The 66,020-nt window shown below is 46.2% G+C and overlaps 1 protein-coding gene across 2 annotated transcripts; it reads left to right on the forward strand.

Annotated features, from left to right (window-relative positions):
• The first annotated feature begins 32,283 nt into the window (after window positions 1–32,283).
• SMYD2 (SET and MYND domain containing 2) lies at window positions 32,284–60,740 on the forward strand. Of its 2 annotated transcripts, none has more exons than XM_075863327.1 (12): window positions 32,284–32,591; window positions 40,522–40,585; window positions 43,793–43,903; window positions 46,135–46,195; window positions 46,373–46,497; window positions 47,890–47,957; window positions 50,208–50,310; window positions 52,995–53,105; window positions 54,398–54,518; window positions 57,216–57,390; window positions 59,291–59,399; window positions 59,982–60,740. In XM_075863327.1, the coding sequence occupies exons 1-12, from the start codon at window positions 32,425–32,427 to the stop codon at window positions 60,057–60,059; spliced, it is 1,293 nt and encodes a 430-aa protein (XP_075719442.1). In that variant the 5' UTR covers window positions 32,284–32,424; the 3' UTR covers window positions 60,060–60,740. The 2 variants fall into 2 exon arrangements, with proteins under 2 accessions (XP_075719442.1, XP_075719443.1); XM_075863328.1 differs by lacking the exon at window positions 32,284–32,591 and adding an exon at window positions 32,754–32,978.
• Window positions 60,741–66,020: the final 5,280 nt, after the last annotated feature.

A 66,020-nucleotide genomic window follows, 5' to 3' on the forward strand; every position in this document is an offset into this window, starting at 1 on the left:
AACCAATCTCATCTGGATTTATTCCTCTCACCCAGATTTGCAACCTGGATGAGACAGACACTCCCTCGGGTCCTTGGTATAGTGAGAATTTTTTGTTTTGTGTTAGGTGTTTTTTTACAAATTTTAAATGATCAAATTTTAAATGGGGCTGGTCAGTAAAAAAAATAAAATAATTGGTCATGGCCAATATGGGAGACAGAAAAGGTGAATGAAGAATAAATAAGTTAAAAATCCAAACTAGGTATGGTATATTTTGAAACATTGTTTCATGCACAGGCCGGGATTTGTGGGCCACGTCTCACAATGGTATGTGGTGTCCTTACGAATGCCTCGCTTGGCGCACACACAACATTTTTTGGGGGGCTTCTGTTTTTTTTCAGTGGGTGGGATTTCTGTGGGGAAATGCTGGCCGGGAATTATCCTGCTGACGGAAGAGCCGGATGAACTGCCCTCTCCTTCCTAGTCACCAAATATCAGGGACTTGATGACCTTTTCCTGAAATTGCAGGAACGTATCCCCACTGCCGGCATATCTGCATAGGACAAAGGCGTTGTATAAAGCCATCTGTGTAAGATGCACAGACAGCTTCTTATACCATACCGTGGTCTTGCGCATGGCGCTGTATGGTTTTATTACCTGGTCAGACAGGTCAACGCAACCCATATATTTGTTGTACTCCTGTACGCAGAATGGTTTGGGACTTGGGTGGTGGATCCGCGTACAGGGACAAGGCTGCCTCTGCTGTCGTGAATGCCGGTCAGTATAAGGACGTCCCTTTTATCCTTATACTTCAGGAGCAGCAGATCGTTGCTGCAGACAGCTCTGCTCTCTCCTAATTTTAGTGTCTGTTCCTAGTCATTACTGTGCGGTAATGGGGGGTATTATATAAAATATCAGGGGACCAATAGTCTAATACTGGGCTTTTTTATGAGACCAAAACTTAAAAATAAGCCCCAAAACTTCCGCAATTCCACTGCGTTTCTGAGGGTCCAATTTTGGCTTCCCCCATAAAAGGAGTCAGGGTTCTGGGAGATAAATTGTTCCACATAGATGTTGGTCTGCTGGACCATTATATCTAAAAGGGCATCTGAAAAAAAACCTTTAAAATAATCAATGGGGCTGAAACCCGTAGTGTGAATTTGAATGCCTGAGGGGGCTGTAAATTCAGGCACCTGGGGGGTATAATTGTCCGCAGCTTCCCAGGTCAGCTCCGGCAGAGCAGGACCTACGGCATTTTTAAAAAAAAACTTATTTTAACAATAAATAAACTGTGCTACTCTCAACTGCAGAATGAGAACAGACCAGCTACCAGCATCCCTGCTGTATTCAATGAGTAAGCGTACCCTACCTACCAGGGAGAAAACTAAATGAGACGTGGCATTGCTACCTAACAGGGAACTAGGGACACAGCAGGGGGCAATCTAGGGACACAGCAGGGTGATGGCGACCAGGTACTGCGACAGGTGATAGCTGGGCACAGATCACAGCATGGGAGAAGGACACTGTGAGTGACTGAAATTATATCATTACATATTTGATAACCAGTGGGCACCAAAGGGTGTAATCACTGGTCAGTGGGCACAAAAGGGGCAGATCGCAGTTTTTTTTTGTTTTTTTTTACACTGTTGAACTGTATTCTGACTGGCATCCGACTCTGACAAGCTCTCTGACAGGAATGAGCTTGTCGGAGCCGGAGATGCCGGCAAAACAAGCCTCCTGCGCTGTGATTAGCCAGTCAGTACTGACTGGCGAATTACAGCGCTTGCCGACACAGGACCACTCTGATTGGTCCTGTGCCGCGAGTCCTGCTCGGCAACTGTCTATGACAGTTGGGATCAGGACGCTGTCACCATGTCTGTTGACGTGGTGACAGTTTAAAGCTTGGGCGTAACTGTATGCCCGAGTGCGGGAAATCACTTTGATTCCGGACGTACAGTCACGCCCAATCGCGGGAAGTGGTTAAAGAGATTTAATACTCAATTTTAATGTTTTATTGCCATCAATCAGTACATTATATATTGTTTATAACAATTTTGGTGTGATAGATAGATAGATAGATAGATAGATAGATAGATAGATAGATAGATAGATAGATAGATAGATAGATAGATAGATAGATAGATAGATAGATAGATAGATAGATAGATAGATAGATAGATAGATAAAATTCAAACGCAATGTCAGCCGCACAGCCTTGTGGATCATGGATGGGTGCCGACCCGCCCAGGTCAGGGCTAACAGACCTGCCGCAGTAGAATCCAAAAATCAGGCAGCACTCCAAGGTATAAGCAAAGTAGAAAAAGGTGCTTTATTGGTCCATACAAACACAGTATGGACCAATAAAGCACCTTTTTCTACTTTGCTTATACCTTGGAGTGCTGCCTGATTTTTGGATGAGAGAGAGAGAGAGAGAGAGAGGGAGCTGTGTCACTTGTACGAGTGCCGCAGACTCTTCATTGTTTACATGGTTCTCCTCCTCTTTCGTACTTGCACGTGTAACTCCTGCAGAGTTATCAGGTTTGCCGTTCCCCGGCAGCATTTAGTTTTGTAATACAGCTGTCTCTAGACAGTATCACGGAGCTTCAACCGAAGACCACTCAGCGTGGTCTCCGATCATGTGATCATTGTGACAACCTGTCACAACGATCACATTGCTCCTAACAGCAGCGCTTACGTGCCGACTGTGAGGCGCTCTGTGGTACAGCTGTCTAGGGACAGGTTGATATCACGGAGCTTCACCCGGAGACCACTCAATGAGACCTCACAGTCTGTCACCGCGATCACCACTTGCTTCTTCTCCCTTTCTTTCAGGCGGCCAGAGGGGGAGAAGAATAGTGTAATGTAAAAAAAAACACAGACACACAATAAAGATTTTTGCAAAAAATTTATTTGTCTGTCTGTCTGTCTATCTTCTGCATGGCGACTTTGGCCACACACGACGCAGGTTGCCCGGCCAGAGATCGCTATGTCCCGTAGCCTACATTGCATGTAATAAAAGTCAATGTGGTTGTATCGTGACCTAGAGGGGCCGGCAATGCGACTGCTGCTCTCTTAAGCCAGCCCCCACCTTAGTCCCCGCCGCATGCACAGCCTATCAGAGGCAAGGAATGGGTGGTGAATGGGCTGCAGTCAGGTAAGAAAAGCATGATATGTAGTTTAGTGGCACTAAATTATTATTTTCTTTTATGAAATGATGTAGTACTATAAGGGAAATTATATACGTGTTGGGGGAGGTTTTTTTCTTTTTGGGCCATCGGACAAGCACTTTACAAGTTGAGGGACATTTTCAAGAGTGTTGTAACTGACTATAGGGCTGTGGGCCCCCTGTAGCCATGAGCACTTGGGCACTGCATTAATCACTGGTACAAATTCATGCTAAGAGTGTTCAAAAATGTAAATTTTTAACAGTTGTACATTTTTCCTCCATGAGGGGGCAGTATAAAAAACAAAATTAAAACATGACATCAATAAGGTCCTCTCCACATCACGTTATGAACTACGGGAAAGCTCCCGTCGTACACGATAAACGTGTCAATAGGGCTCTACCTTTTTTTTTAATGATGAAAAACATATACCGGTCGGTATACTTTTTTTTAACATGGGAGGCTATGGGTAATGGCATATGACATACGTCACAGGTATATGTTAAACTTATACGTCGGGAAGCTCCAGTCACGTAACTGTCCATATATAGAAAGTTACATCACTGGAGCTTCCTGTACAGCCGCACTGCCCAGGGAAACCCCGGCCCTGGGGAAGCTCCTGATGTCAATGTCCATATATGGACAGTGACATCAGGTGCTTCCCCTATGGCTGGAGTCCTCGGTCAGAGCGATTCTTGAAGCTTGCTCTGATGCTCTGCATGGGGACTCCGACCCCATATATTGACTATGACTTCAGAAGCTTTCCCAGGTCTGGAATCCCTGGGCAACATATGTCATAGACGTTGCAGCCTTCCGTCGGATATACCGACGTATACCTCCGGCGGAAGGCCAAAACGCGATGTGAATAGGGCCTAAACCACAGTGTCACATACTGGAAATAATGTTGTTGTTTTTTTAAAATCAAAGACATAGAAAAATAAAAAAACATTTCCATTCAGTGGACTATTAGTCAGGTATGGAATTGAGACATAGACATTCTTTGGCCATGACTTACTCAGTGCAGTGACCTGAAGGAAGATACAGGACATCACCTGAGTTCACCTGCAGTACAAATAAAGATTATTTTGCAAGACTGAGTGACCTTGTACTGACTACACAGAGAACAAATAGTCCAAACACATAAGAAAGTCACATGAAATTGACCTCGACGATTCCACAGTTCTGACTTGTAAGAGATTATACAGGGAAATACTATAGGATCTATCTATATAGTATGTTTCGCATCATGGGACGTGTATAGAAACATATATAGGGAACCTCCTAGCTCTATACTGATATTTTTGGAATATATTTAATCTGTGAGTAGAAGTTGCTGATTCTAAGATTTAGGTCAACTCTCCCGGGAGGTCTGGGAAGCTCCTGGAAGAAGGGGAGACCTCCCGGACTCGCAGAAGAGCAGGAAAATCTGACTAGGTATTCTCTCCTCGTTCCTGCAGTCCTCTTCAGTCCCGGGGCACTGTCAAAGACAACGTCCAGAAGTTGGCATCAGAACGTTGTCTGTGGTAGGAGCAAAGAGGACTACAGGAACGAGGAGAGGTGAGTATCTGCAAAGTCTGGTCTGGAGTTTGTATTAGTTTAGGGGATCTGTATTTATTTAGGTGGTCTGTTTTTGTTTAGAGGGTCTGATCTGGGGTCTATATTTGTTTAGAGGGTCTGATCTGGGGTCTATATTTGTTTAGAGGGTCTGATCTGGGGGTCTATATTTGTTTAGAGAGTCTGATCTGGGGGTCTATATTTGTTTAGGGGGTCTGATCTGGGGTCTATATTTGTTTAGAGGGTCTGATCTGGGGTCTATATTTGTTTAGAGGGTCTGATCTGGGGTCTATATTTGTTTAGGGGGTCTGGTCTGGGTCTCTATTTGTTTAGGGATCTAGTGTCTGTGCTCATTTTGGGTGTGAGGATGCACTACTTGTGATTCAAATGCCCACCGTTAGGGGCGTGTCCTAGATAAATGGGCGGGGAATGTGTTAAACTAATTTTGTATGAGATTTAATAGATCGCTTCTCAGAATTCCCTTCATCACTTCTCAAAAAAAGTATGATCTAGGTGCAGCTTAACATTTTAGAGGAACCCCTCAACCATCGCTGAAAAAGGGGTCAAACTTTTTCAGTATGGGATGTCGTTTTTGTGGACCCTGAATCTGCCGATCTTCTAGAGGATCAGGGGCAGATGTAGTGGCCTGCAGAGTACATTTTTTCCATGTTTTTTTTTTTTCAGATGCCCTAGTGTCCCCATAGTAGGGATAGCAGCCACAAATAATTTCGTAGTGCATTTGCTCCACAGCCATGTCTTCTTCATACATGACGCTGCTCCGCCGCTCTGCCCTGCTCCGAATATGGGAGTGTATGAGACCCTCACCAGCTCATAGCACTGATCACGATTTAAGAATCCCTAATCATCAATGAGCCTAGAAAAGAGTGGTGACACTCACAGAGGGACACAACGTTTTCTGGTTTCTGTATGGAAATGATCAAGAGAAAAGCCAACATCAAGATCTACTGGTCCCCGTGCTGACATGGGGAGATATTGGGCTAAACTGCAGTCACAAATTCATTTTTAGACTTTGAGAGGAGAGAGGCTTTCACTGAGCAAATATGCAATATCTATGCCCACAGTATGCCCACCAATAACATATGATGCAAAATATCTAAGTAGGAATTTTATGTGATTTTTAATGTATTCATTCTCAAACGTTTGCAAAAACTTTGTAGAGCGCATCTACACAGCATGATATTAAATGTATATCCAGTGAATGAGCCTACAGTGAAGACCATGGCTGTGATCTAATTACTCACACTGTACCTACAGTAATTCACCACCAGAGGGCAGCATACGGTGTGAAAACATAATCTGTACTAAAATAATTTTTTTTTTCCTGATTTTCCCCCCAAAAATAATTTTTAGATATATTGCTTTTTTGGGTCTCTGGTCTGCTCATAGCAAGAATCTAATAAGGATGGGATCCTACTATGAAATACTGTCATATTAGCTTTTTCGAGGTTACTCCAGAACTAATAATACTTTCTACAGCACCACCTATGAATTACTACCCTTAATGCCTTTGGGCTAGGGGGCTACATCATGGCACCATCAAATTGCATGAGCGAAGCGCTACTGTTTTTGGGAGTGATTTATCATGACTTTATAAAGACCTGTCACACCCACGTGGCATGCAAGTCGCAGTCGCATGCAATTTATATTGCTGTCTATGGAAAGCGTGTGATCTGTGATGTGGAACCCAAAATCCAGCAAGTTGGAATTTTTTCCATCTCGGAATTGTATCTGACAAGCTTTGTTTTTTTTGTTTTTTTTAAAAAAACACATCAAAATCTGCAGCATAAAATCTGTATCTGTAAGGGTCAGTTCACACGTTGCGTAAATACCGTGGATTTTGCGTAACGGATTTAGTTGCGGAAAATAGACAACATAATACAGTAGCAGCAGAGTGGATGAGATTTGAACAAATCTCCTCCTCACGCTGCGTAAATGATCAGCGCCAAAAACACTCAGAAATTGACCTGCGGTGCATATTTTTTAATCCGCAGTCAATTGTATTTGCGTAAACGCTGCTTATTTTTTGTGGGTGTTCCCCATTAAACTCAATGGGAGGTAAAACCCACAATAAATAGCAGATGTTGCATTTTTTGTGTGGCAGAATCGCAGTGATTCTGCCGCAAAAAACGCAGCTCAGAAAAAAATTATTTACTTTTACTTACCCAGAAGTCTGTGTTTCTTCGTCCAGGCGGCCCTCCTTGTATGATGTTTTATCCCATGTGATCGCTGAAGATTGGGATTGGGATGAAACGTCATCTCAGGGCTGCAGAGTCAGAGGGACGCGTCGCCATGGTAAGGGTATGTTCACACGCACTATTTACGGACGTAATTCGGGCGTTTTTGCCCCGAATTACGTCCGAAAATAGCGCCTCAATAGCGCTGACAAACATCTGCCCATTGAAAGCAATGGGCAGACGTTTGTCTGTTCACACGAGGCGTAATTTACGCGCCGCTGTCAAATGACGGCGCGTAAATAGACGCCCGCGTCAAAGAAGTGACCTGTCACTTCTTTGGCCGTAATTGGAGCCGTTATCCATTGGCTCCAATGAATAGCAGCGCTAATTACGGCCGTAATGGACGCGGCGTTCAAGCGCCTGCACATGCCGGTACGGCTGAAATTACGGGGATGTTTTCAGGCTGAAACATCCCCGTAATTTCCGCCGTAACGAATGCCCTCGTGTGAACATACCCTTACTCATTGACTCCAATGAATAGCAGCGCTAATTACGGCCGTAATTGACGCGGCGTTCAAGCGCCTGCACATGCCAGTACGGCTGAAATTACGGGGATGTTTTCAGGCTGAAACATCCCCGTAATTTCAGCCGTAACGGCATGTGCAGGCGCTTGAACGCCGCGTCCATTACGGCCGTAATTAGCGCTGCTATTCATTGGAGTCAATGAATAACGGCTCCAATTACGGCCAAAGAAGTGACAGGTCACTTCTTTGGCGCGGCCGTCTATTTACGCGCCGTCATTTGACAGCGGCGCGTAAATATACGCCTCGTGTGAACAGACAAATGTCTGCCCATTGCTTTCAATGGGCAGATGTTTGTCAGCGCTATTGAGGCGCTATTTTCAGACGTAATTCGGGGCAAAAACGCCCGAATTACGTCCGTAAATAGGCCGTGTGAACATACCCTTAGTGTACATTTTTATCTGTGCAGTTTTCTGCAGCGGACATTCCTAGTAATGAATGAGTAGCATCAGTCAGTGTTCAGTTCACGATCTGGCCAGCAGATGGCAGTAAGTGATAAGATAACAGTCATGTCTATGGAGATATTCCAATCTTTGCAGATCATGGAAGATAATGGAGAAATGAGAAAACATAAATCAGGATGTTTAGCGCCATGACCGGTGAACCTGCTCACTAGTCTCATTCTAGCTGCTTATTTAAAGGCATTTTCCCATTGCAAACATTTATGGTTGGATCAGTGAGGACCACTAGACTTCCACAAGTCGTCCATTCCCAGCAGAGAACCTGTGGGGGTCACAATGTAGTAAATGGGGGATATCGGAACAGCCAGGCTTGCTGGGATGGGATTGATGGAGCGTCCCAGTCGTCATACCCCAATGATCAGACACATTTGGCGCCATCACAATGATATGCCATAGAGGTTTGTTGAGAAAATCCTCTAAAGAAGAACTCCGGTCTGATTATTCCTTTCTGTTGTATATTCAATGCTTATATACGTGCCTCAACCCAAATATCCTCCGATGCTTATCAATTATCCCTTCAAACCAGAATGCACTGATAGGATATGACCCTCCGCCACATAAGAAGATACCAGTATTAATGGCACATGGAAGGTGGGGGCCCTGTTAAAAATTTTGCATTGGGGCCAGGAGCTTCAAGTCTTCCTGGGGTTGTATTTAAACTCTGTACCATGCTGCCCCTAAGCGCCATGTTCTATTTACAGCACCGCAGCAATTATAGTAGAAGGTGAACTAAAGTCTGCTCCATCAGTGTCAAGTGTTATGACATTAAAAAAAAAAGTAAAACTTTTTTACATTTTTCTAAAACAAGAAGCTTCTACGATCTATACACGGCACATCATCAACATAACATACACCCCCGCCCCCCCCCCCTTATTCCACCATTTAGAAGAGCGTTATTAAAGAAGCCTGTCCTTGGCTGAGCGCATCAAGGCTTCTTCATTAACATATTTTAGGACTCCAACTGGGGTAATTTAAGTGCGAAAACCTATTCACATCACTTTGTTAAAGGAACAAAGCTGATACTGTTATGCCTAGTGCAGGGCTTGAGGGGCGGAGCATGACAATGGTGTTTTTTTTTTTTTTTTCAATCCCTGGGTCATGCTCCTCCCTTCAGTCCCTGCACTAGGCATAACAGAGAGTATTGATTTTGCATGGAGTGTTCCTTTAAGGAATTTTTCGTTTGGTGAGAGCTTCTAAGGTGGCAGGTGCTCTGAGTCCTTCATAAAAATATCAGTAAACCAAGTCAGAAATTAATGAATCATCTAATTAAAAATAAGCCGCTGTTTAAGGAAGATTGCTAACTTTCTTCTAGTGCCAGCCCTGCAGGATTTCTGGATGCGGTCTTATAGTTGTGTTCATCTCCGCTGAGAAGTAACAGTTGTTGCACTGGTAGTCATGGACAATTAAATCTTCCCCTCTTGTAGAAATAATTCTCACCAGCTGAAGACAACAGCCACAATCTGGTGCGGAGCTGTCTCTATTAGAGTCCCGCACATGCTACTTACTGTGACGTGGCTCTTAACCCCTTCTATGCCAAGGCGGCTGGCATGTCCATTGGCACAATGCAAACCCTTCTAGAATCCGTATACGCCTGGCAGAGCACGCTTTCCTTCCTGCTAATGCTCCAATTTTTTACCTATTGAAAAACAATATTCAAAATTGCCAAGGACCACCAATAACGGGGCGACTAATCAATATAGATGAAGCATTGTTCATCGGGTGGTGGAATAGTAATTAGGCAGTTGCAACTGGGCACCAAATTCATGGGGGGCGGGTGTCAGTGGGACGATGACATTGTTAGCTGTGAGTCCTGAGCTGCGATGGCGTATCTATCATGCATACTTACCAACATATGAATCTCATGAAACATTTTAAGCCCCACTCCATTCTGCGTGGGAACACCAGAAACCTCCCCTTTTAATACTAATTTGCATAAACCTTAGTGGCCCGGTTTGCTGGAATGTCCCAAAAATCTTGTTGACAAGTATGTATCATGTATATAGATCCTATACAGAATGACTTCACGGATGGTTAGTATAGCTGTTATCTAAGGACCCTGGAGTTTTTAATCAAGACCTCCATGAGTTAGGGATAGGGAGCAACGTAATAGGGATCGTATTCCCTTCCAGTACTGCAGATGAAGAGAAAGATTTTAATACACTGTATAGAAATCTCAGACATTTAAAGGGGTTCTTCTATTTGGACAATTCTCTTTCGTTAAAAGGGTCCCATGATAGTAAGTTGATCACAGATTGTCCTGCTTCTAGGATCTCCAGCGATCATCTGTGATCTGGGAGGGAAAACAGTCAGTAATTGTTCAATTTCTCCACAGCACAACGACAGGTGAAATTAAGCATTACACAGTTCCTATTGAAGTAAATAGGCTGTCTGTATAATGAACAGACAAGTCAGGTCCTCCAAAGAGCAAGAAACGCCTTTTGTAGCCACTCTCTGCTCTTGCTAGTAGATGAGGGACAGAATTGCAAGACACCCCCCACCCTACATCTTAATAGGGTATTTGAAAATGGGTTTCATAAATCAGACAACCCCCTTAAAGCATGACTGTATTTGCCTAAAACAGATGCGGTGGGAATGCAGACCATGAAAAGACTATTGGCAGCCATAAGCATTGATGTCATATTGATTAGATATATCAATGCCTAAATACTGGGGCTCCGACCACTGGTTCTCCCACTGTTGGTAGCCACCTTATTAAATGTACCCCAGCACAGAAGGATAGAGTGCAGATACAACCCATGAGTTTATTACCATTAGGCCGGATTCACACGAGCGTGTGTGTTTTGCGCGCGCAAAAAACGCGGCGTTTGCGGGCACAAAAGGTCCATAACAGCTCCGTGTGTCATCACCATATGAGGCGTGGCTGCGTGATTTTCGCGCAGCCGCCATCATTATGACACTCTGTTTTTATGTTTGTAAACAGAAAAGCACGAGGTGCTTTTGTTTTCATTCATAGTTTTGACTACTGTAGCGCGCATCGAGCGTGGAACACGGAAGTACGCCCGTGTGCCGTGCGCGGTTTTCATGCACCCATTGACTTCAATGGGTGCGTGATGCGTGAAAAACTGGCAAATATAGGACATGTCGTGAGTTTTACGCAGCGGACACACGCTGCGTGAAAATCACGGACAGTCTGAACGGCCCCATTGACTAACATAGGTCCGTGCGAGGCGCGTGAAAATCACGCGCGTATCACAGACGTATTATACGTTCGTCTGAATAAGCCCTAAATCGATTGAAATTAAAGCAGAACTATTGTTACAAACCCTCAAAAAAATGTCACAATCCCGCATTAGGCAGCTATAGTGTTTTCGATGTTGTGCAGCTAGAAATTTTGTATCTAAGCTGCATATTCCGGATGTTTCCTTTCCTCTTCACTGGTTTCACATGATCTCTCTCCCTCTCTATTGAGTGGGTGGGCTCTTTCTGATGTGATGTAATAGCCGTGCTGTGTGCTTTGACCCCACACATAATAGGAAGCTGCAGCAGCATCCCGCTCCTCCCGCCTGTCTAATATTTGTTTTACACTAGATGGACTTTTAGTAACTTAGAAGGTTTCTGAACATTTACAAATCTTCAAGAAAAAAAAAAGGGAAACTACAGGCTGTTGGGGGATACCACGGTCCCCCCAAAAGATAGATTACAATTTATTTTGCATATATAAAAATAAATATATAATGGTAGATAAGCTTTAAGCTAACAGTCATCTCAGATGTAACTGTAAGGCCTTATTCACACAAACGTGTATTACGTCCGTGCAACGCGTGTGATTTTCACGAGCGTCGCTCGGACCTATGTTAGTGAATGGGGCCGTTCAGACAGGCCGTCATTTTCACGCAACGTATGTCCGCTGTGTAAAACTCACGACATGTCCTATACTTGGCCGTTTTACGCGCATCACGCACCCATTGAAGTCAATGGGTGGTGAAAATCGCGCACGGCACACGGAAGCACTTCCGGGTGCCGCGCGTTATTCCCGCTACAGTAGTAAAATAAATGAAACAAGAAAAGCACCTCCTTCAATTCTTTTTCTAAGGGTATGTTCACACGACAGCGTCCGTAACGGCCGAAATTACGGGGCTGTTTCCAGCAGAAATCAGCCCCGTCATTTCAACCATAACGGCATGTGCAGGCGCTTGAAAACCGCATCTATTACGAACGTAACTGGAGCTGGTTTTCCATGGAGTCCATGGAAAATGGCTCCATTTACGTCTGAAGAAGTGACATGACACTTCTTTGGCACGGGCGTCTATTTACGCGCCGTCTTTTGACAGCGACACGTAAATATACGCCTCGTGTGAACAGACAAATGTCAGCCCATTGCTTTCAATGGGAAGATGTTTGCCAACGCTATCGAGGCGCATTTTTGGACGTAATTCGAGGCGTAAAACACCCGAATTACATCCGTAAATAGGCCGTGTGAACATACCCTAAACTTCAAAACCGCGTGTGATATGCATGACATATGCGTGAAAATCACGCAGCCACGCAGCACATACTGATGATACACGCAACTGCAATGCGCAAAAAATGCAGTGTTTTTTTGTGCGCCAAAACGCACACGTTTGTGTGAATAAGGCCTAAGTGTAGCAGTCCCAACTATACACAAACAACTTGAGAGAACACAAGATCACATAAGAAGGTAGGGAATATAAGGACCTAAATACTGACTGCCAAATTTATCACAGTGGCTCACACCGTAAGAATTTGGTCTTGTCAGACACTTTTATCTAACTTTACACCACCTCTCGGTTGGTTTACTGTAGACCAAATTTTTGTGGCAAAATTTTGGTGCAATTTGATGCATTTTAGTCACGCCCAATTTCTCTAAGCCACATCCCTGGTTGTTCTAAGCCACACCCACTTATCTAATGTGGCACAAAAAGCGTATAACACACTAATAAAACCCAGTAGCTTATAAAAAGTTGACTATTTTTTGAAGCCCAATCCAGCAAATCTTCCATTAGCAAAGCCCATAGTTGGGTCTAGTGCTCTACTCGGAGTACTACATTTCTCCCTGTAACCAATGGACAGCACAGATGCTGTATGATTTCATTGGGAGGATTGTCATGCTTTGTTTTCCCTACAACTCTGCAAACTGGAGCACCCCTTTAAATGCCACACTATGTAGCTGTAAGTATACTATGTGCTTATTAAAATTCCTTATCCCAGTGAAGCTTACAATTTCTCTACCTTAGGTGCGGACAGAAGCCCAGAGTATTATTTCAGAGGACAACAATGGATCCAACTGGAGCTCTCTGAGGAAGCACGTGCACAACGGATGACACGTGAACTCCATGCAGGTGGTTCCTTGGTCATCATCAAAGCCATGGCTCCATTGTACCATCCCCATGGCCATTATAGGAGGTTAAAGTGTAGCTAAATGTTTGACAAACTTCTGACATGTCATAGTGACATGTCAAAAGTCTGGATTGGTGGGGGTCCGAGCACTGATACCCCCGCTAATCGCTAGAACGAAGCAGCAGAAGGTCTCGTGTGAGCGCTGAGCCGCTTCGTGTCTGTTCGGCTTTTTCCAGAAAGTCGATGTATCGGAGTACGGGCTCATAGACTTTCTATTGAGTCCATACACTATACATTTATTTCCGTAAAAAGCCGAACAGACATGAATCGGCTGAGCGCCCACATGAGGGCTTCTGCTGCTTCGTTCTAGCGATTGGTGGGGGTCTCAGTGCTCGGACCCCCACTAATCAAAACTTCTGACATGTCACTATGACATTTAATATACTAAACTCCCTACCCTCCATAGAACAACTCAATCAATTCCCCTCTAACCTATAAGGCCTGATTCACACTTACTTATGTGTATGAACATAGCCTTAGGGTATGTTCATACGCTTAATAAAAAACGTCTGAAAATACCGAGCTGTTTTCAAGGGAAAACAGCTCCTGATTTTCAGCCGCTTTTTTAGCAACTCGCGTTTTTCACTGCGTTTTTTACGGTCATTTTTTAAGCTTTTTTTCTATAGAGTCATTGACACACGGCTCCAAAAACGTCTCAAGAAGTGACATGCACTTCTTTTTCACAGGCGTTTTTTTATGCGGCCGTTTCTCAAAACGGCTATGTAAAAAAACACCCCGTCGGAACAGAACGCCGTTTTTCCCATTGATATCAATGGGCAGATGTTTGGAGGCATTCTGCTTCCGATTTTTTGGCAGTTTTTCGGTCGTTTACGGCCTGAAAAACGGACGAAAATAAGCCGTGTGAACATACCCTAACAGTTAAAGTAAAAACTAAGGTTTGATTAGTTGCTGTATAGAGAAATGAAATCTGTTAGCCTGTTAACATGTCTGTTGTAATAAATACCTGTATTCATTATAAAATACCAATTCTGGAAAATATTTTCTTAAAACTTTGCGTTGTACTGTTCCTCTGTTATTCCTCCTACAAATTTAAAAGGCAATTGACAACTGGGTGTTACCAGTAGGGGGTGTGTCTCTACACAGCCTGACACTGTCCAATCAGTGCTCACAGTTTCAGACTGTGTAAGGACACGCCCCTTGGACTAAGGGATTGGTAACTCCCAGTTGATTGTGAATTTATTTATACATTTCTAGGAGGAATAGCGGAGGAACGGCACAACACAGAGCTCTTAAAAAAGATGTTCCAGAATACAAGTATGTCCTAAAACAGACTAATCAGGAGAGGTGACAGGTCACGGACTAAATAACATGACAGCCGAATAACGAGGCTTCTTTCACGATATCTTCCTGTTTGTCTCTAGGAGGGTGGGAAAACAAAGAACTGAGCAAAGTCAATCAACAAGACCACCAAACGGATTTGCTTGTGTTTTTGATAACATTCCAGTCCTGGGTCACCATGAATCACCTCTATCTCCTTCCTTCCATGGTTCCGTCATCTTGCTGGACCCAGTTCACTTCACCTTAAAAAAAGTTCTAATAAAAAAATTTAAAAACTCTATTGTCTTTGTCTCCTTTATCCGCTTCGACGTCTCATTTTCCAAAAATACCTGGCACTCTTAATCCCAGAACATTGTTCCTTTTGTTTCAGGAAAGAGATAATTTCAGGAGGCAGCAGAAAAGCGATTGAAGGGGCCAGGAGGTGACTTCCTCGCTCACCTGATCTCTATTCATTTCGGGAGTTTATTGCATTTTTATTTTATTTTTTATTTCTCAAGCAGCATGTTCCTCCCTTCCTCCAACACAGGAAGGAGGATTTTATTTCTCTTTTCAAATCTTTTCCATTGAACTTTTTGTTCTTCAGATATCAGTGGACACTTCTGTCCTTCCCATTCTTTCTACGCCTTGTTTTGGTCCTTTCGTCAAATTAATTTGTTTCCAAAGACGAATTCACATGAACTTCAAGGTCAATAAAAGCGTTTTCCAAAGCAAATGTGAGTTCCAAGTTCTTCAGAAAAAGCCAGGCTCATCTTCTAAGCCCCTTCCCTTGGCGTATTGCTGGGGTCAGCAACCTTCGGCATCTCAAGCTGTTGTGAGACTACAACTCCCAGCATGCCCTTACTGCCAAAGGCTTTGTTATTCCAGCTAAAGGCCGTCAGGGCATGCTGGGAATTGTAGTTTAACTACAGCAGGAGTGCTGAAGTTTTCTGACCCTTGCGAGTGTATTGTCTGGATAGCCAGTTCTGGTGGAGCTATGTAGATGTATTTGGACCTTAAAGGAGTTCTATGAGATTAGAAAAACATGGCTGCTTTCTTCCAGTAACAGCGCCACTCTAGTCCGTAGGCTATATTTGGTATTGCAGTTCAGCCCATTCACTTCAATGGAGCTGTGCTGCAATACTAGACACACAGACATGTGTGGCGTTGTTTCTTTAAGACGGCAGCCATGTTTTTCTAATCCTGTACAACCCTTTTAAGGACGACCAGATCGCATGCATGTTAAATAAATACATTCAATTATAATAACAGGGGGAATATCCTCATATAGTCTCAGGCTACACATTTTAATAGAGATGGGGTGATAAGCAGCTGTCGGGACAATATGTTGCCGCTTATCTCCAACTCAATTAAAGCTGGTAGTTCTTTGATTCCCAGATACGAAGATACGAAGTACTTCAGCTGTCGAACATGCAGGTTACTGGAGGAATCATCCATTTAAAGGGTTATTCCCATCATACAGGATATGCCATAAATGTCTGATAGGTGCAGGTCCCACCTATCTCTGATACGGGGTCAACCAACCCCCATTCCGCCTGGTACGGAGACCGCCGCATCCATCTAGAGAATGAATGGAGAGATGGCCGCACATGTGCATGGCTCTTTCAATTTGGTTCTATGGGAGTTACAGATACAGCTGAGTAGCGGACCTGGCAAAGGGACCCCCACTCATATCCATAGAGCATGTGAAAAGGATGATGACATAGGAGGGAATTTGTGAGCTGAAAACTACTGATACTAAGAACAATAGGGCCATGAGGCACGGTAACGCTCCTGTACCCCTACGGTCCTGAGAGTGAAGGAGCCGCGTAACGTCGGAGGAGCGGCTTAACCGGGTGGGGAGACACTGTGCAAGTGCCAGGAGGCGGAGTTCAGCAGAAAAGCCGGACGAGGGAAGAAGAAGGAGCATTTGCCTGCCCGCCCACCCTGTGGAGAGGGCAGGGGGCAAGATGTTATGGCTGGGGGACTGTCGTATTCTTAGCGTGTTTTTTATATTAAAAAAATATAATAATAAGAATTGAGTAGTAATTACTTAAAAAAGTAAAAAAAAAAGGGTTGACAACAAATATAAATAAAAAATTTTAAAAAATATATTTATTTTTGTTCTTTTTTGCTTGGATGTTGGTATGGCTTTGTGATGGGTACATGGTGTAGGGATTGTGGGGTATGTGGTTTTTTTGTCAAGGCGGGGGTTAGTCAGCATGGGGGGTGTGGTAGGCTGAAAAAAGGGGAGTCTGAGCGCATGCTCACTCATTTGTAAACTGGGTGGGGCATGAAGACCATCCCCTTTCTGGTGAAATGTTAATGTTATGTTCATTTATGTTCAACTTTGATTGATTTGGATAACAGTTATGGGATATGGCTGGCTAACGTTTTTGAGGGTATCTGTACCGCCATCATTATGACACTCCGTTTGGATGTTTGTAAACAGAAAAGCACGTTTACATTCAGAGTTTGACAGCTGTTGCACGAATCCCGCAGATCGCACGGAAGTGCTTCCGTGCGGGATGTGTGGTTTTCACGCACCCATTGACTTCAATGGGTGCGTGATGCGCGAACAGCGTACAAAGATAGGACATGTCGTGAGTTTTTTCAGCCGACTCACGCTGAGCAAAACTCACGGACTGTCTGCACTGCCCCATAGACTAATATAGGTGCGTACGACACGCGTGAAAAGCACGCGCGTCGCACGCACGTATATCACGCTCGTGTAAACGAGGCCAAAGGTTGTATTTAATAAATCGCCTTGGCCAAAGTTTATCCAACATATGTCTCAGAGTGTTTCTTTAAGGTTATTAATAAAGGAGCAAGTTATCCCATCCACCGTTCAAGATCCAATGCAAACGTCATATAATCCCCTATAATGTCCACCACAGTGCAACGATAACCTCATGTATATGCTGTTCCTATTGTGAAATGTGAAGGAGCAGAGATAAGCAGTGAATATACAGTAGACCCATAATGCCCTGCAATGGCACGAGCCTAAAAATAAAAGCCTGAGAATTTCAGAAATGCTTCTTTATCTGTCTCCTAGAAGATTGTGACTGTCCGTCATGTAAGACAGAGGCCGGGACGTAAGGAATCGATTGCCTGGTTTGCGCAGAAGGCGATTCTTGAAGGTCCATCACTTCTGGACACAACAGTCCTGGATGAATTTCAGATTTTATATGATGAAAATAAGACTTTATGGACCTCTGACAATCGCCGATAATCTGTGTTTTTTTCCCCTCAAAGGCAGTGAAATATTTTGATTGAATTCTACATAGAGCAGAAGGAGCTGGCACAAAACAGCTGGGCACCGCAGGGTGCCAGCCGTGCCATTCAGTTCTGGGAGCTAGCATGTACAATATCTTTTTTATGCAATGCCCAACAATTTTAGGGATTTTGTTTTTATATATACATGTGTGTGTATTTAACCTTGGCGAAAATAGAACATGGTGTATGGAGTAATGCCTAACTCAAAGCTCCTGGGCCTATAACAGGTCCCCCACCTACCATGGGTTGAGGGGTTTTTGGGACTCCTGGATCCCTTAGAGCTACAGATCCATATTGTGGGGATTTGTATTAAAGCGGCTCTGTCACCAGTTTATAACTGCCCTATCTCCTACCTAATTTAATAGGCACTTTAATGTAGATAAGCGTTTTTGGTTTTTTTTAAACGTTTATTTTTGACCAGGTTATGATCATTTTTAGTTTTATGTTAATTTGCTCTATGCCCAGCTTCGCTCACAGCACAGCGTGATCTCGCGAGATCACGCTGTGACGGGACTTCATCCCGCAGATCCTTCACCGGAGCCATGGTAGACCGAACAGACATCGTCTCCAGCCACTGCAGATTCGGATAAACGTCCTGGCACAGCTGGAGGCGATGTCTGTTGACTCTTCCGTCGCTCCGGTGAAGTCCCGTCACGGCGTGATTTAGCGAGATCACGCTGTGCTGTAAATCAAGCTGGGCATAAATGAAGAGAAGTGTATGACGCTGATTGGTCACTGATTGGTCACTGAATGGCTAGCATCATACACTTTTCTATACGACGCCCACTTGGTGAAAAGTAAAAAACACTTCCAGTTGGGCATTTAGAACAAATTAGCAGAAAACTAAAAATGCTCATAACTTGCTCAAAAATAAACGTTTTAAAAAAATAAAAAAAAATGTTATCTACATTAAAGCGCCTATTAGATTAGGTAGGAGATAGGACGGTTATAAACTGGTGACAGTCTCTTTATAGGGGTATTCCCAATTGAAACATTTATGGCATATTCATGGGATACAAGAAGCCTCAAAGTAAACCAAAACAGGCATGAAGGGGTCCCCACAATACAAATAGATAACCTATATGCAAAAGCACAGGGAGCATAGCCCCCAAAATAAATAACTCCTATGTAAGGCAAAAAATAGAAAATCTTTATTAGATAATAAATATCAACAATTCATAGTATCTGTAGTGTCCATGGCCAGGGACCGTCAGGATTACTCACACCCCGACGGCCGCAGCCATGGATGTGTGAGAGCAGGCCCGCATCTCCTCCTCAGGAGACGCCAGCGCTCACTTCTGCTCCGGTCCGCTGTGTCCCGTATGGTTGCGCGCACGCTCATGCCCAGCCTTAAAGGGCCAGCGTGCGCACCTGGGAATTATCATTAATTGTCCCATTTTCACCCTGGACTATAAGAAGGACCCTGACCCTTTGCTCATTGCCTGAGCGTTGTTGTGTTTTGTTTATGGTAGTCTTGCAAATGGTGCCTTAGTGTTATCCTGTTCCCGTGCCCTGCTACCTGTACCCTGTATCCCGTGCTATTTGTTCCTGTACCTTAAACCTGTTGGAGTCGTGTTGCGCCACCGGTTCCGCCTGCTGTGTTACACCACGTCTGGTGTCTGCTGTCAAGGTCCCATCTGTGCCTAGCCGTTGCTACTGTTTGAACCACTACAGGTACCCTTGTGCTTGAACTATTTATATATTGACTTGGTACTCTGTTGGCCAGCTGCTATCCCGCTACGGTGGTACGGCCCAGTGGGTCCACATACCCACAGATCGTGACAGCATCAAAAGAGTGTATAAGAAACCGATAAAAGGATCATAGATGGAGAGAAGAGCAGGTAGGTAAGATGGTGAATACCTGGTGGACAGCAGAACAACCCACCTCAAATAGCAAAAATACATAGCCCCACCACTATTAAATACAAAAAAAATGTAATGTAAAATACAAAATTGCTAAATGGTTATGGATGCTGGTATATTAAATGAACCACTAGTAAGTAACTAATGGTGCGCACACATCATCTCAAGAAAATAGACATATGAAAGTAACGAAAACACTTGCTATTGCCCTACCACGTAATGACGGGGTGAACAACCAGAGGGATATTAGAGGAATGTACCTGAAGTCATGGTGGGGAAAAGGGGAATGGCTGCGTAAGATGTAGCAAAAGACCGCCTCGATGCGCGTCTCGACTAAAAGACCGGCTTTGTCAGGAGTCAGTTTATCGGTTTCTTATATATTCTTATGATATCATGTATTGTTGATATTTATTATCTAATAAAACATTTTTATTTTTTGGAATACTTATAAGTTATTTATTTTGGGTGCTTTATTCATGTGATATGCTATATATGTCTGATAGGTAGCGGTCCCAGAGCTATGACCCATATCAATCTCCAAAAAGTGAGTTACCCAACCCAGTCTGCCTGGTGAGGCGGCCAACTCTGTGTGCCTACACGTCCATGTGCCTCCGATTAGTGGCATGCGCCAAAACATACTATACCGTACACTGCAGCAGGTGGTGAGTGCGCTCTGTACCGTACTCTGCAGCAGGTGGGGAGTGCGCTCTGTACCGTACCCTGCAGCAGGTGGTGAATGTGCTCTGTACCGTACCCTGTAGCAGGTGGTGAGTGCGCTCTGTACCGTACACTGCAGCAGGTGGGCAGTGCGCTCTGTACCGTACACTGCAGCAGGTGGGGAGTGCGCTCTGTACCGTACACTGCAGCAGGTGGGGAGTGCGCTCTGTACCGTACTCTGCAGCAGGTGGGGAGTGCGCTCTGTACCGTACTCTGCAGCAGGTGGGGAGTGCGCTCTGTACCGTACTCTGCAGCAGGTGGGGAGTGCGCTCTGTACCGTACTCTGCAGCAGGTGGGGAGTGCGCTCTGTACCGTACTCTGCAGCAGGTGGGGAGTGCGCTCTGTACCGTACTCTGCAGCAGGTGGGGAGTGCGCTCTGTACCGTACTCTGCAGCAGGTGTGGAGTGCGCTCTGTACCGTACTCTGCAGCAGGTGGGGAGTGCGCTCTGTACCGTACTCTGCAGCAGGTGGGGAGTGCGCTCTGTACCGTACCCTGCAGCAGGTGGGGAGTGCGCTCTGTACCGTACCCTGCAGCAGGTGGGGAGTGCGCTCTGTACCGTACTCTGCAGCAGGTGGGGAGTGCGCAATGTACTGTACACTGCAGCATGTGGTGAGTGCTCTCTGTACTGTACACTGCAGCAGGTGGGGAGTGCGCTCTGTGAATGCTCTCTGTACTGTACACTGCAGCATGTGGGGAATGCTCTCTGTACTGTACACTGCAGCATGTGGGGAATGCTCTCTGTACTGTACACTGCAGCAGGTGGTGAGTGCGCTCTGTACTGTACACTGCAGCAGGTGGTGAGTGCGCTCTGTATTGTACATTGCAGCAGGTGGTGAGTGCGCTCTGTACTGTACACTGCAGCAGGGGGTGAGTGCGCTCTGTACCGTACACTGCAGCAGGTGGTGAGTGCGCTCTGTACTGTACACTGCAGCAGGTGGGGAGTGCGCTCTGTACCGTACCCTGCAGCAGGTGGGGAATACGCTCTGTACCGTACTCTGCAGCAGCTGGGGAGTGCGCTCTGTACCGTACTCTGCAGCAGGTGGGGAGTGTGCTCTGTACCGTACTCTGCAGCAGGTGGGGAGTGCACTCTGTACCGTACTCTGCAGCAGGTGGGGAGTGCGCTCTGTACCGTACACTGCAGCAGGTGGGGAGTGCGCTCTGTACCGTACACTGCAGCAGGTGGGGAGTGCGCTCTGTACCGTACACTGCAGCAGGTGGGGAGTGCGCTCTGTACCGTACACAGCAGCAGGTGGGGAGTGCGCTCTGTACCGTACTCTGCAGCAGGTGGGGAGTGCGCTCTGTACCGTACTCTGCAGCAGGTGGTGAGTGCGCTCTGTACCGTACTCTGCAGCAGGTGGTGAGTGCGCTCTGTACCGTACACTGCAGCAGGTGGTTAGTGCGCTCTGTATTGTACACTGCAGCAGGTGGTGAGTGGGTTCTCTAATGTACACAGCAGCAGGTGGTGAGTGTGCTCTGTACTGTACTCTGCAACAGGCGGTGATTGCGCTCTTTATTGTACACTGTAGCAGTTGGTGAGTGCGATCTATAATGTACTCTGCAACAAGCGGTGAGTGCGCTCTGTACCGTACACTGTAGCAGGTGGTGAGTGCTCTCTATACCGTACACTGCAGCATGTGGTGAGTGCGCTCTGTACTGTACACTGCAGCAGGTGGTGAGTGCGCTCTGTGAATGCTCTCTGTACTGTACACTGCAGCATGTGGGGAATGCTCTCTGTACTGTACACTGCAGCAGGTGGTCAGTACGCTCTGTACTGTACACTGCAGCAGGTGGTGAGTGCGCTCTGTACTATACACTGCAGCAGGTGGTGAGTGCGCTCTGTACTGTACACTGCAGCAGGTGGTGAGTGCGCTCTGTACCGTACACTGAAACAGGTGGTGAATGCTCTCTGTACCGTACACTGCAGCAGGTGGTGAGTGCGCTCTGTACTGTACACTGCAGCAGGTGGTTAGTGCGCTCTGTACTGTACGCTGCAGCAGCTGGTGAGTGCGCTCTGTACTGTACACTGCAGCAGGTGGTGAGTGCGCTCTGTACTGTACACTGCAGCAGGTGGTGAGTGCGCTCTGTACTGTACGCTCCAGCAGGTGGTGAGTGCACTCTGTACTGTACGCTGCAGCAGGTGGTGAGTGCGCTCTGTACTGTACGCTCCAGCAGGTGGTGAGTGCACTCTGTACTGTACGCTGCAGCAGGTGGTGAGTGCGCTCTGTACTGTACGCTGCAGCAGGTGGTGAGTGCGCTCTGTACTGTACACTGCAGCAGAGGGTCAGTGCTCTCTGTACTGTACACTGCAGCAGGTGGTGAGTGTGCCCTGTACTGTACACTGCAGCAGGTGGTGAGTGCGCTCTGTACTGTACACTGCAGCAGGGGGTGAGTGCGCTCTGTACTGTAAACTGCAGCAGGTGGGGAGTGTGCTCTGTACCGTACTCTGCAGCAGGTGGGGAGTGCGCTCTGTACCGTACTCTGCAGCAGGTGGGGAGTGCGCTCTGTACCGTACACTGCAGCAGGTGGGGAGTGCGCTCTGTACCGTATACTGCAGCAGGTGGGGAGTGCGCTCTGTACCGTACACTGCAGCAGGTGGGGAGTGCGCTCTGTACCGTACACTGCAGCAGGTGGGGAGTGCGCTCTGTACCGTACACTGCAGCAGGTGGGGAGTGCGCTCTGTACCGTACTCTGCAGCAGGTGGGGAGTGCGCTCTGTACCGTACTCTGCAGCAGGTGGTGAGTGCGCTCTGTACCGTACTCTGCAGCAGGTGGTGAGTGCGCTCTGTACCGTACTCTGCAGCAGGTGGTGAGTGCGCTCTGTACCGTACACTGCAGCAGGTGGTTAGTGCGCTCTGTATTGTACACTGCAGCAGGTGGTGAGTGGGTTCTGTAATGTACTCAGCAGCAGGTGGTGAGTGTGCTCTGTACTGTACACTGCAACAGGCGGTGATTGCGCTCTTTATTGTACACTGTAGCAGTTGGTGAGTGCGATCTGTAATGTACTCTGCAACAAGCGGTGAGTGCGCTCTGTACCGTACACTGTAGCAGGTGGTGAGTGCTCTCTATACCGTACACTGCAGCAGGTGGTGAGTACACAATGTACTGTACACTGCAGCATGTGGGGAATGCTCTCTGTACTGTACACTGCAGCAGGTGGTCAGTACGCTCTGTACTGTACACTGCAGCAGGTGGTGAGTGCACTCTGTACTGTACACTGCAGCAGGTGGTGAGTGCGCTCTGTACCGTACACTGAAACAGGTGGTGAATGCTCTCTGTACCGTACACTACAGCAGGTGGTGAGTGTGCTCTGTACTGTACACTGCAGCAGGTGGTTAGTGCGCTCTGTACTGTACGCTGCAGCAGGTGGTGAGTGCGCTCTGTACTGTACACTGCAGCAGGTTGTGAGTGCGCTCTGTACTGTACACTGCAGCAGGTGGTGAGTGCGCTCTGTGAATGCTCTCTGTACTGTACACTGCAGCATGTGGGGAATGCTCTCTGTACTGTACACTGCAGCAGGTGGTCAGTACGCTCTGTACTGTACACTGCAGCAGGCGGTGAGTGCGCTCTGTACTATACACTGCAGCAGGTGGTGAGTGCGCTCTGTACTGTACACTGCAGCAGGTGGTGAGTGCGCTCTGTACCGTACACTGAAACAGGTGGTGAATGCTCTCTGTACCGTACACTGCAGCAGGTGGTGAGTGCGCTCTGTGAATGCTCTCTGTACTGTACACTGCAGCATGTGGGGAATGCTCTCTGTACTGTACACTGCAGCAGGTGGTCAGTACGCTCTGTACTGTACACTGCAGCAGGCGGTGAGTGCGCTCTGTACTATACACTGCAGCAGGTGGTGAGTGCGCTCTGTACTGTACACTGCAGCAGGTGGTGAGTGCGCTCTGTACCGTACACTGAAAGAGGTGGTGAATGCTCTCTGTACCGTACACTGCAGCAGGTGGTGAGTGCGCTCTGTACCGTACACTGCAGCAGGTGGTTAGTGCGCTCTGTATTGTACACTGCAGCAGGTGGTGAGTGGGTTCTGTAATGTACTCAGCAGCAGGTGGTGAGTGTGCTCTGTACTGTACACTGCAACAGGCGGTGATTGCGCTCTTTATTGTACACTGTAGCAGTTGGTGAGTGCGATCTGTAATGTACTCTGCAACAAGCGGTGAGTGCGCTCTGTACCGTACACTGCAGCAGGTGGTGAGTGCGCTCTGTACTGTACACTGCAGCAGGTGGTTAGTGCGCTCTGTACTGTACGCTGCAGCAGGTGGTGAGTGCGCTCTGTACTGTACACTGCAGCAGGTGGTGAGTGCGCTCTGTACTGTACACTGCTGCAGGTGGTGAGTGCGCTCTGTACTGTACGCTCCAGCAGGTGGTGAGTGCACTCTGTACTGTACGCTGCAGCAGGTGGTGAGTGCGCTCTGTACTGTACGCTCCAGCAGGTGGTGAGTGCACTCTGTACTGTACACTGCAGCAGAGGGTCAGTGCTCTCTGTACTGTACACTGCAGCAGGTGGTGAGTGTGCCCTGTACTGTACACTGCAGCAGGTGGTGAGTGCGCTCTGTACTGTACACTGCAGCAGGGGGTGAGTGCGCTCTGTACTGTAAACTGCAGCAGGTGGGGAGTGTGCTCTGTACCGTACTCTGCAGCAGGTGGGGAGTGCGCTCTGTACCGTACTCTGCAGCAGGTGGGGAGTGCGCTCTGTACCGTACACTGCAGCAGGTGGGGAGTGCGCTCTGTACCGTACACTGCAGCAGGTGGGGAGTGCGCTCTGTACCGTACACTGCAGCAGGTGGGGAGTGCGCTCTGTACCGTACACTGCAGCAGGTGGGGAGTGCGCTCTGTACCGTACACTGCAGCAGGTGGGGAGTGCGCTCTGTACCGTACTCTGCAGCAGGTGGGGAGTGCGCTCTGTACCGTACTCTGCAGCAGGTGGTGAGTGCGCTCTGTTCCGTACTCTGCAGCAGGTGGTGAGTGCGCTCTGTACCGTACTCTGCAGCAGGTGGTGAGTGCGCTCTGTACCGTACACTGCAGCAGGTGGTTAGTGCGCTCTGTATTGTACACTGCAGCAGGTGGTGAGTGGGTTCTGTAATGTACTCAGCAGCAGGTGGTGAGTGTGCTCTGTACTGTACTCTGCAACAGGCGGTGATTGCGCTCTTTATTGTACACTGTAGCAGTTGGTGAGTGCGATCTGTAATGTACTCTGCAACAAGCGGTGAGTGCGCTCTGTACCGTACACTGTAGCAGGTGGTGAGTGCTCTCTATACCGTACACTGCAGCAGGTGGTGAGTACACAATGTACTGTACACTGCAGCATGTGGGGAATGCTCTCTGTACTGTACACTGCAGCAGGTGGTCAGTACGCTCTGTACTGTACACTGCAGCAGGTGGTGAGTGCACTCTGTACTGTACACTGCAGCAGGTGGTGAGTGCGCTCTGTACCGTACACTGAAACAGGTGGTGAATGCTCTCTGTACCGTACACTACAGCAGGTGGTGAGTGTGCTCTGTACTGTACACTGCAGCAGGTGGTTAGTGCGCTCTGTACTGTACGCTGCAGCAGGTGGTGAGTGCGCTCTGTACTGTACACTGCAGCAGGTTGTGAGTGCGCTCTGTACTGTACACTGCAGCAGGTGGTGAGTGCGCTCTGTACTGTACGCTCCACAAGGTGGTGAGTGCACTCTGTACTGTACGCTGCAGCAGGTGGTGAGTGCGCTCTGTACTGTACACTGCAGCAGGTTGTGAGTGCGCTCTGTACTGTACACTGCAGCAGGTGGTGAGTGCGCTCTGTACTGTACGCTCCACAAGGTGGTGAGTGCACTCTGTACTGTACGCTGCAGCAGGTGGTGAGTGTGCCCTGTACTGTACACTGCAGCAGGTGGTGAGTGCGCTCTGTACTGTACACTGCAGCAGGGGGTGAGTGCGCTCTGTACTGTAAACTGCAGCAGGTGGTGAGTGCACTCTGTATCCTACACTGCAGCAAGTGGTGAGTGCGCTCTGTACTGTACACTGCAGCAGGTGGTGAGTGCGCTCTATACTGTACACTGCAGCAGGTGGTAAGTGCGCTCTATACTGTACACTGCAGCAGGTGGTGAGTGCACTCTGTACTGTACGCTGCAGCAGGTGGTGAGTGCGCGCTGTACTGTACGCTGCAGCAGGTGGTGAGTGCGCTCTGTACTGTACACTGCAGCAGGTGGTGAGTGCTCTCTGTACTGTACACTGCAGGAGGTGGTGAGTGCGTTCTGTACCGTACTCTGCAGCAGGTGGGGAGTGTGCTCTGTACCGTACACTGCAGCAGGTGGGGAGTGCGCTCTGTACCGTACACTGCAGCAGGTGGGGAGTGCGCTCTGTACCGTACTCTGCAGCAGGTGGGGAGTGCGCTCTGTACCGTACTCTGCAGCAGGTGGGGAGTGCGCTCTGTACCGTACTCTGCAGCAGGTGGTGAGTGCACTCTGTACCGTACTCTGCAGCAGGTGGTGAGTGCGCTCTGTACCGTACACTGCAGCAGGTGGTTAGTGCGCTCTGTATTGTACACTGCAGCAGGTGGTGAGTGGGTTCTGTAATGTACTCAGCAGCAGGTGGTGAATGTGCTCTGTACTGTACTCTGCAACAGGCGGTGATTGCGCTCTTTATTGTACACTGTAGCAGTTGGTGAGTGCGATCTGTAATGTACTCTGCAACAAGCGGTGAGTGTGCTCTGTACCGTACACTGCAGCAGGTGGTGAGTACACAATGTACTGTACACTGCAGCATGTGGGGAATGCTCTCTGTACTGTACACTGCAGCAGGTGGTCAGTACGCTCTGTACTGTACACTGCAGGTGGTGGGTGCGCTCTGTACTATACACTGCAGCAGGTGGTGAGTGCGCTCTGTACTGTACACTGCAGCAGGTGGTGAGTGCGCTCTGTACCGTACACTGAAACAGGTGGTGAATGCTCTCTGTACCGTACACTGCAGCAGGTGGTGAGTGCGCTCTGTACTGTACACTGCAGCAGGTGGTTAGTGCGCTCTGTACTGTACACTGCAGGAGGTGGTGAGTGCGTTCTGTACTGTACACTGCAGCAGGTGGTGAGTGCGCTCTGTACTGTACACTGCAGGAGGTGGTGAGTGCGTTCTGTACTGTACACTGCAGCAGGTGGTGAGTGCGCTCTGTACTGTACACTGCAGCAGGGGGTGAGTGCGCTCTGTACTGTACGCTCCACCAGGTGGCGAGTGCACTCTGTACTGTACGCTGCAGCAGGTGGTGAGTGCGCTCTGTACTGTACGCTGCAGCAGGTGGTGAGTGCGCTCTGTACTGTACACTGCAGCAGAGGGTCAGTGCTCTCTGTACTGTACACTGCAGCAGGGGGTGAGTGCGCTCTGTACTGTAAACTGCAGCAGAGCAGGTGGTGAGTGCGCTCTGTACCCTACACTGCAGCAGGTGGTGAGTGTGCTCTGTACTGTACACTGCAGCAGGTGGTGAGTGCGCTCTATACTGTACACTGCAGCAGGTGGTGAGTGCGCTCTATACTGTACACTGCAGCAGGTGGTGAGTGCGCTCTGTACTGTACGCTGCAGCAGGTGGTGAGTGCGCTCTGTACTGTACGCTGCAGCAGGTGGTGAGTGCGCTCTGTACTGTACGCTGCAGCAGGTGGAGAGTGCGCTCTGTACTGTACACTGCAGCAGGTGGTGAGTGCGCTCTATAGCGTACACTGCAGCAGGTGGTGAGTGCGCTCTGTACCGTACACTGCAGCAGGTGGTGAGTGCGCTCTGTATTGTACATTGCAGCAGGTGGTGAGTGCGCTCTTTACCGTACACTGCAGCAGGTGGTGAGTGCGCTCTGTACTGTACACTGCAGCAGGTGGTGAGTGCTCTCTGTACTGTACACTGCAGGAGGTGGTGAGTGCGTTCTGTACTGTACACTGCAGCAGGTGGTGAGTGCGCTCTGTACTGTACACTGCAGCAGGGGGTGAGTGCGCTCTGTACCGTACACTGAAACAGGTGGTGAATGCTCTCTGTACCGTACACTGCAGCAGGTGGTGAGTGCGCTCTGTACTGTACACTGCAGCAGGTGGTTAGTGCGCTCTGTACTGTACGCTGCAGCAGGTGGTGGGTGCTCTCTGTACTGTACACTGCAGGAGGTGGTGAGTGCGTTCTGTACTGTACACTGCAGCAGGTGGTGAGTGCGCTCTGTACTGTACACTGCAGCAGGGGGTGAGTGCGCTCTGTACTGTACGCTCCACCAGGTGGTGAGTGCACTCTGTACTGTACACTGCAGCAGGTGGTGAGTGCGCTCTGTACTGTACGCTGCAGCAGGTGGTGAGTGCGCTCTGTACTGTACACTGCAGCAGAGGGTCAGTGCTCTCTGTACTGTACACTGCAGCAGGGGGTGAGTGCGCTCTGTACTGTAAACTGCAGCAGAGCAGGTGGTGAGTGCACTCTGTACCCTACACTGCAGCAGGTGGTGAGTGCGCTCTGTACTGTACACTGCAGCAGGTGGTGAGTGCGTTCTATACTGTACACTGCAGCAGGTGGTGAGTGCGCTCTATACTGTACACTGCAGCAGGTGGTGAGTGCACTCTGTACTGTACGCTGCAGCAGGTGGTGAGTGCGCTCTGTACTGTACGCTGCAGCAGGTGGTGAGTGCGCTCTGTACCGTGCACTGCAGCAGGTGGTGAGTGCGCTCTATACCGTACACTGCAGCAGGTGGTGAGTGCGCTCTGTACCGTACACTGCAGCAGGTGGTGAGTGCGCTCTGTATTGTATATTGCAGCAGGTGGTGAGTGCGCTCTTTACCGTACACTGCAGCAGGTGGTGAGTGCGCTCTGTACTGTACACTGCAGCAGGTGGTGAGTGCTCTCTGTACTGTACACTGCAGCAGGTGGTGAGTGTGCCCTGTACTGTACACTGCAGCAGGTGGTGAGTGCGCTCTGTACTGTACACTGCAGCAGGGGGTGAGTGCGCTCTGTACTGTAAACTGCAGCAGGTGGTGAGTGCGCTCTGTACCCTACACTGCAGCAGGTGGTGAGTGCGCTCTGTACTGTACACTGCAGCAGGTGGTGAGTGCGCTCTATACTGTACACTGCAGCACGTGGTGAGTGCGCTCTATACTGTACACTGCAGCAGGTGGTGAGTGCGCTCTGTACTGTACGCTGCAGCAGGTGGTGAGTGCGCTCTGTACTGTATGCTGCAGCAGGTGGTGAGTGCGCTCTGTACTGTACGCTGCAGCAGGTGGAGAGTGCGCTCTATACCGTACACTGCAGCAGGTGGTGAGTGCGCTCTGTACCGTACACTGCAGCAGGTGGTGAGTGCGCTCTGTATTGTACATTGCAGCAGGTGGTGAGTGCGCTCTTTACCGTACACTGCAGCAGGTGGTGAGTGCGCTCTGTACTGTACACTGCAGCAGGTGGTGAGTGCACTCTGTACTGTACACTGCAGGAGGTGGGGCGTGCGCTCTGTACCGTACTCTGCAGCAGGTGGGGAGTGTGCTCTGTACCGTACTCTGCAGCAGGTGGGGAGTGCGCTCTGTACCGTACTCTGCAGCAGGTGGTGAGTGTGCTCTGTACCGTACTCTGCAGCAGGTGGTGAGTGCGCTCTGTACCGTACACTGCAGCAGGTGGTTAGTGCGCTCTGTATTGTACACTGCAGCAGGTGGTGAGTGGGTTCTGTAATGTACTCAGCAGCAGGTGGTGAGTGTGCTCTGTACTGTACTCTGCAACAGGCGGTGATTGCGCTCTTTATTGTACACTGTAGCAGTTGGTGAGTGCGATCTGTAATGTACTCTGCAACAAGCGGTGAGTGTGCTCTGTACCGTACACTGCAGCAGGTGGTGAGTACACAATGTACTGTACACTGCAGCATGTGGGGAATGCTCTCTGTACTGTACACTGCAGCAGGTGGTCAGTACGCTCTGTACTGTACACTGCAGGTGGTGGGTGCGCTCTGTACTATACACTGCAGCAGGTGGTGAGTGCGCTCTGTACTGTACACTGCAGCAGGTGGTGAGTGCGCTCTGTACCGTACACTGAAACAGGTGGTGAATGCTCTCTGTACCGTACACTGCAGCAGGTGGTGAGTGCGCTCTGTACTGTACACTGCAGCAGGTGGTTAGTGCGCTCTGTACTGTACACTGCAGGAGGTGGTGAGTGCGTTCTGTACTGTACACTGCAGCAGGTGGTGAGTGCGCTCTGTACTGTACACTGCAGGAGGTGGTGAGTGCGTTCTGTACTGTACACTGCAGCAGGTGGTGAGTGCGCTCTGTACTGTACACTGCAGCAGGGGGTGAGTGCGCTCTGTACTGTACGCTCCACCAGGTGGCGAGTGCACTCTGTACTGTACGCTGCAGCAGGTGGTGAGTGCGCTCTGTACTGTACGCTGCAGCAGGTGGTGAGTGCGCTCTGTACTGTACACTGCAGCAGAGGGTCAGTGCTCTCTGTACTGTACACTGCAGCAGGGGGTGAGTGCGCTCTGTACTGTAAACTGCAGCAGAGCAGGTGGTGAGTGCGCTCTGTACCCTACACTGCAGCAGGTGGTGAGTGTGCTCTGTACTGTACACTGCAGCAGGTGGTGAGTGCGCTCTATACTGTACACTGCAGCAGGTGGTGAGTGCGCTCTATACTGTACACTGCAGCAGGTGGTGAGTGCGCTCTGTACGCTGCAGCAGGTGGTGAGTGCGCTCTGTACTGTACACTGCAGCAGGTGGTGAGTGCGCTCTGTACTGTACGCTGCAGCAGGTGGAGAGTGCGCTCTGTACTGTACACTGCAGCAGGTGGTGAGTGCGCTCTATAGCGTACACTGCAGCAGGTGGTGAGTGCGCTCTGTACCGTACACTGCAGCAGGTGGTGAGTGCGCTCTGTATTGTACATTGCAGCAGGTGGTGAGTGCGCTCTTTACCGTACACTGCAGCAGGTGGTGAGTGCGCTCTGTACTGTACACTGCAGCAGGTGGTGAGTGCTCTCTGTACTGTACACTGCAGGAGGTGGTGAGTGCGTTCTGTACTGTACACTGCAGCAGGTGGTGAGTGCGCTCTGTACTGTACACTGCAGCAGGGGGTGAGTGCGCTCTGTACTGTACACTGCAGCATGTGGGGAGTGCGCTCTGTACTGTACACTGCAGCAGGTGGTGAGTGCGCTCTGCACTGTACACTGCAGCAGGTGGTGAGTGCGCTCTGTACTGTACACTGCAGCAGGTGGTGAGTGCGCTCTGTACTGTACACTGCAGCAGGGGGTGAGTGCGCTCTGTACTGTACACTGCAGCATGTGGCGAGTGCGCTCTGTACTATACACTGCAGCAGGTGGTGAGTGCGCTCTGTACTGTACACTGCAGCAGGGGGTGAGTGCGCTCTGTACTGTACACTGCAGCAGGTGGTGAGTGCACTCTGTACTGTACACTGCAGCAGGGGGTGAGTGCGCTCTGTACTGTACACTGCAGCAGGTGGTGAGTGCACTCTGTACTGTACACTGCAGCAGGGGGTGAGTGCGCTCTGTACTGTACACTGCAGCAGGGGGTGAGTGCGCTCTGTACTGTACACTGCAGCAGGGGGTGAGTGCGCTCTGTACTGTACACTGCAGCAGGTGGTGAGTGCGCTCTGTACTGTACACTGCAGCAGGTGGTGAGTGCGCTCTGTACTGTACACTGCAGCAGGGGGTGAGTGCGCTCTGTACTGTACACTGCAGCAGGGGGTGAGTGCGCTCTGTACTGTACACTGCAGCAGGTGGTGAGTGCGCTCTGTACTGTACACTGCAGCAGGTGGTGAGTGTGCTCTGTACTGTACACTGCAGCAGGTGGTGAGTGCGCTCTGTACTGTACACTGCAGCAGGTTTTTAGCGGACTCTGTATTTCACACAGCAGGTGAATTTGCCGGCGTTAGGACCCCTCGGCTCCCGCAGCTGCACAGCTGTCCTCCCCTGTCTGCCTGTCCCGGGGAGACATTAATAGCTGCTCCCAGGCACAGCGGCCTCTCTTTCTCTCTGGTCCCTTATATCGTGCACCCCTCTACGGACACCATGGGACCCCCTGATGGCATCGAGCGCTTCATAAGCACCGGAAAAGGCAGAGGGATGAGGGCATTACGTGACTTCAGACTGGGCGAGCTGCTGTTCTCCTGTCCGGCCTACACCTGGGTCTTGACTGTCAACGAGCGCGGCAACCAGTGCGACTACTGCTTCTCCAGGTACCTTCCCTCCTCCACATCCCGGGCACAGGCTGCTACGTACCCCACTGCCTTCCTCTTATTCCCCTAGGGCGGGTATATTACTACTGCGCTTATATTACGGTAATTACGGTGGAGGTTCTCCTACACGTGGGAGGAAGCTCGCATTCCCGCAGCGATGCAGGGTCCTAGCGCCTCCTGATATCCTTACTAATAATGCGACATTTCTCTGTAGTAATCGCTAATTTGCACCATTTGTAGAGCAGGACTCCCCATAGACTCAGTCAACTCTACAGAGTCTATAGAAACCAGGCAAAATTATAATGGTGTCCCGAAGTCTCAGTAGAAACCTCCAGTCTCAGTTTTTCTGTTTTTGTGACAGATAATGGTCAGGTTACAGCTCCAAAGGTAACGTCAGTTACATGTGACGTCGAATTGCGCAAATGTTGCTGTCTACCACAACTGTGAGACCCCGTAAACATATGTAGTATGTAGGTCACTATGACAGTTCTGCCTGGCATTAAGTATCTATGGCTGCATATCATTTCCTTTTAGTAGGATGTGGTACGTCTTACGTTGTTGGCTACATTTAGTCCGCGCAGCGTGGTTTCATGCGTCCGTATTAAGATCACAATAAGATTCTGGCTCCGTACAGAAGCGGGGGCGCCATACGAAGAATAATATGGCGGCACGCAGCGTATTAAAAATTATATTGCATGCAAAACGGCTGTTTTTTTTACGTTCCGGGCCTTGTTTCCGTTTTTAACGGCCGATTTTGACCCGTTTTGCATCCTGTTTTTTTTCCCTGACCGTTTTAAAAACGGATGAATTTCATTTGTGAATTTTTTGCCACACACTCCCCTCTGATACTGCCACACAGCCCCCCTTGTAGGCAGTGCCACACAGCCCCCCTTGTAGGTAGTGCCACACAGCCCCCTGTAGGTAGTTCTACATAGCACCCCATCCCCATGGATGGCCTTCCCCTTACCTTTCCGTAGATTGCGCCACTGTAGCGGACCGTTCCAGGAGAAGTCCCTGACTTCAATGTCCATATATGGACAGTGAAGTCAGGTACTTCTCCTGGAGTGGAAACATCGGCCACAGTGCTGGGGATCCCGCTTCAGAAGTTACTGTGTCCATATATGGACAGTGGACTTCTCCTGGAGCGGAATCCCCAATCCTCGGCCACAGTGTTGCTGAAGCTGTGGCCGGGGATTGGGGATTCCGCTCCTACAAGGAGCAAATAAATACCCCCCCCCCTCCTCACATGCACTTCGCACTGTGAGGATGACCGCGCGAGCGACGGAAGACACGGCCGTCACTCGGAAAACATTCAAAGTGATGACCGTGTATTACCCGGCCCAATCGACTTCTATGGCAGCCGGGAGAGTGGCCGAAAATATGGCATGTCCCATTTTTTGACGGCCATCAAAAAAACGGTCGCGTGAATAGCCCCATTAGGGGTCCATTGTTCCAACTGCGGCCGTGTGACAGACATTTTTTGAACGGCCGTCATACGGCCGGGAAACCCTGTTGTGTGAATAGACCCTAAGGCCTTGTTCACACAGATTATTATTTTTTTTGTCGGGCAGAAAATAAATCTGCCTTCATTTTTTTCCTTCTAAATTTTTGACGCAGATTTTGAAACGCGCACGTTTTCTGACACCATTTATTTAATTTAGCCGATGTAAAATCACAAGCGTTTTAGTTTTTGTCAAAGAACACGTAAAAAACCAATTCAAATGAACAGCGCATTTTTTATTCCGTCTCCCATTGATTTCAATGGATGTTCAGTATGAAACTTTTTTTTTTTTTTTTGCCCCCACGAGCGGACAAATACCACCTGGACGGAAAAAAAAAAAAGCTCCTCTACCTCCCATTAAAATCTATGTCAATGTGAAATCCTTCTACATAGTGCGAGACGGAGTCTGAGATCTGGGGAGCGGCCGATAAGCTGTGCCCGTGCCGCTTCGTGGTTTTGGGAAGACGCGCAGGAAAATCCCTGGAAATGCTGGAATGAAAAACGCACCTAAAAAAACGCATTAATTTTTTAAATACCCATCACGACAGCTGTATGAGGGCCTTTGCAGTTTTTACTGGTACCATTTTGGGGTTCGTATGACTTTTGGATCATTTACTTATTTTATAACATTTTTTATTTGAATTTTTTTTGGTTGGTTAAATGAACCGAAAACAGCAATTCTGGCCCTTTTTATTATGTTTTGGGGCGTTCACCAGGCGGGTTAAATACTGTAATAGTTTTACAGTTCGGGATGTTACAAAAGCAGCAATACCAATTATGTGCAGCTTTTGTTTTTCCCCTAAGGCCGGGTTCCCACGGGTTGGATACGCTGCGTAAACACTGCGCAGCATATCCGACTTGGAATCCGCAGCACCTTCCGTCCTAAAAATCGCACCACGGTGTGGTTTATTGGAACTGAAATTCCGCTGCGGAAAGCAGTGCTTAGGGGGTGGGGGAACAAAACGATACTTACGCCCTCCCTCTTCTCTGCGCGTAGTCCAGCCTCCTACGATGATGCTGCAGCCTGTGATTGGCTGCAGCGGTCACATGGGATGAAAGGTCATCCCAGGAGGCTGGACTGCAGGAAGGAAGAGGGCATTCTGGGTAAGTATAATTTTTTATTTTTTTTCCGGAGTTGCGATTTTTGCGGCGTACATTTGGCTTTCTTTTGAGGGTTTTGCATCCCCAATTTATTCAATGGGGAAAACCCGCAAGAGAAATTCCACAAAAACGCAGCATAAATTGACATGCCGCTGGTCAGTTTATTAACGTTTACACTGCGTTTTTGCTTTTTTTTTGCAGCGTAGTCCCCCCGTCTGCCATGGAAACCATCAGGACCCTGCAATCGTGTTGCGGGAAGGTCGATGGGATGACATAGGAAGCCCCTTCCCTCTATAACCACTTAAGTTTTAGCGGGAGCCTGCCTGTCATTAGACGGTTTGGCGCCCGTGTCTCGTGCCAGTCTCATGACGCAGCTCAATAAAAAGGTGGCGCTGCAGCATAAGTGCCCTCAGTGACAACTGCAAATATGCGTATTGGTGGTTATAGGAGAAATTAATAAAAGGCCAAAGCCTGAGCTGCACTACTAAGTGATTCTGATCACATGTCCCCTCTGATTTGTCCAGTGTAATGTCCTCATGAAGATTTTGTGTAGATCCAAAATTGCCAAAACAATATTCATTTATTTGGTGATTTGGATCCACGCAAAAGTTTCTATAGCAACATTGCATGTGACAGAAATGAGGATGAGACGTGTTGTCATCAGAATGCTTCAGTAGTGCAGCCTCAGGCTTTGGGCCTGTAACTTTAAGCCATCGTATCTCAGCAAATCTCACATGTTTAATGTTTTCTGGAACTCAGACATAGTTTGGAAAAGTCCTGCACCTGGGCTAAAACATCTCCATCTCTCGTCACTTCTGTGGAAGGACAAGTGACAACTGTTCGGAGTCCCACCATTTGTTATTGTATTATTTTAGTTACCCCCACGGACTATTACCCATATGTCTTACAGCATTCAGAGGGTACAGTGTCTATTCATGGGCGTATTTTTGGTATCGCAGCTCAATCTCATTAATTTCAATGCAGCTACACTGCAATACCAGACGCAACCTGCGGACCGATGGGGCACTATTTTTTGATGAAAGCAGACCTTTTTTTCTAATTCTGTACAATCCCTTTTAATGGAGCTTTCTGTTCATTTATTATTTGGCATCTTTTGCCCCCCCCCCCTCCTGCGACCAGATCAAAGGGTCCTTGATTCTATCGTTCTCGTGATCGTTGTGGGTCCTAAAGGTCAGACTCCTACTGATCATAATGTTATGGCATATCCTAGTGATATGTCCCAACCTGATTAGAAGGGATTACCGCTTTAAAGGGAATGTGTCGCTAGAATTTTTTTTATTTTTTTTTCAGTTAAACCATTACTATTTAAGTGATTACACATTGTTTTAATTTATTTTTTCTTTTTTCACAAGTCAGGAAATATTATAAATTAGATTCTAATTTATAACATTTCCATGTGCTGGACACTAGAGGGAGCAGTACCCAAAATTGCAGCATGGTCACTGTGGTAAAGCAACCTCTTTGATGTATGCTGCAAATTTGGGGTAGACACACTCGCTCTAGTGTCCTCACACAATCCCCCCCCCTCCATTTTTCTGGCTAGTGCCAGGAGATGGAGGGGTTTGAATCTTCAAACCTCCTACACCGTGTGCCGGCCGCCATTTTCTGAGCGACTGCTCAGTGTAGGAGGATTAGATACAGGGCTACACACGAACATAAATCACCTGCTCCTGCCGCCGCCTTCGCTGGTCTACGCTCCTCTTCATTGCGCCTTCGCTTAGTTGAACATATGGCCGGAAGCCACGGCCGGAAGTCGTCATCTTACTGTCCAGCAGCGGCTTCCGGTCAGCATGAAAATGGCGCCGGATTTCGCTCTACGAACAAGCCTCGTTTTGGTCTGTGTGGGAGTGGCACATTCGCCGTTCTCACACAGACGGCGCACTCAGCTGAGAATGGAACGGCTCCCGCTCGCATTCTCTATGGGGATGTATGTGCCGTATTCCATCTCTGTATGTGTCGTTAATCGACATACAGAGATGAAAAAAAAAATGGCAGCCCCCATAGAGAAGTAAAAGTAAGAAAACATTAAAAAGTAAAACATAAGAACACAATTAAGTAAAATTTGTGAAACTATTACATTAAAAGCAATATGATGAAAAAAATAAATAAATTCATGACACCTTCCCTTTAAACAACCAAACTTCCTCATCTTCGTGGACAACAAAAAAGTAAAAAAAAAAGTTTAGCGTGGGGTTTTGCTATTTTCCAGACCTAGTGTCTTTTGAATAGGCTCAGATCAGGATCTCATCCCTACTGTAAAGTGATCGCTCTTCCTACCACTGTCTTCCACGGAAACACTGACCTGGTTCCACAGACTCTCAGATTAGAAATTCCTTTGCCCCAAGGTTGCAAGTTAAAAAAAAAAAAATGTTTTTATTTTTTCATGGCCCCAATCTGTGTCCAGATTCCGGACCATAATTATTCACCTCTATGAGGAAGGGGAAATAAAAACCCTTTTGGGCACGACAAAATGGCCTTCTAGTCGTTGTCTTCACATTCTTTCTCCAAACCTTAGACCGTTTCCTAAGGAGCATTTACCAGCAATGCAATTAAAGGAATTTTCAAACAAAAGGCTTTTCTGACGGGTGGGGTCTGGCAGCTGGAACCTTGAAAAAAAAATTGGGGCAATATTTTTTTTCAAAAAATGGTTGGGTCTAAAAAGTTAGAAAATTCCTTAAGTGGTACAGTGAGAATGGCCGTTTTTCTTTTTTTTTTTTTTAACCTAGGTGCAGAATAGGAGTGGTCTAGGCCTTGGCACTAATGGTTACGAGACCCTTGCCAACCAACATTGTTATAATACATGTGATCATTTGTCTCCTTTAGTTTTTTCACAGACCCTTGGGACACTGCAGATTTAAGCAGTGGATTTTCTAGAAGAAATGCTTATTGCAAATCCGTGCCATGTGAACATAGCCTAAGAGCAGCTTACGGTCTGGCAGACTCAAACCATCCATGTACTACACGGAGGGTTATTTATCTAAATCAGTGATCCGCAACCACCGGGCCGCGGGCCAATACCGGGCCGCGGATCATTTGGTACCGGCCCGCGGTATTTGGTATCTACCCCGGTGGCCTCAGGGAATTTCGGGAGAAAAACCGCACCAAACTGTGGTGCAGTTTTTCGGCCGGAATGTCCGCTGCGGAAAACTGCTGATCAGGCCTCCTGGGATGACGTTTCATCTGAGAAGACCGCTGCAGACTGTGATTGGCTACAGCGGTGGTCACATGGTATGAAACATCATCCCAGGAGGTCGTCCTCCTAACGTCATCCATGTCGGCCTCCTGGGATGATGTTTCATCCCATGTGACTGCCGCTGGTCCCAGTTCCAACTGGGACCAGCATCCTTAGGATGCAGATAGAGTTGAATTGAATGCTGGAGCAAGGAGTGACGGCCCCTTGCCCCAGCATTCACTCTGCCGTGAGCAGCTCGACGCAGGCAGGCGTGATGTGATGTCATCGCGCCTGTCTGCGCCAAGTCACTCATAGCACAGACCGCAGGAGAAGGATCCTCCACCTGTCGTGGGAATGGGGATAGGTAAGTATTTGTTATTTTATTTATTAGGCACATATGGGGGCATTATACTGGGTATGGGAGGGGGGCTGATATGGTGGAAGCTGAGGGGGGGCATTATACTGTATTGGGGGCAGCTATGGGGGGCATTATACTGTGGGGGCAGCTATGGGGAGCTCTATACTATGTGGACATTATACAGTGGAGGCAGCTATGGGGGCATTATACTGTTGGATCACACATGGAGACTGTTGGGCAAGGCGGCTGGGCATAGGCGTGGGCAGGGGTCTGGTGGTGTTGGGGAGGGGTGGGGGGCCCAAGCTGAATTCTTGCACCAGGGCCCATGAGCCTTTAGCTACGCCCCTGCTGCCATTTGTTGTGGGTTTTACCTCCCCATTGAATTCAATAGGGAAAACCCACAACAAATAAGCAGCGTTTACGCAAATACGTTTGACTTGCTGCGGAATAAAATTCTGCACCGCGGGTCCATTTCTGAGTGTTTTCTCCGCTCAATATTTACCCAGAGTGTGGATGAGACTTGTTTTATGTCAGCCACTTTTCCGCAGCATAATACAGGTATACGCTTTATTTACGCAATGTGTGAACTGACTCTAACCCAAACCCCGCCCCCCTCCCGACCTGCCCTGCCGATCCCTGGAAAAATGTTCTTGCATCAAACTGGTCCTTGGTGCAAAAAAGGTTGGGGACCGCTGATCCACTTGACACCCATGTAATACTTTATTTCCCCTGTAGGGGCCACTGCATGGGAAATGCCTGGCTGACTCCGGCAAAATAAGCTGGGCCCATGGCGATCCCTGATTGATGCAGCAGCCACATTCTGAAAGGGGATGTCCTTGACATGTGACATAAGGAACACATTTATTGCAAAGCGTCCCTCCTTTTTTTTTCATCTCCGCTAATGCAGATTTTTAGACCTCTCCTCATCACATAGAAGTCCTCTTTTTATTTGTCTTGGATCTGAAGATCAAACGAAGCACGTTTTTCCCTTTCTGGCAAAGTGTTTGTAATCTTCAAACCAACTCAAGATATCCGGTGTTATTATTTGCTCCAGAGAGACGTCCGACATAAACCAGATCCCCCTCGCTGTGTCTCGGACGCCTTCTTTGGATGTAGTACAATCACTGATCACTATTCGTAGATATGGAACATGGGAAGCACTTGGTGTGGGAACGTTTATATGTGTAGTAGCAAACCTTTATCCTGTTCGTTTTTTATATTTACACCGGAAAATTCCTTTAATCTGGCATCAATGTGATCAATTATATCTACCGTTCTGAATTATTGGATGTCATCTAAAAGTATATAAAATAAATTTGTATGAATAGACAATCTTAACTCAACATAAAGTGAAAAATCTTATTGCTTTTCCCTGCTTATTTTTCTCACTGTATGTGTCTGGCCTTAATCTGATTATCTTTGTCGAACTTCTTCTTGTAATTTGTATTCAAAATCAGATGGTGGTGAACTTGTATTTATACACAGCAGCCAATCTGAGGAAGCAGCGCTTCAGTATAAAGCATGGGGGAGGAAACCAGCAAAAGTCTGAGCTTATGATGAGCATAAAATAGATTTCACACTTCCTCTAGACACTGTAGTAAAGTTAGTCACTCCTTATCACTCTGACCTTATGTAGCAGAGTTAAAAAGCAGCCAACACTGAGGTTTAATTTTTTTTTTATGTTCTACATCCTATCTAAATGCAACTAAAAATATTAGTATAATATTCTATTATAATTGTGTTTGTTTTTTTTTTGTTTTTTTTTTATCCTCTTAAGGAAAGAAGGGCTCTCAAAATGTGGCAAATGCAAGCAAGCCTTTTACTGCAATGTGGAATGTCAGGTAAGACGCACACGTTCACTTTTCCTTTATATCCATACATTAAGAGGACCTGGTCGGGTTAAAGTTATAATCCATCTAATTTATTAAACTAGAGAACGTTTTTCAATGTACGTAAATTCAAAACTGTCTTTGCTCCTAACTGGAATCGGAAGGAGAGGAAGCCATCCTAGTACTCTAACTCCTAGAGGGTGAAAGATGTCCCAGCGCAAATATGGAGGAATGGGTGTGTCGACAAGACAACCCTTATCCATACTCTATTAGAGCTTGTGAGCCCTCTCTATACGCCAGAGCGGAGAACTGCTAAGAAAGAGCCGCTCCTGCTCTGGCAAACTTGTCCCGACCATATAATACATGGATGGGTTATGTAGGGACCAAAAATTATCAGTGTAGTCCCTGCAGTAGGTGAGTACACTCGCCAATATACATTCCGATTTCCCCCGTTGCGCTGATTCTGAGATTTTCATAGATTTTTCTATTGCTGCCGTGGGACTAGAAGTCTAGTTGCACAGTCACCTTTGATGACGATCCGACTCTACGTCGTGTGACCGGCCGCTCTGTACTCTATGTACAAGCAGGAGCAGTAGTAGAGCGATTACATAGATTACAGCTGGACTGGTCACGTGACGAAGAGCCGTATCGTCATCCAAGGAGACTGTGCAACTAGACTTCCGGTCCCCCGTCAGCGCTATAGAAATCTATGAAAATCTCAGAATCAGCGTGACGGGGGACCGGAATGTATATTAGCGAGTGTTCTCACATACTGCAGCGACTACACTGATAATAATTTTTGGTCCCTCCTTAACCCCTTTAAATGTGTGTCATGTAATACTAAATTTCCCCCGTTTCAGCCGATGGAGGGAAAATTTCAGGCTGGTCACAATATCGCATATATTATAATTTTTCAGATATCTGTTATCACAAGCTCTCTGCGAGGAGAATTTCTCTACCTGTATCGCCATGACAACACTTCCTGCTTTTGTGTTGTCACCAATCAGAATTCAGCTCAGCACAGATAAGAAAATGAAAGGAGATATTTGATTGGCTACTAAAATAACACTGAGGTGCCTCACGAACAGGAAGTGTTGTTATGGGGACACAGAAGCTTTATAACAGGAACAAAATACTTTTACATTTTTTTTTTTATTATTATTTTTAAGACTATACTAAAAGTTCTCCTTCAAACAACATACTTAGGCTATGTTCACATCTGCGTCAGGGCTCCGTTCTGACGGAAAACTCAAATAGATAGCATAGGTTTCCGTTTCCATCACCATTGATTTCGATGCCGGTGCCAATTTCCATTGTCTCAGTTATGCAAGGGTTCCGTCATTTTGACGGAATCCATAGCGTAGTCGACTACGGTACGGATTCCGTCAAAACGATGGAACCCTTGCATAACTCAGACAAATGGAAACCATTGGCACCGCATTCGTCACCATTGAAATCAATGGTGACGACACAAACGGAAACTGTAGCTTTCCCTTTCCAGTCAGGGCCCTGTTCCAACGGAAAGCTCCGTCGGATTCTAGCCCTGACGAAGATGTGACCGAAGCCTTACCAACATTTTAAACACAAATCGTGGGCCATTTGTAAACTTTACCCTAGAACCCCCCTAAAATGCCCGGAAATGCCCCTTTATTTTTTTATGCGTAAATCCCCACCCCAAATCATGACATTCTGTAAACATTTCTTTTCCTCGTGGCTCTGTCAATCATTTACACCATAAGCTGGCACTAGTTTATCTTAACTTTGGCGCAACCATATCAAGTCTGTTGTAAAAATGGTGCACGTCTTCTATAAATATGGCGTATGTCTTCTGCGGAATTTCTCCACATTACACCACTTTATTTTTGGCATTTCACTCGACAAAACCGTTTCCTATTCACAAAACAATAGAATACAAATTTATACATTTGAAGTAATAAAATCGTCCACCTATTAATCATCTAAAGTTTGAAATGCCGGTCACTTTTCCTTCAAATCCGCGTGATCCTGCCCGAGGATACGTTTTAATTAGAAATGCCTACAGGGGAAAAATCCAGTTCAGCACTAAATTAATTTTAGCCTTTTTTTATTTTATTTTTTTTCATTACTTTCTCCAAAATGTTAATCTTGCATCTATCCAAAAGACAAAAAAAAGCAGATAAAATTCTGACCAAAGTATTACGAAGAAAAATAAATACATTTTCTCAATAGTGAAATTATTTGGATCACAAGCTTGTAATTTTCGTTTCACTGTCCCTTGTGTCTATTTAGGAGTCTGGTCTATCCCACACTAGTGCAAAGATCCTAGCTTACCCTCAAGAGGGGTGGACTGAGACTGATGTCATCATGGCCAGCACAGTGATGTCACTGCATGTGAGATGGCCATCCTAGGGTCAAAACCTCAGTGGGGCATAAAGCAATCCCAGTTCTTCACTGGGACACGTGTGTGGAGTGAAATTGGGGTGCCCAATAGGGACACCATGGCCCAGCAGCTGAAGGGCTGCCTGATTCTCCAACTACTCAGTCCGACCCTGATTCCTCTGATACCTGTCGAATGAAAGTTGAGGTCACAAATCTAAATCTGGAAATGATATGGCTCCTATAATCGGGCCAAGGTCTAACTGTTACATAATGGGAGATCCTCCGCCAATCAGACCTGATGAGCGGTGAAAGGTGATCTCTGAGCTTCAACTTTACTGGGCCTTAAGTTTGGCAGGAGCCCAAGGGGCAAACGAAGATCTTGCTGGCCCTACTAGCGATACCCATGTGCTATCTACTGCTGTGGACCGTCACGGCAATGCTTGGTAGGCCCTCTATCCAATCCACATGGATATAATGTGTTACTTTTTTTTTTCTTTAGCTATAATTGGTGTTCTACATAAAGTCCTAAACCTAAAATCCTTTATTTTATTTTTTTTTTAAACGTTCTTTTATCCTTCTTTAGGGGGCCGCTGCTCGTTCTGAGTTTTGCTATGATCTCTGTATGCGCCCCTGTTAGATATGTTGGAGTTTGATCTGGTTGGATGAAATGTAGGATTCGTTCTCACCTTGTTGTATTTTTGGATTATTTTTATTTTAGTAGGATCTCATCCTTTGTGTCATCCCTTATTTTCAAAGGAAACATATTTGACGTAACCTTTGCCTGTAGAGAAGACAACTATATCTTTGTTTTTATTGCTCTACGATGTGTTTTTTTTTTTGTTTTTGTTTTTGCTGATGTAGAAAGGAGACTGGCCCATGCACAAATTGGAATGCTCCTCAATGTGCTCGTATGGACAGAACTGGAACCCCTCGGAAACTGTAAGACTTACTGCAAGGATACTGGCCAAACAGGTGAGGCCGCCGAGGAAGTCCGTTCCTGGATAAGAGGATGGGTTCTCTATTGTGAGGCAGAGAATGTTTTTTGTTTAGTGTTTTTTGGTTTGTTTTTATTCCTCTGCTTAGCTACAGCATATATCCATTATAATATTGTGTATAAGAGGCTGAAATTTAGGACTAGCTGCCATGTCTTATGCATAATGATGCGCACGTCATCTGCACATGGGCAACTATTGTACAAGGTGCTGGAGGTACCAACTGTGCGCCCCTTTCTGCCCCCAAACTGATCAGTGTAGAGCCCACCAAACTGGCATCTGCTTACCAGCTCTCAGCACCCATTAGGTTAACCCCTTTATGGTCCTTGTTTAAATTACACTGAAGTTAAAAAAGGAAAAAAAAAAAAAGTTTTTGGGAATACACTTTAATGACCTATACCGCACCAGTGTGTGGTCGATGAGGGTCCAATGTGTTGATGGGGCACTTCCTAGGGTTTGATCTACATCGAAGGCCTATCATAATGATAGGCCATTAAAGGGTTTGTCTCATTTTGCTGGGGAAACCCGCGGCCAGCTGGTCATTTTGACGGCTCCTGCAGGGGAAATTTAGTATTAAATGGCGGCCGTTAAGATGAGTCGCGGTCCATGTAGGGCAGAGACGGTCTTCTATAAATATGGTGTACATCACCTGCATAATTTTTCCACGTTACGCCACTTTTTTGGTGGCGTTTCACTTGACAAAATGTTTCCTATCCAAAACAAAAATAAAATAAAAATGGATACATTTGAAGTAATAAAATCGTCAACCTATCCACTTCATTTTTGTAGTGGATAATCTTTCAAGAGTTCTAGAACAAGATTAAAAGGGTTGTCTCAAGATTAAAGGTGATCACATGCTGATCGGTGGGGGTCCGACCACTGGGACCCCCACCAATCATGAGTACGGAGTCCCATTCCTCCGAACTGAGCGGCAGGCCGCACATGCGCACTGCCGCTTCATTCACTGTCTATGGGACTGCCGGAGATAGCCAAGCGCTCGGATATCTCTGGCAGTGTCCTAGAGAATGATTGGAGCAGCAGGGCGCAAGCGTGACCAACCGCTCCATTCATTCAGAGGAACGGGACCCCGTTCTCGTGATCGATGGGGGTCCCAGCAGTCGGACCCCCACCGATCAGCATGTGATCACCTGTCCTGTGGTCAGGCGGTAACTTTTAATCTTGAGACAACCCCGTTGAGGCAAAAACTACAAATGATAAAAAAGGTTTGAAAAATTATTTACACAACCTAGATATTTTCCCAATTATAGTATTTTCTAGAAAAAAAAAAGTTTTTTTTTTTTTTTTGGGTGTAGCCCTTGCCCTTATTGCAATTGCTGAAAATCAAAATTATCCCTAATACACCTCCCATAAAAAAAAAATTCGACTTTTTTTTTCTTCTCCATTTTGCCTTTCTATCTTGGTGTTGAAATCCAGGCCTATTATTTTCAAGGTCACCGTGAAAGACAAAGTTAGTCTGCCGCTGCTATACGCAGAAACCTTTAAAAGCATTTTCTAAAGCGCTGCTGGAGAGTGTCGGAGCCGTAAAAAAAAAAAATTTAATTTTTTAATATCATTTCAAGTCTTTCTACAAAACTGATATGGCAAGAGTTGAGTTGCTCTGCCCGGAGCTCTGTCTGTCATGAAGGGGAAGTCTTACGGTGCGCAAACAAATGATCTTTTCTACGCTAAAACTGACTGGCGAGACTCGGCGATGGCGAGTTTATAGGAATAGACAAACACCGTAGACGTTGTGACAGCTTAATATGCAAAATCCAGTCCTCTTAACCTCCGCTGCGGAGCCACCTGCAAAGCCGTATTTAATGGGCAGGATTACAAAGTAGTGGCCTAAGGCCAACAGCTGAACCGCGCCATTCAACTCTGTCAACAGCGAATGGATTCACGTACCTCAAAGTCCAACTTGTGAGTCGGCCTTATTTGGATGCAACGGAAACAAAGGGAATGACATATATTTAAATAAACCCTGCTATTTTTCTGATCGTCATACGTGCAGATGGAGGAAGTTCAGAGCGCAGCCTTGTAGCAATGTCATTTAGAAGAATAGATCTTATATATAATGTATGTAGCTGGTAACTTGTGTGGATGACCATTATACTATATTATATTCGTTTTTTGTTTATTTTATTAAAAAAAAAAAAATCTTCATCTTTAAGTAAATTTGGTTTATAATGAAAAATTTTCTTGAAATCCTAGAAATTACACCCAGAAAGAACGCCATCCGAGAAATATCTTCTGGTGAAGGAATTTGAATCCCGTAAGATCTTTATTTATATATATATATATATATATATATTTGATTTTTTTTTTTTTTTTTTTTGTGATTTTTTTTTTTTTTTTGAATATTTAATTTGTAGCCTAGTTCTGCATCGCTACATAGTTTTAGATTATTTTCTCTTTTTGCCATGGTGAAAACTTTTTTTTTTTTTTTAAGACCTTGACAAACTTGACAATGAAAAGAAAGAACTGATTGAGAATGATATTGCCGCCTTGCATCACTTCTACTCCAAGAATTTGCACTATTCTGACAACGCTGCACTTGAAATTCTCTTTGCACAGGTAATAAAGGTTCTTCAAATTACTCTTCAATCTATGTGCAAATGCTTTACTTCCTATGTGCTGATACTCCAGTCACATCCAAAGCTGCAGTCAATGTTTTGGTTGCTTCATGCTAATTTTCGAGCTGCATTAGCTCGCATCTATCTGCTGGCCCTATGTTGGTTTAGTGTCTTTGTAGAGCATGTCCTGCTGTAGTTTTATTGTAGAAAATCGTGTCTGATGGAGGAGAAAAATACTTCTCCAAAGTGCATTGCAATCAGCAACCAATTGAAGGTTGAATGCAGCTTTGGATGTGACTGGAGAAATACATCAGCGAGATGGAGGTAGAAGCACAGAGATGCTGAAATTTCCCAGATATGCGAGAGACCCTAATGATCATGGGGGCAGATACTTTTCTGGCCATAACTGAATAGTGATTGAAAATAGACTTTGGGATTAGTGTCCTTTTAAGGACTGGATCGACAGGGCGCACGTTACCCACAATGCATTGTCAGGAACACGTGGATGTCACATAATGATGGATAGCGGTGACAGCCGTCCATACCTGTCCACCTAGACTGCAGCTCCGTTGATAATAATGCACCTCCTATTCTGGCGCAGCTGACGTGTCGTAAAGGATCAGCTGTCTGTGTGTGGATCTGCAGGGATGTCTGTCCGTGATCACTGCGACAGCTGCGGCTGCCTGAGCTGAACGCCATATGATCCGTCCTTAGAGATGCAAGTAGGGATAAAGAGCCATGCAGTCTCCTAGGGACATGACTTTCTAGGAAAGTTGGGTGACAACCACTATGGCTCCTGCAGTACTCGTCCTTATACGTCATGATGGGTTTAGTGGGTTTACCATCATTTTGTTGCTTTATTTCAATGTTTGATCGGTGGGACCCACATCCCTTATAGAGGGGAGCCGTGCTCGCTGGAGTTTACGTTACGTATTACACATCCGGATAGGCCGTCAGTGTAATATTCCGGATGGCCCCTTGTTTTATATAGTGTAAATAAAGGGATTTTGCCATTCGAGACACTTCCGATATACGAATCGGACATGTCGGATGGATCACGTTGTTGGGGGTCCTGGAACTTGGATGGTCACAGTAATGGCAGAGTTGAATGGCTAGGTGGGCATCGCTCCATTAAAGTAAATGGGAGTGGAAGAAACCTATTAACATGGTTGCCGGGGCTTCCCAGACATTGGTAACGTGGCCTTCTGATCTTCTTGAAGCCCCCCCATTAAATTAGTATTCGGTTTTAAGGATGAGTGAAGCTTGCGGTGTAATGGCTAAGGAGATAAATACACCATATGAAAGAAAGTCCTCTAGTAATATGCAATATTAAAATAAAAGGGGGATTACGCAATAAATTGATCCCACCTCTAATCCCTCTTTATTCTTCTAGGTTAACTGTAATGGCTTTACCATTGAGGACGAGGAGCTGTCACACTTGGGATCAGCGATCTTTCCGGAGTATGTTATTTTCGGCTGCAATCGCACTGAATTGACCACCTTACATCCAAGGGCGTATATTGAAGACCACGTAGCTGCTATAGTGCCCGAGCAAAGAGGGGGCCCTGCTCTGGTTGCTCCCGTCCCCATTGTTACTGGGTGGTGAGAACCTGTGCAGGACTCCCCAGAGGAACTGCATTGTTAGCAAACAAGGGGAGGATAGGATCATGGAGGGCAAAGCAGACACACGGTCCTTCTGTCCTGGGTGGCAAAGCCTGGCACCATAATAGGGAGCCCTGTTGGTCCTTCACTATGGGGTCCTCAGTCTTCTATGTACGCCACTGCTTATATCTAAAGACCTGGTCTAGCCGTGAAAGTAGAGCGGGTCACAGACCAGATGTCCTGCCTGAACTGGCATCTGGGATAAGTCATGCCATATAGGTGGTGGCCATGCTGAAAACCCCGCCATCGCTGAGACGAAGGGGCAGAAGCTCTCGGTGGAGCGATCTGCAGCTTCGGCTATGATCGGCGCTCCTCGTCAGCCTGAAGACGGGCTCATAGACGTTCTATGTGAGGCATCTGGCCATCTATCCTTTCCTATGGTTAGCTGATCCTATAGCCACTCCCGTTGGGGTCAATACTAGTTGTATAAATCAATGTGCAGTTAGCTCCCCCTTGTGGTGGCTTCAGGCCAAGAAAAAAGACATTTTTAGCAAGTGAACTTGATGGATAAAAAGGCATCAGAAATCCAGCGTTGCCTGAATCAGACATGTGTTTCAAAAGCTTTGCACTGCGTTGTAGAAAATATTAGATAATTGCTTAAAAGGCAATTCCATAATTTATTATTATTAGAATCACTCCAGTAAGCCATGGAAGTGATTCATATCTACTGCAGAGCCGTGAGATAATTGCTCTATAAGAGATTCTGATAATCACTGTAAATTAGGGGATATCTTTGAACTCTCTTTTGTGGTTCCTCTGTTATTCCTCCTAGAAGTTTTAAATTGACAACTGGGCGTTACTATTCCCCTTGTCAATGGCATGTATCCCTACATACTGACACTGTCCAATCAGTGGTTACTGTGTCAGTCTGTATGAACACGCCTCATAATCGTAACACCCAGTTGTTCATTTATTCATACATTTCCAGGAGGAATAACAGAGGAACAGCACATTTGCAGATTTCTTCTAGGAAATACAAGTATTTACTACAAACAGAAATGTCAGGGGAGGTGACAGGAGATACTCTGCAGGAAATATTTGTGAACTGCTTAAAAGGGACCTACTGTTAGGCCATGTTTCCACGGGACAGATACGCTGTGTAAAAACCACGCAGCGTATCCGTCCTGGAACGCTCAGTACATTCTGTCAGAAAAATCGATCCACATTGTGGTGCGGTTTTTCGGACAGAATTTCCGCTGCGGAAGAAAGCCGTTCATACTTGCCCCCCCCCCCCCCCGGTCACATGGGATGCAATGTCATCCCAGGAGGCCGGACTGCAGGAAGGAGGGCGTTCTAGGCAAGTGTGATTTATTTTATTTTTTTCCTTTTTCGTAGTTGCGATTTTTGCGGCGCAATCGCGGTGAATACGCCGCAATAGTCGCAACCCTTGGTTTTCTGTTGCGGGTTTTGCATCACCGCATGAATTCAATGGGGAAAACCGGCAACGGAAAATCAACAAAAACGCAGCATAAATCGACAAGCCCAGGAATTAAATTCCGCACCGCAGGTCAATTTATTAAGGTTTAAGCTGCGTATTTTTTCCGCAGTGAGCATGAGATTTTCGAAATCTCTCCCGCTATGCTTCTACTGTTGCGGAATTTTCGCATAGAATTCCATTGCGGAAATTCCGGTGCATTTTCGCTACGTAGGAACCCGGCCTTAGTGAACTTGCCCATTAAAACAAAACTCCAGCAGTTCTGGACAACACTAGAACAAGACATATGAATGAGTGCATAAGGACATATGTTGTATTCAAGGTTAAGGCGAGGACTTCTCCGGTATCGGCAGAGATTACATCTAATCTGCTGGAATAATAATTATTTTATGCCGGGGTTGGATTAGATGATTTTTATTATTTATTGTTTCTGTAAAACGAAGAAGCAAATCTCCAAATTCCCTTCTTCTTTTGTAAATCCTTTGCTTTATTATTGCATTGTTTTTGTTTCTTTCGTTGTATCCAGTTTTATTCTCCATTCACAGCTAAAGCTAAGACAACTATAGGATCATTTACTGTATTGTAATTTACCTCTTCCTGATACTTCTTTGCAGTGTTGCACTAATGAATCACAGCTGCTGCCCCAATGTGATTGTCACCTACAAGGGCACCGTGGCCGAGATCCGGGCCGTTCAAGAGATTAATGCTGGAGATGAGGTGAGAATGTTGTCAATTTTATAAAAATACAAAATCCATTAATCTGACATCCGATAATCCAGAAAGTCTTATCATTCGGCGCTTGATTTCAGCACAGAGGGATTCCACAAGAGCAGAAGCTAAAAAACGGAGCCGAAAGCAGCAAATAGGAATTCCTCAAATGCAATTTTTTTTTATTAAAGGGGTTGTCTGGCACAGGGCGGTTTTTATATTGATGACCTATTCACAGGATGGCCAGTATGTGATCGGTGGGTGACCAACACCCGGACTAAGCACCAATCCGCTGTTCCGGCAGCCTTTTGGCACCAGTATCTATGCAGTGGTCAGTGCCGGAAGCGGATGGCTCCGGTCTCAGTATAGCGGCCGTGCTGCGTACCGCAGCTCTGATCCTATTTAAGTAAATCGGAGCAGAGCTGCAGTAACTCATCCCGGCCACTAGAGTGGTCAGTCTTCTGCATTCGGAACCGCCCCTGCTTAACTTCTGGCGCACGGAGGCAGCCGGAACAGCTGATGAGTGCGGAGTCCTGGTGTCTGACCCCCACCGATCACATACTGATGACATGTCCTGTAGATAGGTCATTAGTATGAATAACCGCCCGAGCCCGGACATCCCCTTTTTTCTTCCTGAAGTTTCTCTACTCGTTTCATTCTTTTCTTCTATGACTCCAGAATATCTGATAATCTGGCACCTATCAGGAGCCATTGATAACGGATTAAAGGAACGTTACGATATAAATAAATATTTATTAAAATTTCGGGAAAAGGTTTTCCTGCTTGGGGACATAGCTATGGGGGTAGTAATCTTACCTGGGCCCTGGTGCCTAATGGGGCCCATTGCCCCTCTTTTACATAAGACACCAGTATAATAAATGATAGGTGGGGGGGCCTGTTACATATTTTCCATTGGGGCCCAGTAGGGATTAAATCCCATTTCTGGCGTTAAATATGTTCCTGTCACACGGAGGATGTACGACCGTTTTGTTATGATTTTGTGAAAATTGCTTTAAAAAAAGTAGAAAAGAAGGTATGAACCAGCGTAGTTTGTAGATAAAAAGGAATCGATGTTCCCACTTTTATTGACATAGAAAATGAAGTAGTAAAAAAGAGAACGCAGTAACAAGGTGGTCTCAGATTGGCATAAATCAGAAGCCTACGCGTTTCGAACACGGTCTTTGTTCTTATTCACTGGTGAGCTGGAGGTTTCCTCCCTTTTTTTTTTTAAAAAGTGATTATAAATGCAACGTGTGACTACACCCTTTGTTATAATCGCTGCGTGTACGTAACCTTATTTTTTTCCATGTACGTAACTTGTAGGGATCAGATCGTCAATGGAGAACGGGTCCTCACAGGATTGTAGTGTATAACCCCGGCCCCCTCCTCGCTCTCTCTCATCTTTCAATAATAGAAATGTATCCTGACGTTATGCAGGAGGCATTTATGGGGAGCGCTGGGAAATTCCTTAAGTTTGAGGACACTTGAGAAGCAGTTCCTATAAAAAGACTTGACCGATATGCGGTAGAGTTGTACCATGCGGTGTAGTGACTGGATATAAGTCACTGTGTGTAAGACTGGAGTGGAGGGTCTCGCTATGAGGGGGTAGTAACACTTTAGGCAAGTTGCAGGATTTTCCGGTTATTTTCCGGATAAACATGACGGCATGAGGCTATCCTACTTTGGCAGCGGTTCTCTTTCTTCTTCTGTCTTTCTGGAAGTCTGGTGACTGCTCGGAATCTCGATAAGATCTACAAGACCTCGTGCGATGAAATGGTCTTCACGCTGTGTCTCCAGATATGGCCTCAACCAGCTGTTGTAGTGCGATGTTACCTTGTCCTGGGGGTCCCTCTTGTGGCCAATAGTAGCAACTGCGCCAAGCTTTACAGCGAAATGTTACAATCCACAGGTTTACACCACTTTTGATGACCATTTTAACCTATAGGACTGCGTAGGCGGCTATTTCTTTGCATGCGACAATTTTACGTCAATGCTGCGTTGGAAATGTGGTATTACACGCTTCAAATAACATAAAAGTTCCCATTCACTGACAGCTAGCAGAGATCTTTAAAACGATGAGGAATTGAAGTACAAAGTTGATTAGAAAGTTGCAGAACTTTTTATTTTACCGTGATTAAGTTTAATCACCTAAAACCAAAAAATCCTTTTAACTCATGGGATCATGTCATATTTTTTAAAGAAGTTCGATATAATTGTAATGTCTTCCTCGTGATCTTCGGCTTGGTCCATCACTTGGCTTATCTTGCTGGGTGTTAGGAGACCAATACATTTGAAAGAGTTACTCCCATCTCAGACATTTTATGGCATACCTCTGGGGCCCGTACTCCTTTTCAGAATAGGGGGTCCTGAGACCCCACTCCAGCCTGGTGAAGTGGCTGCCACATCCAGGTAGGGAATAAATGGAGAGGTGTCCGCACTAGCGCGCAGCTCTCTACATTCTGTACTATGAGCGCGCGCGCACGCGCTTGGCTTTTTCCATAAATCCCATAGAAATGTGCAGCCACCTCTCCATTTTTATTCTCCTTCTGGATGCGGCGGGAGGGTGATCCGGGGACCCCCGTTCTCGAGAGATGTGGGACACGCATCTATCAGATATTTATGGCATATCCTATAGATGAGTCATTATTGTCTGTAATGGGAAAACCTTTTTAATTTTTATTTTTTTATTCCAGGTGTTCACCAGCTACATAGATTTGCTGTACCCTACAGAAGACCGAAATGACCGACTTAAAGATTCTTATTTTTTCACCTGTGACTGCAAGGAGTGCGCCACCAAGCAGAAGGTAACGGGACCACTTCTGAAGGTGTTCTAAAGTGAAACGCTCAGCATTTTAAAGCCGAATCACCTACCCTGTGTACCCACCGGGTGTACCTGCTGTGCCTTGTGTACCCACCGGGTGTACCTGCTGTGCCTTGTGTACCCACCGGGTGTACCTGCTGTGCCTTGTGTACCCACCGGGTGTACCTGCTGTGCCTTGTGTACCCACCGGGTGTACCTGCTGTGCCTTGTGTACCCACCGGGTGTACCTGCTGTGCCTTGTGTACCCACCGGGTGTACCTGCTGTGCCTTGTGTACCCACCGGGTGTACTCGTGACATATGGATAAAAGCAGAGAAACTTATGTTTGTCCTGACTCTTATCTCTATTTAGAAATCACTGATGTGCATCAGCTTCTTAAAGAGAACCCGTCACCATTACACACCTGTTAAAATAAGGACAACAGCGTGATAACCAAATAAGTTATACAAGTCGGTATAATTGCACCCAATTAACTGCCCCCAAAGTGCCAAATGGGGCAGAAAAGAAAGGTTCTGTGGAGTCACATGGTGTGTCACGTGACCCCCTCAGCAGCTCTGGAAAGCATCATGTGACATAATCTCCACAACTCAGAAACAGGACTGCATCACATGATCCTTTTCAGAGCTGCTGACTGGCTGAGAGGAATCATGTGATACACCACAGAACTAGGAAGTGTTTTTTTGTTTTTTTTTGTAGCCCCCTTGTTTCGCATTTTAGGGGGCTGTTTAGTGGGCGTTACTTTACCCACTAGTATAATGAAATGAAAGCATCAGTGTGATGTCATAATAGAAAGTGGTCGGGCATAGAAACAGGCTAAGTGCCCTTTAAGGTGATATTGACATAACGCCCATATCCATCTGAGACTGAAAATATATGGTTTATCAAAAATGTAAAATTGGAGCAGTTGCCCATAGCAACCAATCCGGTCTCTGCTAGACTGTAGTTGGTGAAGTCTCTTTGGTTCCTATGGGCAACTGCTCCACTTTTCTTTTGCACTAATTTTGATCTCCCCTGCGTTCCATTAGATGGGGATTTAGCCTCACACCCAGCCAAGTCTTTCTAGCGTGAATTTTTTTTTCATTTCTAATATTTGCACCTTTTATAATAAAGGCGTTTTTCCCATAACACACATTTAAGGCATATTGACTGGATACTCCCGCACGGATCCCGAGAACGCGGTTACCTGGGCCGAGCGGAAAAGTGGCCATATAAGTCAAAGGGAGATGCAGGAATAGCCGCGTGAACTTTGTTTCTTTTTGTTTTTTTTTGTTTACAGGATCCAGCAAAATTGGAGATCCGAAAACTTAATGACCCCCTGAATCCTCAGACCATACGAGACATGGTCCGATACGCCCGGAACGTGGTGGAGGAGTTCCGGAGGGCGAAACATTACAAAAATATCCTTTTATCTGTTTACTATTATCATGTTAATCTAGATGAGTGGTTTCCAGCTAATGCAAAGCTACAACACCCAGCTGCAGGCTGTCCGGGCATACTGGGAGTTGTAGTATAATGGAAAATGAAGGAGCAGGGTAAAAAAAATCAAATATATAAAATTCTAAATTTATTGAGCAAGAAAAAAAATCTGGTTTCAGAAGAGAAATTCTAATGCGACCATTTACAAATTTTCACCATTGTAAGTAATACTTCTATATGGAAGAAAATTCACCTATACAAATCTCCCCCTATGTAGTCATGTGAGCCCAATGTCTATAGTGTCCTGAACGAGAATTTGAAAATGGGGGGGGTGGTGCGTCATTAGTTGGAGGGGAAGCTGCGCTTTATTATACGGTGCCGCTATATGTGGTCGATGTCCCTGCCTATATGGGACGTCAATTGGCCATAGACAGGAGATTTTTGTTGCGGGATTCAGTGGGTTCTCCTGTTTATGGGGGCAGCCCAACTCTGACTCGCCCTCTCCCTGGGTGGGATTGGAATAAAATGGGGTTAGACCGCATGCATTGTCCGATCCTATGCTGCCCCCCGAGGTTATCGCCAGTGGTGTCTGGCTGCCATTATCGCCCTTTCTCCATAGAAATTGTTAAAGGATCGATTACTATAGCCAGCTTCAATTTTCCCCAAAATAGATGTCTATTGGGGGACGTGAAAATGACTTCAGTGAATGTGCTCTAATCCAGCATCCAATAATCCAGAATCCAATAATCCAGAAAGTCTGATAATCCAGCGCAGAACTGCAATATGTGGCATTTCACAATTTTCAAGATTGTACTACATTTCTTGGTACAGTTTCTCTACACTTTCTATACTTCTCTATCCCCATCCAATCGTACATAATATCTGCTCATCTGGTCTAATCTAGATTTACGGCCCCACAAGCTTGTCTTGCCCAAAAATATTCTGCAGAGTCCCCTTCACTCGGTCACGCTCTGCTACATCTATAAAGAGACATTCCAGTGAATTATTTCATCGAGGCGCCCGTTTGGAAAGTGCACTTGGTTACAGGTAGGGCAGGTCATCCTCGCACCGGGGCGCTTCGTTTTAACCCGTTAGTGACCGCCAATACGCCTTTTCACGGCACTGCATCAGGATAAAGTAAACCGAGCAGGGAGCGTCAAATCTCCCTGCTCTCAGCTGACAGAGGTAGCTGAGGGCTGGGGAGCGTCCCTGCTCTGCCGGGTGAGATCGATATTGGTATCGATCTCACCCGTTTAACCCCTCAGATGCGGTGCACAATAGCGAGCACCGCATCTGAGTGGTTTTGGGGAGAGGGAGGGAGCTCCCTCTCTCTCCCACCGACACCCGGCGATACGATCGCCGAGTGTCTGTGTCTCTAATGGCAGCCGGGGGCCTAATAAAGGCCCCCAGGTCTGCCATTAATGAATGCCTGCTAGATCATGCCGGAGGCATGACCTAGCAGATGCCTGTCCGTTTTAAACGGACAGGCAGTAATACGCTGCAATACAGAAGTATTGCAGTGTATTATAATAGCGATCGCAGAATTGCATATTATAGTCCCCTAGTGGGACTAGTAAAAAAGTTAAAAAAAAGTTTCATAAAGTTAATTAAAAAAAAAATGAAAAACCCACCTTTTCCCCTTACAAAATGCTTTACTATTGAAAAATCAAAATAAAGTAAAAAAGTTACGGATATTTGGTATCGCCGCGTCCGTAACGACCCCGACTATAAATCTATTACATTATTTAACCCGCACGGTGAACGCCGTAAAAAATGTAATAAAAAAACTATGGAAAAATTGCTGTTTTCTGTGAATCCTGACTTTAAAAAAAAGTGATCAAAAAGTCGCATCTACTCCAAAATGGTACCAATAAAAACGACAAGTCGTCCCGCAAAAAAAAAAAAGCCCTCATACAACCGCTTCGGCGAAAAAATAAAAACGTTAAAATATGGGAAAAAAAGCGTTTTTACTGTGTAAAAGTAGTAAAACATACAAAAACTATACAAATTTGGTATCGTTGCAATCGTAACAACCTGCTGAATAAAGTTATTGTGTTATTTATATCACACGGTAAACGGCGTAGATTTAAGACGCGATAAAGAGTGGCCGAAATGTCAGGTTTTTTTTTCTATTTCCCCCACAAAAAAAAGTTAATAAAAGTTAATCAATAAATAATATGTACCTCAATATGGTGCTATTAAAAAATACAACTTGTCCCGCAAAAAACAAGACCTTATACAGCTATGTCGACGCAAAAAAAAAAAGTTATAGCTCTTGGAATGCGACGATGGAAAAACGTAAAAAATGGCTTGGTCATTAAGGTTTAAAATAGGCTGGTCATTAAGGGGTTAAAGCATCCTTATGTCACGTGACTGGACGATTTCTACAGCGTCTGCTGTGTGGACCGGAAGCCTCCTACTATACATTCCTATGCGATGCTCAATGCGAGTCTCACAGGAATCCGTGAAAGAGACTTCCGGTCCACACCGCAGACGCTGTAGGAATCTGCCAGTCATGTGACATAATAAAGCGCCCGCTGAAAGGATGACCTGCCCTACCTTTTAACCAAGTTTACCTTCCAAACGGGCGCCACGATGAAAGAATTGACGGGAGTGTCCCTTTAATTCTGGCTAGGAGGAGATCAATCTGGCAGCCTGTATGTCCTTAATGGCGCCACCTCCGAGCGAGCTGCTGGAAATGTGCGAGCTGAGTATGGAGAAGATGGGCACGGTGTTTGACGAGCGCAATGTCTACGTGTTACATATGATGTACCAAGCCATGGGGGTCTGTCTGTATCTGCAGGAATGGGAAGGAGCCCTGAAATACGGTCAGAAAATTATCAAACCATACAGGTAATTATTATTCATTTTTTTTATTTTTTTAATATTGATAAGGCCTCCAGGGTATTTAATGCGGAACTCCCCCAAATTGAAATGAATGAATTTAATGTTTATTTTTCAGACTTCTTTCCTACGCAGACATTTTGAGTTTCACGCACCTTATACCACGGAGTCTGCTGTTCTCGGTTTTTTTATTTTGTGGTGAAAATGTTCTCTGCTCGGTCTGCAGCGGCTCCTGTGCGATTTTCTAAGCCTCAGGGCTCGTTCACACGCAGCAGAATTACTGCAGAAAATGGTGTGGATTTTGCTGCGTTTTTCTCCATGCTGGGAGAGGGTGACGTCTGCTTTGAAAAACGCCGCAACTCAGTCCACGTTCCGCAGCAGAAACTGACATTCTGCGATAAGGGAAACACGCGCCGCAGGTGAATTTCTGGTCGGAAATTTCTACGCAGCGTGTGGATGAGATTTGTTAAATCTCACCCACTTTGCTGCTACTGTATTCTGCGGCGTATTTTTTGTCCGCAATTCTGGACGGAAAATATGCAGCAATTCCACTGCGTGTGGACGAGCCCTTACACTGATCACATCCATAGCCTTTAGGGTACGAACGCACACGGCGTAAACACTGCAGATTTTCCACAATGGAATTGTTGTGGAAATTCCGCAGTGTATTACAGTAGCCGCAGTGTGGGTGAGATTTCGACAAATCCCATCCCCACACTGCGGAAAAATACAGCCGAAAAAAAAACGCACAAATTGACGTACGGTTTCTTCAGCCGCAGCATGTCCATTAATGCTGCGTAATCGCAGCTCTTCCGTTGCGGGTTTTCCCATTGAGTTCAACGTGGTGCTTAAAACCACAACAACGTGGTGTGTGTGTGTGTGTGTGTGTGTGTGTGTGTGTGTGTGTGTGTGTGTGTGTGTGTGTGTGTGTGTGTGTGCGCTGTAACATTTGCTGCGGAATCACAGTGATTCTGCCGCAAAAATCGCAAGTAAGAAAAATATAAAGTTATACTTACCCAGAGTTCCCTGCTTCTTCTCCAGTCCGGCCTCCCTGAATGACGTTGCAGGCCATGTGACCGCTGCAGCCAATCACAAGCTTTCAACGTCATTCAAGGAGGCCGGAGAGGACAACAGAGGAGGGAGGTGGTAAGTATGTGCAATAATTTACGCAGCGGAATTTACGCCCGAAAAAAACGCACCACAGTGGTGTGGGATTTCGGACGGCATCCCCCGCAGTGTTCAGCCCGGAATATGCGGTGTGTGTTCGTACACTTAAACGGGCTTTCCCAGCTTGGATATTTATGGTATAGCTACAGGATATGCCATAAATGTCCAATAGATGCAGGTCTCTCCCCCCGACCCCCTACCATCTGCCACTGTTGCAAGCCTCACGGTCTCCAGAAGTGGGGACCATCTAATTGGACAGGTTGAAATCCAATCTTTCTATCATTTTCCACCCTGACGCTGCTGGATGTAACCTATTCAGCCTCTTACGCAAGGCAATTCTGTCTACATAGAGGATACAACGTAGAACGTACTGCACGATGGGTCCATATTGCCCTCCATGTGCTTCTGTATTGAGAGAGGAAACCTCCAAAATACTTCATGCGTTTCCATTTATCGGTGTAAAGTCGGAGGTACAGTAGTGGCCCATAGATCTCTATTTGTTCCATAGTCAGGATCCCTGTGATGCGAATGTGCATTAGGGCCTAGACCACGTCTCACGTCCACGTTACCACAGCCGATATACATAAGAAGATAGAACAGTGCTCACTGATAGACTGGACCTTGGTCCTGTGCTGCTTACAAGGGGTATAGGGGACACTGCCAAGTACATGCGGGTGATGCCAGGAAAGAAAACGTGGGAAACTTCGGACCATCACAACTTCATGGTGGTTTTGTCTTCCAGTGAACACTATCCTCCCTACTCCCTGAACGTCGCCTCCATGTGGCTGAAACTCGGCCGACTTTACATGGGCCTGGAAAAGAAATCGGCCGGTATAAAAGCTCTCAAAAAGGTATCTGCTGCTTTCACTTCTGTATCTAATTGAACCTTTGTTCCACTGAAGGGTAAATCGGGGTTTTCTGTATTCTGAATGTTTCTGCAATTTTCTTTCTACAATGAAAACCATTATTTACATAATCTACTTTATCTCTGCTTGCTATCAGTGAATGGAAACATTCATCCAGAAGCTGAAAACCCATACTGATAATGTCCAACTATTGCAGATACACAGCTCGTTGTAGTGTATCAGAGTGATCTCATATAATCGGCCCGCAGCTGTGTCAGCAGGACATGATCAGAAAGTTTCCGCTCTTTGGCAGCATTAAAACAAAGTAATTGAAATCCCATTAAATTATACAATTCCCACCACTTGAAGTCACCACTAGGGGGAGCTTATTGCGCATTCAACTCAATTCACCATAAGAAGTTCCTGGGCTCCCCCTAGTGGTGGTTCACAGAATGTTAAAGCGTTAATAAAAGATGGTGTTTAACATAAATGTCCACGTTTTAAGGGGTGTATTCCGGTGAGTCACCCTTTAACTCTTTGTACAGCATCTATTTACCCATTAACAAATTATTTTTTTTTCCATTCCAGGCCATTGCTATAATGGAGATCGCCCACGGCGCCGATCATCATTACATAGCCGAAGTAAAAAAGGAGCTGGAACAATGAAGTCTGAGACCTATGCAATGCACTTCTTAAATGTATGTCGGGAATGCAAATGTGTATGTCTGTACGGACCTGCTAAGCAAAGCGCTGCTTTACCCCGTGTGTTGGAGCTGAGCACCTGAAATCTATTTATTGTCTGTCCTGTCTTGGCATGTAAGATTTTTGGCGATCGATCACCCATAGCACTCAGGGGGTTCTTACCTAAAATTGGATGATACTTGTTCATGCTTCCAAATTCCACTAGGGGGCAATCTTGGAACATCCATCCTATGGTGAACTGTAGCCTCTGCAGGAGTTGTAGCATGTCCAACGCCCGTGTAGCAAAAATATGGAATTTGCAAAAAATACACATTTTGACAACTTTTTACATCGGATGGAATTTTGACGTTGACTTCCTTCTCCAATTTCTCAATGTGAGCTATTTAATTTCTGACCGCTTTACATCCTGCACAGATTCCAGTCCCTATAATACACCTGCGATGTATACAGTATTTTATTATTTTGGCATTCGTTTTATGGTTTGGATGAAAAATGTATCATTTTGGTTTATTTTTTAGAAATGTAAAATGCTGTTTTTGTGTTTTTTTTGCAAGCAGTTGCCTGAAACCAAAGTTTGCCTGTGAGTTTTATTACGAAATTGCTGTTTCACACTGCAAAGTAATAAAAAAAAGTCAAAAAAATTAATTGGCGGAAAAGCAGACTTTTTTTGTCTATGTTTTAGGGATCTTGTGTTGCATTCGCACTCAATATTTTTGTACTATGATGCAAAAATGACAGACGTGTCAACCCTTGTTTGTTTTTGTTTTTTTTGCATGGTGACCACTAAACGTAGCTATATTTGGGTAAAATTGCTCCCAATCTCTAATTGGACCACGAGCCATCAAGACGGCATACACTTCAAGTGACCTGTTGGAGAAACTATACAATATATTGTTTATTGCTACACATGTATATTCTTATGACATTTGATTAACCCTTGTGGTGCATTATGATGCAACGGTCGTGTTAAAGTTACACCAGGGTGATCTTGTGGCTGTGATTGACAGACTCCGACTGTAACGTGATCTTGAATGTAGCATCGAAGGGGTTTAAACCGTAACTTAAGTGCCAACTTATATGTATTGTAAAACAAAAACCAGCCTGTCCTGCAGACCTCATTCAGCTTAGTCAACAAGAAGATTAAAAAGATAAAAAGTTATGACTGTCAGAAGGCAAAGAGGTAAAAAAAACAATCCTGAAGTTTGTTACATCATGCTGAGACTTCCTGCTCTTGGTGTGACCGGCAGAGCTGCTTCATTCAGTGCTTCAGCAGAGAGTTCTTCACATGCAGAAGTCACAATAAAACCTGACAATTTTTGCATAATAAGGCGCCATGGACACGGCCGTAATTACGGGCCCATTCGGCGCTATTGGCCAAGGACACCTTTCCGTATCGCTACAGATGGGTGTCCGTGCCGTAGAACTGTGCACAAATCATGGAGCATGTCAGTTTTTTCATGTTTGCTCCCATACTTTGTATGGGAGCACGGCCCGAAAATGCGGATGCCGTCAGCAACCTCCCATGCCCGCAAGCACTGGCCGTGATTACGGACATGTAAGCTAAGGCCCCATGCACACGAACGTAAAAACGCCCGTAATCATGGGCCGTCATTACAGGCCCATAGACTTCTATTGGCCACGGGTACCTTCCATGTTCTATTTTACGGGCCATGCTACTATTCTTTATAATGGGAGCACGGCCAGGAAAAACGGCCGGCTGCCCGAGCCCGGCCATGCTCGTAATTGCGGGCACGGTCGTGTGCATGGGGCCTAAGGCCGCATGCACACAAACTTATTTTTTTCCTCCCGTAAATACGGGTCCTTTGTCACACGTATTCGACCTGTATTCCACCCGTATTTACGGACCCGTTTTCTCTGCACTAATCGGCAGCCCCTTCAAGTTAACTTTTAATACTATTAACTCCAGCGGTAGTTCCTGCCGATCAGTTAACTCTTTCAGCACCCCAGACAGTGACTATCCCCTGACGTCGCCTAGCAACACTCCCGTAATTACGGGTGCACATACGTAGTCACCCGTAATTACGGGACCCCCATAGACTTCTATGAGCTGCCCGTGCCGTTATTACGGCCTGAAATAGGACATGGTCTATATTTTTAAACGGCCCGGGCACCGTCCCGTAAGCATACGGGGAGGCACCCGTGGCCGATAGAAGTCCATGGGCCCGTAATTATGCACACAACCGTATTTTCATCTATCCTGAAATACAGATCCATAGTCATCCGTATATACGGGTCCGTGAAAAAGTGGGAGGCTGCAAATGAGGTCACCAATATGTTGCATAGCAACGCTTCCATAAATACGGATGGTTTACGGATGTGCGCATAGGCTTGTATGGGAGAGTCTGTGCTGTAATTCCGGACAAGAATAGGACAGGCTCGAATTTTTTCAGCCCTGACACCCATCCGTAAAAACACTGAAAGGTGCCCGTGGCCAACAGAAATGAATGGGTCTGTAATTACAAACCATAATTAGGGATGAAATATACGGTCGCGTGCATGGGGCCGAAGGCTATATTCAGACAAGCGTGGGCAACCTGGAACCAGAGGTGCACCCGTGCAGGACGCGTTATCACGGATCTCTCATAGATTAGAGTGTATGGAGGGATGTGTGAAAACGCAGCAAAATAGGACGTTCAATTTTTCCACGGACCCTTCACACGCTCCATTGAAACCACGGCTGTATTGAAATACAGGAGACCGTGTAATTGCTGTTTTGACGGCCGTCACACAGATGAGTTACACACTCGTCTGAATGTGCCCTTAGGGTAAGTTTACACGTACAGTAAACACTGCGAAATTTCCATCCAGATTTTCTGTGCGGAGATTCAGCAGCGTTTTCGCTACATTAAGTAACTCGCTACAGATTGGGAATCCATACAGCAAGTCAATGGTCGCAAGCGGAGGTTTATTCTGCTGTGTGTGGCTGAGATTTGTTGACATTTCATCCACTTTGAATTTCTGCACAAAAAAAAAATCTAAGGAAATTTTGCAGTGTGAATTACCTTTAGGCTGCATGCAAACGTTGCGGAATTTGATGGAGAAAATCTGCATCAAACGCAGGTAATGTTGCAGTTATGTTTTTGATGCTTTTTTTAGATGTGGATTTTTATATTTTTTTTTTTATAAGCTCGTCAGCTACAATTCTGAAACGATATAAATTAGCATTCGGTCGACTTTAAAATCTGCACCGCAGATCAATTTACGTGCAGAAAAATTCTGCAACATGTAGATGAGATTACTTGAAATCGTATTTACTTTGCTGGCACTGTATTACTCTGCGAATTTGCCGCATGAAAATCTGTGCGGCAAATTCACAAGTAATATGCATCGTGTGCATGTGAGCTTTAGGGTAGGAACACAGCGTAAACACTGCAGATTTTCAGTTACGAATTAATTGTGGAAAATCCGCAGCGTGTTACAGTAGCAGCAGTGGGTGAGATTTCAACAAATATCATCCCCACACTGCAGTAAATACCTGCAAAAAAACGCACACAAATTGACCTGCGGTGCGGTTACTTCAACCGCAGCATGACAATTCTGCGGAAACGCAACTCTTCTGTTGCGGGTTTACCCCTTGAATTCAATGAGGTGCTTAAACCAGTGTGTGCTGCGATATTTGCGGCGCAATCACAGCGATGCGCTGCAAATAAGAAAAAAAAAAAGTTCCCTGCTTGTTCTCCAGTCTGGCCTCCCTGGATGACGTTGCAGGCCATGTGACCACTGTAGCCAATCACAGGCTGCAGCGTCACATGGCCTGCAATGTCATCCCAGGAGGCCGGACTACGCACCGAGAAGAGGGAGGGGGTAAGTATAAAAGTATTTTTTTTATTTTTCTCGCAGCGGAAATTTCCCCAGAAAAATGCACCACAATGTGGTGCCATTTTCCAGATTGCATTGCATGTGGTGTTCAGGGCGGATACGCTGCGCAGCTTAACGGCACTGAATATGTTGTGTATGTTGCTACCCTTAAAGTGTAACTCCATTGAAAAATAAACTTAGTGCTCTTGGATCCCTACATACAGGACCTTTTGTGGAGCCTTCAGATCTCAGATGTTTGTGCTTCATACGACTTCTTCCTCCTCCAGATGCACTAACAGGAAGTTATTGTTTGCCATATTACAGATACAGTGAAACTGCAGCCCGGTCACGGTCTACAAGCCTGCTAGATCACATCACATTACACTTCCCTGTCACACTGCATAGACTTCCTCCTTGAATCGCTGCTGATGCTGCTGTGATCACAGGACTTTATTAACTAGCAAGTTCACTCTACAAACTCAAAGCGCAAAATTCCCTGTTTGGGTAAGATATTGACGTTATTTTAGCTCTCCCTCAGCAGGGAAGAAGTAAAGAGCTGCAGTAATTCAAGTCTACCCCATATTGAAATATATTATGCAGCCTGCAAGTGAAGGAAGCGGACAAACCGCATAGAGCACTCATTTTTTGAGACTAGAAACTTACATTTACACAGTCGTACTGTATGTGCTGCCCATACTTACGTAGGTTAGGGCACTAATGTATGAATTCAAGGGTATCTGTAGGTTTGTGTTGTCTAATGGGTTTGACCAAAAGGTTAAGGGTGTGGTCTATGCAGGCTAAGGCCTCGTTCACATCTGCATCAGAGGCTCCGCCTCTGTCGCAGATCCGGCTGAGATTACCGGAGACAATAGCGCAAAAATTTCCAGCATCCATAGAGGGTATTTCCTTAGTACATTGGGGAAAATAAACCAAAAAAACTCAATTTGACTTGGCAAAGAACTCGTGTTTATTTGTAAAAAAAAAATAAAAATATTTGCTCAACAAATTTTTTTGTTTATGAGGGACAAATTACAGGTCACAAAAAAAAAATATTCTAAAAAGTTCATGAAAATGAAATATACACGAAATACAAATTTAATTCGGTACAAAACAGCCACAGAAAACACAAACCGGGTGTTAAACCGAAGTCAGATGACTGAACACGAAGGCCAATATACAGAAGCTAAAATATAATACATTATAGTAACAAAGCTCATACATATACATCGCTGGATACATCCACACAGTGCAAACAGGTTTTGGAGTAAAGTTTATACTTTTTTTTTCTTTATTAGAACGTATAAATCCATAATTATATATAAAATAAAATGCATAGTGTACAAAATACGTGCGCTCAAGGCACAGGGGAATGTGAGATTTTACATATTACAATTTAAAAGGACCAGCAAGTAAAAACATACGACATACTTTACAAATACCTTACAGAACAGGTGGTGTCTGAGATGGAGAAAGGGGAATGGCAGATTCAGAATAACGCTTTAGTTATTTATGAGATTAGAAAAAAACACTCCTACTTTCTTCCAGAACAGCGCCACCCTACTCCAGAGGCCGTGTTCGGTATTGCAGCTTAGCACCATTAGATTGAATGGGGCTAAACTGAAATAACAGACCCAGCCAATGGACAAGAGTCGTTTAAAGCCTGTTAAGACAATCTGAAGCAATGATTAAAACAAGAAGATTTTGTAACATGTTCAAAAATTTGGGAACAAAAACTTGATCCCTCCTTCTACTTTGGGAATCCCTGGAAGTACGTGATTGAGGATATTTGTTTACATGTGTTCATCCTTATGGATATATCTAACATCTATGGATAATTGTAAGTAAAAAAAAAAAAAAATCACATCCCCTCCCCTGTAGCCATGTCCCTGCGATCTGCTCTTTGGGCCCAATTTCGTAAAATTCTAATCAATATTGTAGAAAAACAAGATGATGGCGTAGGTCCCGCCACGCCTCCTTGCCCCTTCTCTGCCCTCAGCTCAGTGGCTGTGTGTCTGAAGACCAAAGTAATCTGAGACAGATTGGTTGCTAGGGATTCACTGCCTGACGACCCCAGGCTGTAGCTATTAGGTAGTGTATCCATAGCAA

Source organism: Rhinoderma darwinii, chromosome 4, assembly GCF_050947455.1.
Source record: "Rhinoderma darwinii isolate aRhiDar2 chromosome 4, aRhiDar2.hap1, whole genome shotgun sequence".
In the NCBI taxonomy this organism is placed as follows: domain Eukaryota; kingdom Metazoa; phylum Chordata; class Amphibia; order Anura; family Rhinodermatidae; genus Rhinoderma; species Rhinoderma darwinii.

Excerpts from the sequence above, each read along its gene's own strand:
- SMYD2 (XM_075863327.1), top strand. The coding sequence starts at position 32,425 with ATGGGACCCCCTGATGGCATCGAGCGCTTCATAAGCACCGGAAAAGGC. Across the intron at positions 47,958-50,207 it reads GGATCAGCGATCTTTCCGGA|TGTTGCACTAATGAATCACA; the intron begins GTATGTTATTTT and ends ACTTCTTTGCAG. Across the intron at positions 54,519-57,215 it reads GAGGGCGAAACATTACAAAA|CTCCGAGCGAGCTGCTGGAA; the intron begins ATATCCTTTTAT and ends TAATGGCGCCAC.